The sequence below is a fragment of the Silurus meridionalis genome, chromosome 23 (genome assembly GCF_014805685.1).
Source record: "Silurus meridionalis isolate SWU-2019-XX chromosome 23, ASM1480568v1, whole genome shotgun sequence".
NCBI classification, from domain to species: Eukaryota; Metazoa; Chordata; class Actinopteri; order Siluriformes; family Siluridae; genus Silurus; species Silurus meridionalis.
This window is the reverse complement of record NC_060906.1, coordinates 17,370,797-17,442,885: the sequence shown is the minus strand read 5'-3', so window position 1 is coordinate 17,442,885 and position 72,089 is coordinate 17,370,797. Positions and strand designations below refer to the sequence as shown.

At 35.7% G+C, this 72,089-nt stretch overlaps 4 protein-coding genes across 11 annotated transcripts in view; 3 read left to right on the top strand and 1 right to left on the bottom strand.

The window, feature by feature from the left end:
- LOC124377206 (disks large-associated protein 2) overlaps positions 1-22,347 on the top strand; it is a 122,694-nt gene extending 100,347 nt beyond the window's left edge. For both annotated transcript variants that reach the window (XM_046836583.1, XM_046836582.1), the window contains exons 6-12: positions 12,668-12,727; positions 16,426-16,772; positions 17,150-17,235; positions 17,324-17,721; positions 17,891-17,982; positions 19,744-19,896; positions 21,668-22,347. In XM_046836583.1, coding sequence (XP_046692539.1) covers positions 12,668-12,727; positions 16,426-16,772; positions 17,150-17,235; positions 17,324-17,721; positions 17,891-17,982; positions 19,744-19,896; positions 21,668-21,886 — 1,355 coding nt within the window. In that variant the 3' untranslated portion in view covers positions 21,887-22,347. The remainder of the gene's footprint in view (positions 1-12,667; positions 12,728-16,425; positions 16,773-17,149; positions 17,236-17,323; positions 17,722-17,890; positions 17,983-19,743; positions 19,897-21,667) is intronic.
- A 23,476-nt stretch (positions 22,348-45,823) lies between these two features.
- saysd1 (SAYSVFN motif domain containing 1) lies at positions 45,824-47,204 on the top strand. The gene is made up of 2 exons (XM_046835635.1): positions 45,824-46,182; positions 46,511-47,204. Exons 1-2 carry the CDS (start codon positions 46,021-46,023, stop codon positions 46,841-46,843), a joined length of 495 nt encoding a protein of 164 aa, XP_046691591.1. The 5' UTR covers positions 45,824-46,020; the 3' UTR covers positions 46,844-47,204.
- Positions 47,205-50,320: 3,116 nt separating this feature from the next.
- LOC124376569 (dynein axonemal heavy chain 8-like) lies at positions 50,321-61,650 on the bottom strand. Of its 4 annotated transcripts, none has more exons than XM_046835728.1 (19): positions 61,548-61,650; positions 60,924-60,962; positions 60,667-60,801; positions 56,380-56,464; positions 55,792-55,943; positions 55,510-55,699; positions 55,077-55,237; positions 54,553-54,726; positions 54,361-54,474; positions 54,135-54,242; positions 53,934-54,035; positions 53,300-53,446; positions 53,027-53,224; positions 52,858-52,928; positions 52,570-52,669; positions 52,343-52,462; positions 50,791-50,926; positions 50,549-50,690; positions 50,321-50,459 (listed from the first exon to the last, which is right to left on the bottom strand). In XM_046835728.1, exons 2-18 carry the CDS (start codon positions 60,924-60,926, stop codon positions 50,587-50,589), a joined length of 2,100 nt encoding a protein of 699 aa, XP_046691684.1. In that variant the 5' UTR covers positions 60,927-60,962; positions 61,548-61,650; the 3' UTR covers positions 50,321-50,459; positions 50,549-50,586. The 4 variants fall into 4 exon arrangements, with proteins under 4 accessions (XP_046691684.1, XP_046691683.1, XP_046691685.1 ...); XM_046835727.1 differs by having other exon boundaries at positions 50,321-50,439; XM_046835729.1 differs by having other exon boundaries at positions 50,321-50,439; positions 50,576-50,690.
- An 894-nt stretch (positions 61,651-62,544) lies between these two features.
- bpnt1 (bisphosphate nucleotidase 1) lies at positions 62,545-71,055 on the top strand. 4 transcript variants are annotated; one of them, XM_046836895.1, is made up of 10 exons: positions 62,545-62,684; positions 63,852-63,973; positions 64,760-64,864; positions 65,035-65,142; positions 66,122-66,170; positions 67,491-67,556; positions 68,465-68,556; positions 68,731-68,928; positions 70,361-70,466; positions 70,582-71,055. In XM_046836895.1, exons 1-10 carry the CDS (start codon positions 62,570-62,572, stop codon positions 70,731-70,733), a joined length of 1,113 nt encoding a protein of 370 aa, XP_046692851.1. In that variant the 5' UTR covers positions 62,545-62,569; the 3' UTR covers positions 70,734-71,055. The 4 variants fall into 4 exon arrangements, with proteins under 4 accessions (XP_046692851.1, XP_046692852.1, XP_046692853.1 ...); XM_046836897.1 differs by having other exon boundaries at positions 62,547-62,684; positions 63,848-63,973; XM_046836900.1 differs by having other exon boundaries at positions 62,590-62,720; positions 63,848-63,973.
- The last annotated feature ends 1,034 nt before the right edge of the window (positions 71,056-72,089 follow it).

Here is a 72,089-nt window from a genome sequence, read left to right as displayed (position 1 = left end):
TTTGGTTGATTGACAATGTTGTTGTCTTCGACTATTGTAGCATTTGCCTCTAGGTTTTACATACATTTCTGATTATCATGGTTTTAAAGAGTGATTTTTTTGAGTTAGCATTCCAGTCTGAATATTCTCCTTTGACCTCTTAGCAACAGCTTTACCTATGCAACTGCTGTCTGTCTGTCTGTCTGCCTTCCTGTCTGTCTGTTTTCTATCCATTTTAAACCATTATATGTAAACTCTAGAGAATGTTGTCTGTAAAAATCCCAGGAGATCATCGGTTTCATAAATCTGAATACAAAGTCACAAAGAGCATATTTTCCCACAATTCTGAAACTCCTGACATAATAAGATGCTGGATATAATTATGCTCCTGCTGCATGGCAGGCTAAGGAAGGGTTTTGCTGTTTCTGGATTTTTCAGAGAAACCTTAATAATGCGTGATAATTTAGGTCCTGTAGATAATCAGAAACGGATCTTTATATTATATTAATTCTTATGATCCAGATCCAGAATATAACCACATTGACAAGTAACTGTCATATTTTAGGAAATTGTATTCTTTTTAATGTTTTTTTTTTCTTTAGATTTTTTATGTTCTTTACTGCAATTTGAATATTTTGCCATATTTTGTGTTTTGTACAAAAAAAAAGTTTGTGTATAATATAATTATATATTATTATATAATAGCAGGATTTCTGTTTATCGTATGCATTGTGTGTATTGTTTCTTTTATGATGATCTCATTGTCTTTCCAAATTTTGAAATAATCTGTGAAAATGAAGTGATACATTTTGCACTAATTCGGGCTAGTTTAAATGTTGTAGCCTTTTGACCTCCAAAGTAAAAAAAATCCACACAAGATTGAATGCAATATACAGCTGGGTGACGAATTATAATAATAATAATAATTAAAAAAAAAAAGGGAGTCAGGTGTTTGGTCACTATGAGCTATTAGAACATCTTCCACATGCCCTTCTATGAAATTTACTGTGAAATGTAATAGAAGGGAAGAACACCATTCTTACATTCCCTTCAGTAGTGTTTAGATTATGCTATTGGATAGTTCTGTTAATCGAAATCATGCTTTTTAAACAATTGTGTAAAATGTTGTGTAACCGAATCTGTGGGTGTGGGCTGAAATAAGATCTACCTTTCTTAAAATGGGATTTTCTTTACTGATCATATTCTTTAATTTGACATGTATCTACATGTATAGATAATTTTCTTTCACATTTTATCAAGGTATTTAAACTCAGGTGTTTTTTTCCCCCCAAAAATTTCAAAATCAGTGGTTTTACTATTATTTACTAGACTCTTTTGTTTAAGGTTTTGTTTATTTAAGTAACATTTATCTATTAAATTTGATCAGGTTTTTATTTTTTTATTTTGTTTGCTTAAAAAAAAAAAACATAGTGTGCGTTTGTATTTTATTTAATCTATTGTAAATGTCTGTTGCAATCATTTGACATTTTTCAGTGGGTTCATAGCTACACTGTTATAACAAAATCACAGCTTGCCTTAAAAACAAATCCTTTATGAATCAATGTTGGTTTTTCCATGTAATGATATAAATATTTATTGGGTAGAGATTTTGATTATGCTTCTGAAAAGTCGAACGATAACCCTAGTGCTCCCAGGGTAGGCTTAATTACTCATGTTTTATTATTATTATTATTATTATTATTATTATTATTATTATTATTATTATTGATGTTATTATTTAATTAGTATTATTGTTGTTTTTGTTACTATTGCTGTAAATATTATATATATATATATATATATATATATATATATATATATATATATATATATATATATATATATATATAATTTAATTTTGTTTTATCATTTATTTGTTATAAAGCTAGGGTAATTTAACATATTTAAATAATTAAATGATTTTTACTTGTTAATACTAGTACTTACACAACATACCAGCTTGTTTCTAATGTTTAAATTTTTTAAATAATTTTTATATATTTGTTTAATTCTAGTTAAAATGTATTGTAATATTCTAAACACACTTCAACTTGTGAAAAATGCAGGTTTGCTATAGAATATGCACTATATATGAACTATAGTTTATATAAACTATATTCTATAATTGCAGTTTGTCCAGTGAATGAGACAATTTGATCTTTGCTAGTAACAGAACATTTTACATATTCTTGCATTTTTATTCGACTTTATAGTATGATCTACATGATGATCCAATTTAATGAAATATCAAAGATATAATTCTGTAGAATATAAAAAGACTGTAGATCTGTGAAATAAAATACAACTAATTATAGTTAAAGGACTCTTTGCACATAGTCTGTAGTTTCTAGTAACAGTCTATTATTGTTATCAGCTTCTTCATTGGTCATTATTTTTGAAAACATCATTATTAGAATTTTCTATTTAATATTAATTGTTTGATTATGCTCAACAACCTAATATGATACATTTCATAGACTTTTCAAAGACATTTTTTTCACAATAATGGCATAAATACTGAAATTTATATTTCAACATGCAATTATTTCAAATGCAAGATCACACACATAAATCAAACTCTCAAACTCTTAACACTGTTGTTTTTAAATTACATGATAATATATTGTTTAGTAACCATTCAGTTTACCATTGTGCTACAGGAAATGTGTTTAGGTTTAATTTTTTTTTAGGTTATTTAAAGTTTCGTTTTTTCTTTTGTGTTGGATTCAGTAAAATGTATTAAGTTTACTTATTTCTTCTTTCTGTTCATGAATACCAAAAACATCGCTAAAACTTTACCTGAAATGTAATCCATATGCTGACTTGTCAGAAATGTTCGTTTTCTATCCAGGAAAAGTGAATTCACTCTAATCATGGGGGCATCACCACTGTATGTATATATGTATGTTCTCCAAAAAAAACACCTATGTTTATCATTATCACCTGTGTATAAAAGATTTATATTCCATCCATTTATGATCCAAATTGGCACTACATCGGACTTTATTCCTTGATAACCATTAATACACTCGTATATATTCATGTCCTTTCACCTAACGTATACATCATTACATATTTCAGCTATTTTTAAATTATGCTACTGTGATGACATGGCTAACTATTCTAAACTCCTAAAGTCAAGATACAGTTTTCAAAGAAAACAAACTATTGTTTCTATCATAAATTATTTTAAACTTAAACCTTTTTTTTTATGAAACATCCTTAATATCCGCAGGCATAAAATTTGCACTAAGACAAATTTTTTAACAGAGATTTTGTTCCATCCCTATTACAATATAGCATTCAGTAGAATTTAAATACCTTTAGAAAAATGTATCAATCAGGAGCAGAGTACAAAAAAGAAATTCTAGATTTGCCATGAAACATAGAAAAGGCCATAACCAGAAACAATTTGGCACTACACTGATATTCACATAAAAAAAAACATCCAGGCCTGCCTACAAAGCATGTGCTAAAACATTATTGTCTAAGTCCAAGTAGGAACTTTTTAACTCTCTAGTCTCTAGTCAAAATATATAGAAAACTTGCAGACATCTAATAGACAGCTGAAGATGGAGAAAAAAGTATTATTTTCTAGCGTAATCCAGTCAAAGTACAAGTCAACAAAGGAATGACTTTAGAAAAAGAGCATTCCAAAAGGCGCTAAAAAACAGTGTCATTAGGTCCCAGATCTAAAACCCATCAAAAAATCTCTGAAATGCAGAGAATTTCTGCAATGAAATGTAGAATGAAATTTACAAATAAAGATGTGCTAGGTTGGTAGAAAAAGATTATTTGCTGTATTACAAGCAAAACAAAGTAGTTTTGAAGAGGTGTGTAAACTTATGCAACCAGGTTATTATGGGTTTTCCCCTCCAAAAAAAAAAAACATTTCTGTTTCTATTAGTTACTTGAATTGTGTTCAGATTTCAAGTTCTGGAACAGAAATTTTATGTAAACTAGGTTCTCCATATAATTTCAGACATTATAATTAAAAAGTAATGCAGATCATATTTTGTAACTTTCCAAACTTATGTTAAGCACATAACAAGCCATTGCATATATAATGTATATAACAGCTATTCTAGGGTTAGGGTTACATCATTTTGGAGTTAAAATGTACAGTAATTCATTTTTAAAATGATTATTATATTTGCTTAGTTGGTATTTTTTTGAAGAACAGTCCAGTACAATTTCAAATCTATAAATTGTAAACATTGAACTAATTAGTGTTAGTGCTTAAAGCCTAAAGCTCATGTACAGCAAAATAAAAGCAGCAGCCTTAGAGGGAAAAACTACATTTTGTGTAACTGTACTGTACATGCAAATAAAAGAAAAATAGTTAAACAAGTATAATTATAAATGTCAATCTTGTTATAATACTGAATATACTATATATATATATATATATATATATATATATATATATATATATATATATATATATATACACGAGATCGAACCGGGGTCTCTCTCTCTTGCTCATATATATATATATATATATATATATATATATATATATATATATATATATATATATATATGAATGAGCAAGAGAGAGACCCCGGTTCGATCCCGGTCAGGAACCAACCCCAGCCATTAGGGTTGCACAGGCCTTTGTGCCGGTCCCAAGCCTGGATAAATAGGGAGGGTTGCGTTAGGAAGGGCATCCAGCGTAAAAACATGCCAAATCAAACATGCGGATGGTCCGCTGTGGCGACCCCTAATGGGAGAAGTCAAAAGAAAGTATATATAGAGAGAGAGAGAGAGAGAGAGAGAAAGGATTAGCAACAGAATGATGGAGGATTATAGCACAATTAACACTGGCTGTATAACAAAACTATAATTAATATAAATAAAATTATGTCCATACCCGGATGTATCATTATCTACACTTTTCACATTAGCTTGAAAGGGTGCACAAAATCCCACTTGAACATAATCAGTAAAATACACCTGCTTAAAAAATGCTTTCTGCCTGTAAAGCAGAGGCATGTTAGCTAAGACCTTAAAATTATCCAGCATAAAAAATAATCAGCTTGGTAACAAACATATATTGCCTTAATATTACATTTAATTCTTAATAAAAACAAATTTCATATATTGTTAGATATAGTGCTTCATTACAGTCAAAAGTTGGAAACACATAGTCGTTTATTGTTTTTGAGATTTGTGCATGTTCCTTTTGTTTATATGCAACAAACTAGGCAAATTAACAATTTACTTTGACCAAACAATTATATAAATGTACAGATGCTGAACTTTATTTTCATTGAAAAATCTTTTTTCAAACCTAGTTTATTGCATATAAAAAAAAGAGAATATGCATGTGCCTCAAAAACAATAAAAGATTATTAACAGACACTGTAATTGATTAAGTTAAATTAGGTCCTCCAGTTTGTCATCGTCTGCTGTCAGACTTGAATTGGCTGACGGACTAAATTTTGAGGTATATTGAAATTTTTTTTTACATTTTTGGCTGAATTATCATCTCTATAACCATACTTATTCTGCTGTATTTGCAACTACCCAGATAACACAAACCATTCACAATTTGTCATAGAGCCATCACACAGTGCATATCTCTCTAACATTGTGTGAGCTCTTCAACAAGGATTGATTTAAAAAAAAAAATGTATGCTGACTTAGCATCAGACACATGTAATTCTGTGTTGCATTGCATTTAACTTTCATCGCAGCATCGCTGTTTTCCAATCACAGCTGTTCCTGAGGGAGATGATTATAATCAAAGAAGGGAAAGCTCTCACATTTGATGAAAAGCTTGTTAATTAAGGCTTCACTGCGGAAGGACTGAAGAAACAATGAGCCTATCGAAGGTGTTCCTTTGCATAGATTGCAGTGGCCCCGTGAAAATGAAAATTTCAATCCCTTTTCCCCCCTTTCCCCAATTGTAATCAGTTAGCCAACTAAGACTGAATGGTATAATTGGACAACGCTTGAATTTCAGCATGGCCTGACAACAATACACTGATAAAAGTCAAATGCAGTGCAATAGGGAATTAACTACTTGCATGAAGTCAGAAATACAGTTATTTCAAAAGCAGTACTTGCAGACTGTTTTCACCAAAAAAAAAGAAAATAAAAGAGTTTGAATTATGTAAGAGCTTAATGTGGTGTGGTACGCCGTATCATCCCCCCACTGCTTTTATATCTGGCATGGAACCCTCATAATATACTTGAGTATAATGTGTAATTCAAACTTGCCACTGTTGTACAACATCCGCTCTCTTAGTACTGACTAATTTAATCTCTGCACTTTCACCATGTTTCTTACACCTGAACTTGATATTATGTTTATATGACCTAGTGCTAAAGGGGCATCATTAATGTAGTACCACTAGTTATAGCGAGAAACTGACTAAATGTATAAACGTCCAAATCTTTAAAAAGCATTAATAAACAATATAGATTGTGCAACATAGGTTGTACTATTGTCTTCACAATGAGCATGTTCCATGTTGTGTAAACTAGTGTAAAATACTGTGGTAAAATTCATTCAACTCAGTACACAAAAATTATTTTTCATATTTAGCAGTAGACTATTCAATTCAATTCAATTCATTTTTATTTGTATAGCGCTTTTAACAATGAACATTGTCTCAAAGCAGCTTAACACAGATAATGTGGTGATTAAACGTAAATATGTTCTTTGTCTAATTTGACTAATCAATTGGATTTAAACAGTTAATTCACTGATCATTAAAAGCTGCCTCATATTAAATATTCTTTACCCAGTAGGTAAAGACTGGTTGTGACTGAATTGTAAACATGGCTGGAGCGTTTTTTTTAAGCTTATTTACATATATTCATTTGGCAGACACTTTTATCCAAAGAGAGACAGAATCCAATTCAAGCATAGATTGGAGCAATTGGGTGTTAAAGGCCTTGCTCAAGGGCTCAACTGTGGTGCTCTAGCTAGTCCAGGATTTGAGCTGACAACCCAGATTGAATTCTACATTTCTTGGATAAAAGTGTCTGCCAAATGAAGAACTGGAAATAGGAACCTGTAGTGGTTTTCAGTCAGAATTTTTCAATTCCAATTCAGCAAATGTAGATACCTTACTGTCAAAATACACAATGAATACAGCTGAATATTATACTAGGCTCTCAATAAATAGACAATAAATAACTATTATATCCAAAAAAAGAAAAGAATAAACTCTATGCATTAATTATCATTAAATCTAATGTGTTTGATCACTGATTTTCAAGTGAGAAAATGTTTTTTATTGTGAAATTCAACTCACTTTCTAGCACCTGTACAAAAATGACTTCCTCAGAAGGAAAACACAGGACTTACCTCAGAGTCAGCAAATAGGTGAAATGATCAGATTTTGAATTTTTGAAGTTAAACTTCATTGTTACTGTCAGTGTACAAATGCATCACACTGTAAATTGAAATTGACACTGAAAATATTTTGAAATGAAATATATATATATTTATATATATATATATATATATATATATATATATATATATATATATATATATATAGATTGAAAAATAGATTGAGAAATAAATATAAATAATTGTAGCTCTGACAGATAATTGCTAAATGATAAATGCTATGTTATCATGAGTTGTGGAGTGGCTTTAGAGGTAACCCTCAATAATTGTTTTTTGTTTTGGTTTTTTTAAAAAGGAGATTGCAGACTCAAGCTCTAGACTTTAAATGCAGAATGAAAGATTATGAACAACACTCATTTTTATGAAATTAAACCATCATGTGTGTCATTGCATTGTAAGTCATCACATCCCTCACCTTTCATCTTGTGAGATTTGTGCTCACGCATGCACATCCACACATACCCACACCCTCACCCATACCCACACCTCACATACACATGCACACACAGGCAAGGACTACCCAGCCTCAATGCCCGGGCTCAGAGAGACACCAACACGACTACTGGGACTCCATGCTGCCGTTTCTCTCACTGAGGGGGACAAACCCTCAGCACAATGGTGGGATCAAAACTGTGGCTCTTATCAGGTTTTGGATTAATATCAGACGGACGCTGGGTTTTCTTTTTTTATGCTTTGAATTAATATGACTTCCTATCCATTTGAACATTTTCTTAAAGAACATAAAACTGATGTTAATGTGACTGCAGGTTTGAGTTACTGCACTTTATCATGAGCTGGTGGCTCAGGACATCAAAACAAAGAGATTAAGGCAAAAGGAGCCATAATAAAATTCTATGAGCATAATCTGTTAATTGCAACTAAAAGAATCCACAATCATGACCAGTTTCTGATAAGATGACCAGATTGTTTTACTGTTTCATGATACAATGATGATTTATTGGAGACAAAATTTTGAGATGGCTGTAATCAGCATTTAAACATTATTCTAAAAACACACTGTCTTGAATTATGTTAATTAACAGCACAGTGGAGAACGTTAGTTCGGCATTGTGGTATGCAGCAGTGACTGTCATTTGGTTTTGTTCTGTAGCCACTGGCAATGAAAACCTGCAGAACTAGAGTGCTTCTCTCCGTCTCTTTCTCTATGCCTCTCTGTCTCTTAGTCTCCCCACCACTTCTCTCTCACTGCCTCCCTGTCTTTATCCAGATCGATCTGGCTCTCTTCTGGCCACCTCTGAATGGCTGTTTCTAAACCTTTGGGGACCCTAAACAACAACCTGCAATGTTATGGGGCCCTCTGGTGGCTGAGGGCCCCTACTTGTCTACATATACTCTTTTTAACTCAACAAATGGCCCTGCCTCTTTATCTCTTTCTCTCTACCTCTGTTCTTGTCTATGCATCTCTCTATCTATACATCTATCTCATGCTGGCTGCCTCAATCTGTCTGTCTGTGAATCAATCGTTTTAAGTCATGCTGAACTATTTCTTTTCTCAGATCTTGGCTTCCATTGATGCAGAGCTTATTGAAATTATTAACAGGGTGTTGGCTTTAATAATCACACTTTTCTGCGTTTTGGTTTCATCTCTTATTTTTTTTGGTTGCTTAATTTAAAATCTCGTTTTATGAGCCAATTTAACGATTAAGTGATCTTGTTTAGAGCTTCAGTGCTGATTTGCCACTAAAAAGCGAATAAACACTAAAGCTCTCAGTATGATCACTTACAGATCAGCGTTTCGTTATAAGTTCCATCTCTTTTCATCTTCTTTTTTCTTTTCCATAGATAACCTGTAGACTTGTGCTAATTGTAAAGTTTAATTGACATTTGAACTTAAATAAATTTAAAAACAATCCATTCGAAATCTTAGTAAATGAACAAATACAGCACCAAGACAGATAAATGATAAAAATTCAAAGGAGCTATATTTCCAGCATACAGTCATTTATTTAGTCTTGTTTACTTGTAGGTGGATAGTATACATATAGTCCTCTGACAACCCTCATTAAAATGGACAGAAATGAATAAGGACCCTATAAAGATTAATACCTTATACAAACAGCTCACAAAGTCATTCTATTCATTGTTTTTGAACTGCTGTTCATACTGGGTCACAGGGCAGCTGAACACACAAAAGAAAAGTGCTAACTTTCCATATACTCTTACAGTATATGAACTCACAGATTGGCTACTGTTTGTGTAATTGATACAGCAAGAAGCAAAGCCTTCTTTCCCAAGGCTAATTCTGTTTTTTGGACTGGCAAACACTTGCTGAACTCATGAACCTTGTGAATGATCAGCAAAACACTTCCTACAGTTACACTCAGGATTCCTGGATTTCCAGGATGCTGGGTGGGATTTCCAGAGTAACATCTGCCCATTTTCTTTAGGGTTGTAAAAATGTCTGGAGCTGATGGTAGATATACAATTACATTTACATTTGCGGCATTTAGCAGACGCCCTTGTCCAGAGCGACGTACAAAAGTGCTTTGAGTCTCTAGCAAAGAATAAATCTACACTGGTATGCAAGATTACAAACTTAATATAAATAGAACTCTTGAGTAAGAAATAGAACTCTTGAGTAAGAAAGCAGTAGATATACCTGCTTTCAAATATAATTTAAGTACTAAAAATTCTGAGCATTCTTAAATTAACTAAAATAATATAAATGTATGTGAGAGAAGCATTTTTATATCAAATGTTCATTCTATGCTGAAATGGTGGTCTGCTATTTGTTTCTTTAGTTTTTGCACAAGTCTTAAAAAGCTTTGCAGCAGTGTCATATACGCCACCAGCTAAGACACTTTCTGAATATCTTTATTTCTTGGTATCATTATGATTCCTAGACTATGTCTTTTACAATTTGAAGGAAGAATTCACAACGCTAAAATCAAGGCTAAAAGTTATTCTCTTTATAAATAATTTTCACTATAAATTTACTAAAAATTGTGTATGATAAAGATACACATGTTCATTATTTATGCATTTTACAGTAGAATAGATAAAGGTGAGAAATTCTGTGAGAGTCTCACAGCTCCTGTGCAAAATGAAACAGGAGCTGTGGTTTTACATATCATTACATAGTTAAAATTTTCTGGTCCTTAGCAGGTCTTAAAATGAGGTAAATGTAACCTTAGATAAAAAAAAACAACTGTTACACCATGTCATTATTTATTTTTTACTCTAAATGGAAAAGCCATGTGAGAAAAGTACGTCTTATAATTCATTAGCGTGTAGAACCACCTTTAGCAGCAATACAATGAAGCAATTGTGTTCTGTATGGCTTTCTCACATCATTGTGGAGGAAATTTGACTCGCTCCTCCTTACAACTGCTGCAGTTAATTTTAGTTTGGAGGTTATTGTTTATGCACAGCTCTCTTAAGGTCCTGCCACAGCATTTCAATCAGGTTGAGGTCTGGACTTTGACCTGGCTATTGACCTTGATTGTTTTGTTTTTTTTAGCCATTCTGATGTAAATTTGTTGGTGTGCTTGGGATCATTGTCATTTGCATGACCCAGTTCCAGCCTAGCTTTAACGATCAGACAGATGGCCTCACATTTAACTGTATAATACTTTGGTATTCAGAGGAGTTCATGGTCGATTTAGTGACTGCAAGTTCCTTATGTCCAGCCCAAATAATCACCCCTCTGCCAGGTATGCAGTGTTTCTATTGAGATGTTGTGTTTAGTCTTTGTTGAATGTGGCGCTGTGTTCACAGCTTCAGTTTGGTCTCATCTGTCGAAAGGACATTGTTCCAGATTTTCTGTGATTTTGTTCAGATGCAAGTTTTCAAAGCTATGCCATGCTGCCATGTTCTTATTAGATAGAAGTCGCTTTCTCTGGCAACCCTTCCAAACAATCCAAACTTGTTTAGTTCTTTCTAATTTTACTGTCATGAACTTTCATAGGTTCCCTGGTGGTCTAGTGGTTAGGATGCGGCGCTCTCACCGCTGCGGCCCGGGTTTGATCCCTGGTCAGGGAACCAACCCCAGCCATTAGGGTTGCACAAGCCAGTGCACTCTTAGTTCCGGTCCCAAGCCCGGATAAATGGGAGGGTTGCATTAGGAAGGGCATCTAGCGTAAAAACATGTGCCAATTCGAACATGCAGATCATAAATACGGATGATCTGCTGTGGCAACCCCTAATGGGAGAAGCCGAAAGAAAGTTTACTGTCATGAACTTTCATATTTTACATGGTAACTAAGGCCTGTAGAGTCTTAAATGTAACTCTTGGGTTTTCTGCAATTTCTCTGAGCATTGGACATTCTGACCTAGGGGTTAATTTGAATGTCCACTCCTGGGAAGATTAGCAACTGTCTTGAATGTTTGCCACTTGTGAATAGTCTGCCTCTCTATAGAATGATGAACTTTAAATAGTTGGAAAATAGCGTTCTAACCCTTCCCAGATTGATAGGTAGCAACAGTTGCTTCTTTAAGATCATTGCTGAAGTCTTTCGGCCTTGGCATTGCCTTAACAAAAACCTGAATGCTCCAGACCAGCAAACTGCTCAAACGTGGAATTTTATGGAAGTGGTCACACTTGCTGAACACTTTTTGATAAGCAGCACCTAGCTGCTAGATCTTAGATACTACTAAAGCAGTAAAACTGTGCTAAGTGTTTTCACACATGGCCTTTCCATTTCTCTACTTTATGTACAATTAATAATGACTTGGTGTAATTTGTTGCATATTTTTGTTCGTCTGAGGTTGTATTTATCTCATTTAAAGACCGCTAACAACGGGATGATTTTTATTCTGTCCTGATATGTAAAACCATTGAATTAAAAAAGAGTGTGTATTTTCATTTCACATGACTGTACAGTGTCTGTGCAGTGTCTTTATATCAATTTATTTTTTAGTTTAGTCATAATTTTCTCAAATTTTCACATTTGAGTTTGTTGTCTACTTTTATTTAAGAATAAACCTTTTTTGTTGTTTTCCCATATTATTTTACTAAACAATGAACATTTTAAATACTATTAAATAAATCAAAAATCTGCAGACTAAATGCTTCTGCATATAATATGATTAGGGTTTATCCTATCTTTCTTTGCATATCTGACACCAGTGATTCCAGCAAATTACTAAAGGAAATGTTTGCATTTAAGCATGGCAGTTCAGTACATCTGTAAAATGCGTTTGCTGCAATCATCCGGTGTCAGATTGTGAAAGTGTGGTGAAAATGTCTAAATGAATTTCATTAATTAATAGAATAAAGAAGGTAAGATGTTAAAGTGTTTTTGTCAGAACTAAGAACCATATGCACTGCCTATCTAATAACTGCACTGTTGCTTTCAGGGATCCAGTTTCGCCTGCCTACTGCCTGTAATGTTGAACGAACACAGGAACCAACGCCAGGTAAAAACTCTCTGTCTGTCTTCTTAATAGGTTTATTTCGCAATGAGTAAAGCACATACAGTACACTCTCTGACAGTTCAGCAGAGATGGACTTCCTTTTAAGTCTTCTTTTTTATGTTCCTCAACTTACTCATCAGGAATCTGCTATTTAGAGACGACATCCATAATTAGGATGGCTCTGTTCTCCAGCGAGAAGGATTTCTCAGTATGCACGCTGAGTCCTTTATACCTAGCATTGATATTTGCATCAACCAACTTCTCATGTTTGTTAACAATTCCAGAGAGACATTGTACTTTATTGCTGTGTCTCTTATTGCTGGTTTAGTGTCGTGTGTATGGTTTCTGTACCTGTGGTGTTGATGTAAGTCATCATTATTTGTCACCTTTAGTGCTTCTACGTCTGACTTTCCATGCCAATATCAGTGCTTGTTATTTGTACATACCAACTGCCAGCAGCTCTACTCTGCATTCCAATACAGTAAAGGAATTAATGCTTTTTCCATAACAATCTGCATACATATGGTTATGGCCATGAGGTGATGACTTAGTTATTTGTATTAGGAATATACTAGTAAACAGAAATGCCACACTAATTCATGGAAAGAACTAAAGGCCCATAACAAAGGCATGGGTAATGCACCACACTTCAAATTTAAAGGTTCATACAAGTCACCAAGAAGATTTTTCAGCTACATTGGCCTTGCTGCTGAATGTCTGGATTATGCCATAAGACCACACTTCCCATCAGCCACTGCACCAAGCCGTGTGTTTCTGCAACAGAATCGCTATTGTGTGTTAATTACCTTTTTTGCATTGACTCCCCAATCACTATTCATCTCTCTGTGTCTATTGTCTGTTCTTGCTCATTAGTTTACAGGTGTTCTACGTTTCAGGATTTTGTTCTTTGTTTCTGTCATTCATCCACTTCCTATATACCTATATAATATTTCTTTTACTCTCTATGCACATCTCCTTTTGCCACAATTGACACATCAGTAGGTAATTCAGGGTGTGTTAAAAAATATGTTAACTCTTTCAACCGGGACCTGGTGAATTCCTTTTAACTTTTTTCAAATGCTTCTATAGCATAGGTTTTTTTTTTATTAATTAAAAAGTGTAACGTTACAGCAACTGTCTTTGCATATAATGTCATGCTTAGAAGAGTGACAAGAGAATGTGCTACTCTGCTGGATTATTAGCTAATTTCTGATGAAATTGCTTAAATAAATAAATATATAAAACACACTTTCACGAAGCACAGAAAACATAAACTACTACTATCATTACAACTATTAATAATACCAATAATAATAATAATACATTACAATCCGTTTCTCTTATTAGAATATACCAAAAGAACAACATGTTAGAGGAAATGCCAAACCATTGTGCTTCAGATATTTGTAATAGCCATGTTAAATAGGGAGGAGTTTTCAATGGACAAGCAGCATTTAGTTCTATTTTAATCTGTGCTGTGATTCATATTCTCTCTCTGTCTCTCTCGCCTTCTTTGTATGATTCATGTCAAGGGTTCTACTGGTGACTAGTCTGCATTTCTAGTTTGCAATTTCTTTTTCACTCACTGATTCATAGCTCCTTGCCCACCTAACACATTTATGTTAGTAACTTCCACCCTCTGTCTCTTGTCTGGATGATTCCTTTTCCCTCTTATTTCATGTTAAAGATGGATGTGTGCTTCTTCCCAGGTTTGCTGGCTTCTTATACATTCAGAAGAGTAGAGGGCATAGGGAATATTTTGGTGAATAGCCATGATGCTATGAGAGGATAGGTCTGAGGGATTAAAGGTGGCAATAATTTACTGTCACAAAGTTCAGAATAATGTTCATAATTTTAAGAAAAATGATAATACTGCTAGTAATGAATAAGTGGAGGAACAAATGTATCCCCAGACCCAGGCCTCCTTTCTATACTTCCTAGTAGCACAAGTTTCAGAGACCACTTACAATAATGATAAGCAGGGGTCTATTGCACAGTCTTGTATTCTTTGTGGTAATGATATGAAGGTTGCTGCTTTTTAGCCTATCAAGTCTTTAATAGTAAGGGGATGTGAAAGAGATTTGATGTGGATCATAATAGTTTCACTGTGCAAATTTCCTGGAGGCATGATTACTGGAATGGTGCTGTGAGTTGCCATTCCATTCCCTTTCCGCTGGGGTTCCAATTCAGAGCATGAATATTCATTGAACTGTTTAGAGGAACTACAAGAATATGTAATTACTTGGCTACTTTCTCATCCATAAAGTTTCCAGCTGTCCCAGTGTCAATGAATGTGGGAAAATAATCAGAACTTGACACCAGCATAATCTTAGAGGATATTTTGTGATAATTTTTTATGCTTAAATAGCTTTATGATGTGTACACTCACCTAATCCAGTGATTGCATATTGCAGTGTTCATATAATCTTACATGAAAATGATTTTACACTAAATGATTTTAGTGAAAATAATTTTTCACCAAAAAATTGGCCTGATCCATCTCCATGCATATTAATGACTTTATTGTGATATTACTGTATTATCAAAGGGCTGTGCTTGGATTGAGGGCTTTTGGGTGTAATTACAAATATCCACCTGAAAAAAAAAAAAAAAACTGGTTACTATATCCCTAATTTAAAATGGAGCTCTTCAAACCATTAAGCTTGAAAGGATGATCAGTTCATTTAGATGGATATCTATTATTGTCTTAAGTGCAGGTTCATTCCATACACTTTCTGACATGAGACAATGAAAGGTGTGTGTTTAGTTTGATGCAAACAAGATGATCATTTACTCTCTGGGATCCCTTCCCAAACTATCAGTAGGTTTGTTGGAGCTCATCATAGTTACTGTAAGTGACAATAGAAGAGATGACGAGGGCGATTTGATCAGTGGCACACAAGTAATGTCTGGAAGAGCAGGCAAATAGTAGGGAGCACTGCATCAGTAAGCACCTTACATTATCTTGGCAAATGGTCATATTTCTAAGGAAGACCCATGCAGAGTGCACTTTTATGGTTTGTGTTGGAGAGCTGTAAGATTGCTTTCAGCATGACTGTTCTAGGAAAGATTGAAAAGAGTTTTTTTTTTTTGATAAAGAAGCTGGATATGTCCTGAGAAGCCACATCCAAGTCATACTTAATCTGAGTCATCCAAAACAGAATCACATTTTAGATGAAGTTAGTAATCATAGAGAAGTCAGAATCCAGGAAACCATATTGAATATAGCACAGGGGACAAGCCAAAGAAAAAACCAAGACCCTGGTTCAAATAAGACAAACAGACAAGAAAACACATCTGTAAAATTTGGCAAAATGTCTTCAATGGATAAATGTTCTTTGCCTAATTCATGTGAAATTTTGTGGAATTCTGTAAATTGTAAATTTAAGCACATATGATTTATTAGGTTCATTAGTCTAATATTCCAGTGCAAAACTTGAGAATCAACACCAAACATATCTAAGCTGACCATGTTTAATTTGGGTGCAGAGATAGTTATGAGTGCATTTTATATCTATTAAGTATCAGGTTTGTTGCACAAGCTGCCAAATGCAGACTTGCTATAAAAAATATCCTGCATATACTGTACACCTGCCACTTTTGATTGTGATTTTGGATCCTTAAAATTCTTTTTTCATTATAACGCAGTGTGATTAATCATATGACCCATGTTTTGTCCCACTTTCTTTTATGATATCCAGAACCAGCAGTGACGTTCACTCCGAGCTATAAGAAAACACCTCCCCCAGTTCCTCCACGAAGTGTAACAAAGCCACTGATTTCAGTCACAGCTCAGAGTAGCACAGAGTCCATGCAGGATGCATATCAAGAAGGCCGTTTACCCCGCTTGCCCCGCAGCAGAGATGTCTGGGGGAAGTACGTCTCCACAGAGAGCTTGGACAGTGCCAAGGCGCTCACATTGGCCACAGAGGGCAGACGGCTGGTTTCCACAGGCAGCTATACATCAGTGCAGACCTGTGATAAGGCCGTGCTCGTGTCGAAAGCAGAGGAATACCTAAAAACGCCACGTTCATCTATAGGGATACAGGTATACAAATTACACCTGTATTCATATATGATCGTCATGTATCTATCGTCATCCTGTGTAACTAAATATACTGTACAAAATTATAGGACAGTGCTAACTGCCTTTTCTTGCCCACAATTATGACTCTTTATAAGCATGCATAAGAGTAATGCTACAGAATAATACAATTCTTTCCAACCAGAGAGCAAAGCCTATTATGCGCTATTATACTGTACTTCTGGCCATGACAGACTGTGACATTGGTGCAGTTCAAACTCGCAATGTCCTGGCATCAGAACAAATGCCATTCTGTTAAATCACTGAGGAGCCGTTGAATGTTACATCATTTAGTTGATTGTTTCTTTGTTCCTCTTTTACTCTCCTGATCTCCTATTTAGGTGGAAGGAGTCACAGACTCAGAAGCAGAGAGTAGAGGTCTACCACAGTATCAGTCAGTGGGCATCCAGGTGGAGGGCGAGAAACGGTGAGGCTAGAGTCCTTGACACACTATTAATAATAATAATAATCATAATAATAATAATAACAATGATTGTGTGTGTGTCCTTTTTCAGCCATGGGCGTTTTAAGCGTTCAAACAGCGTGACAGCAGCAGTGCAGGCTGATGTAGAGCACGAGATGTTCCGATCAGTGGAGGATAAGGTCGTGCAGTTTGGTGGTTTTCAGAGGCACTCAGAGCCAAGCTCTCCTGCGCAGTACAGTGCCACACGCACTGTGCGCACACAGGGCATCTTCACCTACCGAGATGATTACCGAGCTCCAAGTGGGCCACCGAGCCCACGTGCCCCAGCCTGGGTCGAGGAAACGGAAGAACCAGAAGCAGGTCAGGTGGCAACAGTGCGTGCTGATGGCAGCTGGTACATGCAACTTCTGCACAACGAGACCAAGCGCATGGAGGCCTGGTGTAAAGAGATGGAGCGTGAGGCTGAGGAGCATGAGCTAACTGAAGAGAGTAAGTCACACACACACACACACACACAGACACATTTACACAATCCAGATACATATAAACGTAACAGTATTATATAATGCTGAATAGACCTAAGATTTAATATTCTGTTATTTTTGTGTGTAAGATTTCATAAAAACCTATCCCACTATGTCTTGTAACTGTGCCTCAGTTTTAGGGAAGATCCGTAGTGCTGTTGGAAGTGCACAACTTCTCATGTCACAAAAATTTCAGCAGTTTTACTGGCTTTGTGAGCAAAACCTGGTAAGAACAAGCTTAGTTCATCTTATCTTGTCATGTACACTCTGAAAGAGATGCAACATTTGTTTAGTAAGTTTTGACTATGGAATTATAATTTGATTGTGGTAATGCTTCAATAAGCATATTGTATTGTGCCTACATTATAGTCCTTTCAGCCTTCCATATAGAAACAGAAAGAAATGAGGATTAAATTTTGCCATGTTGCTGACAGTATAATGATTATATTTTTATAGCAAGCATAAATAAGAATTAGAGAGTAACATCTAAAGCCTATAACACACTGTGGGTGTGAAAAAAGCTTACCTTCTCTAATGTATAATAAAGTGTCTTAACATAATAAATACATAATAAATGTATTATTTGGAATATAAAATGTGTCATGTTGCCACATATATTTTTATGAACATAGATGATATGAAAGGGATTTATAAAAACAGTTCATATTTGCCAATATTCATCTAAATTAATTGTGCTAATTACAGAGCTGCAGTTTGTCCCTAAATCCGTGTATAGTAGCAGTAATAACAATAGCTATAAAACCAATGCTAATATTACTATACTAAGTGATGATAATAATAGCAAGGATTGTAAGAATAATACCATATATAGTGGTAACAGAGTAAGGGTTTTAAGAAAGCAGGTTTTAATGCAGGGCTCCTAATATACTGCAACACCTCAGAGCACAATTTTGACCTGTTTTGAACTAAAAGCTGGCTAATCCACAGCCTTAGTTAAAATTTCTCAAAAAGGTGTTTACTATGCATGGTGTAAAATGTTATTTAAAATTTTAGTGTTAGAATTTGTTAAAAAAAAACACAAGTATTCTGAGATTTACATTTTTTTAATTGCTTTTTCTTTCTAATTAGCTTTTGCACAATATTTTTCTCTCCCAAGATGTCATCTCTCAGACCTGAAAATCCACTAATGGAATAATAAGCAAGGAGTTATTTAATAAGCAAGGAGTCAATTTAAAAGCCTAGGCTTAATCTTAATAAAATTAAAGTAATAGACGCTTATAGTGATAGTGATGCTCTGTAAGTATTTGATGATCTTATTTTATGTTTGGTTTTAGTCCTCATTTAAATGATCTCGCTTTATAATCTGTAGTCATTTTATTTCATTTTTCCATGATCTAAAATCATAGTTATTTATTTATTCAATATATTTTATTTATTTTATTTTATAAATGTATTCTCTGAAACTTGTGAATTTTACATAGATTGTTGATTAATCCTCCGCAAATGATTTCCATATTTTCAATATAATGTTTAAGTATCGAGCACTCAGCATATATGACCTGATTTCCCACAGTTTATCTACTAACCATTTTAAATCTTATAACCAGACGCTTTTCATACAAGACGTTTTGTACTGTAGGCAATCTTCATAAGAAATGAAACCTAACTTAATTAAAAATTTATTACAGATTTCTTTCTTTCTTTTTGAATTTCTGAGTTTATTTCTTTCTGAATTTCTTTCTTTCTAGATTTCTTTCTGAATTTCTGAATTTCTTTCTTTCTGAATTTCTATATTTCTGAATTTCTGAATTTCTTTCTTTTTTGAATTTCTTTCTTTCTTTCTTTCTTTCTTTCTTTCTTTCTTTCTTTCTTTCTTTCTTTCTTTCTTTCTTTCTTTCTTTCTTTCTTTCTGAATTTTAAAATTACATTTGGTGTCAGTTAAATTCAGTTCTTTTTATGACTTCAAAATGACCAGTATAACTGAAAACCTTTTTAGCTGCATATTCTGTCTTGTGCCGTCCTGTAGGACCCTAGTGCAATGCCCCGACCCACAGCTCAGGATCTGGCTGGATTCTGGGATCTGCTGCAGCTTTCTGTTGATGACGTCACAGCCAAGTTTAATGAATTGCAGAAGATCAAAAGAAATGAATGGAGGACTGTGGAGGAACCAGAAGAGAAGGCCAGTCCATTAGATCATTTATAAAATGACTTTCTTTACTTTATTATAATGCACAGCTCATTGGCATCTTCAGAAGGGTAGAAGCTAGCAATAGCCTGTTGCTTCATATATGTTGTGTGGTATGTATGTTTGCACCTCTCAGGAAATGAAAGGCCTCAAAAAAACTAAAACGTATTGGTCAGAAGGTGTTATTCTGTGTTTTATTGCAAACATGCTATAGAGTATAGTTGTAGTCATTGAGCTACAGTATTTTATTTTTTTTTTAGATTTCTTATTACAGCTACTGTAACTATAAAGTTCTGAAAAGTAACAAATACAGTAGTTAGAAGAGGACATAAAAATATTAGAAAGGAATAAAAACGATCTTTCCAAAACAACAAACAATAATAGATTTAGTAGAATGAATGTACACCTTATGTTTATCATAATGCAACACATTCGACAATATTTGAGCAGACTACCATCAGTCCTGTTATTCTGAGGACATATTCTCCAAGTCCCCTGATTCCAGTATTGTTTTATTTAATTACTATTTCAGTTTACTGTTTTAGCATTTCTTCATTTATTATTTATTACACAGAAAAGAGTAATGGCCTCACTGTCTATAATAAGCTTTTGTAATAGACCCGTTCACAGAGTAATAAAAGTCCATAGTTCTGCTACACTTAAGATGACAGGTTGCTGGATTTCCCAAGGGTTCCTTTTAAGGTTATTGAAAAATGAATGTCATCAATGACAAGGAAATGTGTATGCAAATGCAGGTAAAATGTCTTTAATTTGACTATTTTAGGCAAAATAATCCAGGAAAATAAAATCACAGTGGTTAAACAGAATGAGGTCACGTGAATAGAGAATAGGGATAAATGGGACTAGACAATAACATAAACGTAAATAGAAATAGTGCATGTGTTAAAGTGAGAACAACTATGCTAAATGAGAAGTTAGGTGACTGTGAAAGCTGTAGATTATGGGAGGCATAGTCCACTGCGGCCATGTTTTATGGTTGTGGTGTTTGCTGGAGTTCGACTGTGGTCTGACATTAACCGGTATAATTGATAATTTAGTAGTGATCCTATTCTTCTATTTTCCCTCATTTATTTAACAAGATCAATTGATCACCAGCTGTATTTATAATATGTGACAGATTTAGCCAGATGACTAATATCCATCAGCTGTATTCAGTCTGTAAAAATATATAAATTAGCAGTGTGATTATTACAAAAAGTGCCTACATATAGAGTCCAGAAATATAATTTTCTTTGCCTTTTGTTAGAAGGAGGCTTTTAACCACTGAGCCACCTGAACGCAGTAATATTTTATAAAACATGTACCTGGGAAAATAATTTTTTATGATAGATCTCAATTTATTATTTAAGAGAGGTTTACATGTTAAGTCATAAAAATAAACCATAAACCATCACTCGCCCACCAACAGGAACCAAAAATAGCATTAATTACTTTCTGAAACAATGTTGAGAACACAGTGAAATGTTAATATCAATCAAATTTAGATTACTGCTAATCTGTAGTTTATATGTTGGTGTTTTTATGTGGCTTAAATAGTATGTTTTATGGTTTCGGATGCATCAGCATATTTACAATTTACAACATAAAAGCTTCTTTCTCAAAATGCAAGCACAAAATGTAAACCTGTTTTATTTGATAAATATATTTTTGTTTTTTAAATTTTATTTTAAAATTAAAAATAAATATATTTTTGTTTTCAATTTTATTTGTAGAAAAAGTGATTTATCTTGTGTTTTTCTTCTAGGAAAGAAAGTGGCCTCCACCAGCAGTGAAAAGGCCACCTAAAGGACGCGGTGCCGGACTGACACGTGACCGGTCTCTGGATCTTCAGGACCGACAAAGGCAGGAGGCTCGACGCAGGCTAATGGCCGCCAAACGAGCTGCTTCGTTTCGCCAAAGCTCAGTCTCCGATAGGGCGGATAGTATAGAGATATATATACCGGAAGCCCAGACGCGACTATGAAATGCACGATTACTCATCCTGTCACCTGCACGTGCTGCTATAACATGCCCTGTTTACACAGGCCCACTCTCAAGCGCCCAAAATCACTCTTAAACACATTCCTGAGTACACGTGTAATCTTGAACATGTTTCTCCACTAATCCGAGAGGCTTCATTAATTTCTAAGTGCTCTGTCTGTTTTTTTTCTGAAACTCTGTTCTCTGCCTAGTACACTACTGTTGGAGTGTGCTATTTTGTAGTTATGTCTGAATCTTTAAAAAATTCTGTGCATTCCCACAATGCACTCCAATAGTTAAAATTTTAAGTCTGTGCTGCCTTTTCATCATTGTCTGTTGGTGTTATTTCCCACTTGCAAAGTCATAAAAAGGCTTTGTGTTCAAGTGTGCTGCTGACAATAGCTAGCTGGTCAGCTATCCTGAAAAAATGTAACATTTCTAACTATTATTTTATAGTGGTAAAAACCAACAAAGAAAGACCAAAAGTGTCATTCTCTCTACCTTGATGAAGTGTTAAAGATAATAGTAATAAGTAATAACAGTAATAAGTGGGAAAAGTTAGGGATATGGCTACTGGGCAAAACAAATATATTATTAAATACAACTATTGAATACTAATACTATTACTCATTCCATATATAAACATGTACGGTTGGCTACAACATTATTTTTGTATGATAATAGGTCACTTCCTGCACATTAAACCTGCAATCACCTGCATAGCACTAGGATTCACTGAAAAGTCGCCTGAGGTCACATACTACAAATAATCAAAAAGCAGGAATCAGTCCAAAGGGATTCAAAACACTGCATACATATATGTAAGTGTCCTTATTGTGTGTTGGTGAAGTTGCTAGCAAATGAACATTGATTCCCAAGGTGATGTGTGTGTGTGTGTGTGTGTGTGTGTGTGTGTGTGTGTGTGTGTGTGTGTGTGTGAGTGTGTGTGTTTGTGTGTATATATATATATATATATATATATATATATATATATATATATATTATATCCAGCAAGTTCCTCAGGTGTGTGGAGAAATGTCTTCAAGATTATAATACAGCTAGAGTTGCTTCAAATCATTACATTTAAATTTGTCCTGAATAACTCTGGATAACTAAAAACCTTCAAATTCATTGCAAAATAAAACATACCTCAGAATGGCAGCCCCTTGTAGATTCAAGATTAATACGAAGTTGGTCATGGATTGATGAGTATAGAAGTTTTTGTGCTTTCGACGACATACAGGGTGAGAAATCTTACTGATCTCATCTGCAATGTGTGTGTCTACAGCGAAAAGCAACAGTTAAGCATATGGACGTGGTAAAGAAAGTTACCTCGGGGGCTGGGGGCACTTGTTTTGTTCCACAGCTGAGAATCGAGTGAGTGAGGTAACCTTTTACATGAATCATCTCAATTTGAAACAATGCTCTATTTATCCTTTTACAAACTCTACTACATACTAAATAAAGAGAATATATTCAGATTTTATATTATAGTATAGTATAGTATAGTATATAACACAATGCATTTTTTGCACCTCAAATGAATCCTGTTTGTATTTCCAAGGGAAATGTTGTTGACACTCACACGATTAATGTTGCAGTTGAATTGCAAATGGAAGGATGTGGCTTTATGGATTCATGCTCACGGACAGTAAAAAAAAAAAACCCTGCAGACACACATATATATATATATATATATATATATATATATATATATATATATATATATATACACAATGATGGCAATGATGTGAAACGAGATTTTGTTTTAATTTGCATTTTGTGCAATGCTCCTCTTCCTCAAGGTCTTACCATTTCTGATGTAGTCTAATGGACATACAGGTACAAAGAGACACTTGAATAATATTCAACTAATGTCTATGGTGCTGCTTTATACTCTGAAATAAATTTCCTCACCTGGCCCTTATGATCTGCACAACACCATCATCAAGCTACAGAGTTTTTAATAGAGATATTAACATGCTTCTGATTAAGCATGTTTGGTGCAAACACGCGTGCTGAGCCCTCTTTCGCCTTTAACAGAAAGGAAAAACATAAAGAAAGACACCTTGGAAATGGGAAAAAAAAGACTTCTAAATATATGATCTTTAATTTCTAAGGGCATTCATGACCAGGTATGTGCCGATAACTGTGTACAAGGTACAACTTTGTATTCCCTAAAAAAAGAGTTGGTTTACTTCCAGGCTGTGGCCTTGCTTCTATAGTAGTACAACACACTCTCTTCAGTTGTCCTATACTAAATCTGGTAATGATTTCAACTACATTACAGTCATATCCATGTTAAAGACATTAATCTATAAATCTGAGCATTATGTTTCTATAAAGTTTCTCTCTTCATCGTTGATTAGTGCTTTGAGGAAATATTTAACAATCTGGCAATGTTAGCTGGCTAGCTAGTTGGGGTAACTTAGTGGTACTGTGGTGGCTACATACTATCAGCATACATTGAAATTCAGCATTAAAAGGCATTTCAGCTTAAAAATTATTTTTAAGTCATGTTTTGCAGTACTGCATCTCTAAGAGTTAGCATATAGGCAGCATTTCCACTGTTGCTTTGTTGCTGTGTTTACGTCCATTTTTAATTGAAGACTTTGTAATACTTCATGAAATACCTTAATGCTTATAGAATCTTAAAACTTGAACTATCTGGCAACTTTTTATACACAAAGAGTGTTAAATGGTACAGTCTTGAACAGGTTGATAGTTGATTGAAGGTTTGAGAACTGGCTTATACATATGCAGATATGTTTCACACATATAACCAGTCGGTTGTATGATTTATTGCAATATTTAACAAGCACAATATTATGACCGTGTATGCTTTGAAATATTGCCGCTATCCCTGTGGTCCATCTGGGAGCAGGCCAAAATATATAAAATACACAACTGTATTTCCTTCTAGTGAGCGCAGTACTGTAAAATACAAAAATACAATGCTATGGTTAAACAATAAACCATGAAATATTTCACAGGACCTATTAAACAAAAAAACTGAAACATATCTGCCCATGCCTAGTCATGATGTCCCTTTATTTTTGATTGCTGGTTAAAAAAGGCAGAGTTCACACAGACATTTTTGCAAACATCAGAAGATGAATTTGTCTTGCTGCTTTGCTAAAGAAATTGTTATGGGAGGAGATCCTTGTTTTAAACCCCTATGTAACTGGAAACTCTTTCAAACATGGAACACTCTGATCCACATTGTATGTCTAAAGCATGGGTAAAGGAAGAGACACTTTGTGTCTGTAGATACAAAAATGTCCCTGTGAGCACAGCCTAATTAATGCACTCTAAATATATGATGTTAAAATGTGTTTTTTTATTTTAATTAAATTTCATTCTCTCATTTCAGTATATACGTTTTCAGTATTTGATATGGAAATGTTCTAATGCTGCTGACTAATTCATGCACTCAAAATGAATGATGGTACAAAAAGTTTATATAGTTTTGCTGATTGAATGTGTTTTTTCAATATATATATTTTTAAGTTAAATTATTTGTTTTTTGCATATTAGTATATTAGTCACCAAGTTGTTACTCATCACATGCTTTTTATATTTATATATAACACTCAATTTATATATACTTTATATTTACTGTCCAAAATACAAAAAGTCTTTCAAAAATTAAAGTCTTAATAATTTATTTTATTCACTTAACAATATGGAAAGTAAATGAACAGAAGGGAAATCCAAATCAATTCATACACTTACACATTTTGATCATACACTTGCCTCAAAGAAACAGGTCTATGATGAACCAGTGATACCAAGCAGGTGCTATTAATAATCAATTTCATATGTAGGTCGAAACTCAGTCATTAACTGAAACAGAAACAGCTGTGTATGAGGCTTATAACTGGGTAAGGAACAGCCAAACTCTGCTAATGCACTAGGGTGAGGTTGTGGAAGACGCAGGTCATAGACTATGGCAAGACTGAGCACAGCAACAAGATTGGGTCAGCAAGACTGCATCAGCAAAGTCTCTCCCAGGCAAAAATTTCAAAGGGTGGTCTCACCAAATATTGATTTGAATTAGATTTTTCTTCTGTTCATTTACTTGACATTTTGTTAATTGTGACTAAGACATTTATTTTTGAAAGCAATCTTACATTACAGTATTTTTTCACACCTGCCTAAAACCTTTGCGCACGCACACACACACACACACACACACACACACATATATATATATATATATATATATATATATATATATATATATATATAGTAATCCCCCGCTTTACCGCAGTTCGACTCTCGCGCCCCTGAATTGCATTTGCCACATAACTAATTTGTTTCGCTGATTTTCCCGGTCTCTAGGGTAGCACGATAAAAACTTTAAAAACTTTTTTTTTGTTGAAATAATGAAATTTATTATTAAAAATATAATTATTAATTATTAAATGAAGTACAATGTTAATACAGTACAGTACTGTATACATAAAATAGCATTTTTGGGGCGGTGGTTGTTTATTGTGGTTTTTCGTTTATCGATAAATGGGGGATTACTGTACATATATATAGGGGTGTAAAAGCACACAATACAAACCTCCGTTTTAAATTTTGTGTTTTTAAACATTTGTGATCATCAACATTCGAACAGTTTACATTTTTAAAACAATTTAAATAAAATGCCTGCTTGGTTAAATAATCTTTTATAAAATGTTACAAAAATAAAATAGAACAAATCAATTTAATGCAATAATGTTTTTATTAGATTGATTAAACTGAGTAATCAATTAAATTGGAGAAAATTACTTTAATTCAATAAAATTTAATAAATGAAAAAATTAAGTGTGTTAACATTTAATATTTAATCTTTTAAAGATACGTTCTAATTAACTGTTCTACTTATTTAAACAAACTTTAACAGATGTCTTAATTACTTCCATTCTTCATTTATTCACTTTCTTGAGACGTAGAATTGTCAGGATTTTCTCCTTTTAAGAGAAATTCTTAAAACTAGACATAAAAAAACTAAAGGATGCATAGTGCTAGCATTAGCCGCTTGCCACTTCCTGGTTATCCTGCCGCTATGGATTAATTAGCATTTTTATGTATATTATAGGTACGGAGTGTGTAGCCACAGTGACACTGTGCTAAGTCTAGTGTATTTTTTTATACACCTGGTATTGTTGTGTATGTTTAAAAGTTTAATAATAATAAAACAATGCGCTCAAAGTGTGAGGTGGAGACTAAACAAACTTTCGGCCCGCCACTTAATACGTTCCTGAGGAAAATCTAATTCAACTATGTTCTGTGCGTAAAAAGGATTCCATTCGGTACACGTGCACCCTGTACCGAACATTTTCGGTACAAATACGTGTATTTTTACACCCCTAAAAAAAAAAAAAATATATATATATATATATATATATATATATATATATATATATATATATATATATACACAGTGCCCTCCACAATTATTGGCACCCCTGTTTAAGATGTGGTCGTGGACTTCTAAAAATTCTCCTTTTTTTTAAAACAACATAGAACCCAAATGCAAAAAAAGAGAAAAATCCAACCTTTCATTTAAGTACATAACTTTGGTGGTAAAAAAAATCATACATTTAGAAAAAAAAAAAACTTGAAATCATGTGTCCCACAATTATTGGCACCCCTAACAATTCCTCTGATAAATTAAATTATTATTTTTTTTTTTTTATATATTTTCTGTAGTTGCTAAGGTTGGTCAGGGTATCTAGGGACTTTTAATTAGTAATTCATGATTTCCTGTTTCCCTGGGGTATAAATATGACGTGACACAGAGGCCTAATTCTCTTACCCATTTGTCAACATGGCAAAGACAAGAGAACACACCATTCAAGTAAGGCAGATGTGTGTCGACCTTCATAAGTCAGGCAATGGCTACAAGAAAATAGCCACTCGCCTTAACTTGCCGGTATCTACAGTCAGAGGAATCATTAAGAAGTTTAAAACAACTGGAACAGTGACAAACAAGGCTGGAAGAGGTCCCAAGTTTATCTTGCCACAACGCACAGTGAGGAGGATGGTAAGAGAAGTAAAAAAATTTCCCAAGCTCACCGTCACAGAATTGCATCAAAGAGTGGCATCTTGGGGTCACAGAGTCTCCAAAACAACCATCAGACGCTCTCTACATGCCAACAAGCTGTTTGGGAGGCATGCAAGGAAAAAGCCTTTTCTCACTAACACTCACAAACGAAACGCCTGGAGTTTGCTAAGCGGTACTGGGACTTCAACTGGGATCGTGTGCTTTGGTCAGATGAGACTAAGATTGAGCTTTTTGGCAACAAACACTCTAAGTGGGTCTGGCGTAAAACAAAAGATGAGTATGCCGAAAAGCACCTCATGCCCACCGTGAAGTATGGTGGAGGATCTGTGATGCTGTGGGCCTGTTTCTCTTCCAAAGGCCCTGGGAACCTTGTTAGGGTGCATGGCATTATGAACGCTTTGAAGTACCAGGATATTTTAAATAAAAACCTGATGGCCTCTGCCAGAAAGCTGAAGATGGGTCGTCATTGGGTCTTTCAGCAGGATAATGATCCAAAACATGTGGCAAAATCTACACAAAAGTGGTTCAGCAGTCACAAACTCAAGGTCCTCCCATGGCCATCTCAGTCCCCAGACCTCAACCCAATCGAAAACCTGTGGGGCGAGCTAAAGAGAAGAGTGCATAAGAGAGGACCCAGGACACTGGATGATCTAGAAAGATTGTGCAAAGAAGAATGGTCAAAATCCTCTCTGTGTTCTCCAATCTTGTGAAATGTTATAGGAGGAGATTAAGTGCTGTCTTGTTGGCAAAAGGAGGTTGTACAAAGTATTAACATCAGGGTGCCAATAATTGTGGCACACATGATTTCAAGTTTTTTTTTTTTCTAAATGTGTGATTTTTTACCACCAAAGTAATGTACTTAAATAAAAGGTTGGATTTTTCTCTTTTTTTGCATTTGGGTTCTATGTTGTTTTAAAAAAGGAGAATTTTTGAAGTCCACGACCACATCTTAAACAGGGTGCCAATAATTGTGGAGGGCACTGTATATATATATATATATATATATATATATATATATATATATATATATATATATATATATATATATATATACACACACACACACACACACACACACACACACACACACACACACGCACGCACACACTATTAAATCTATGTTAAGGCCCCCATTTTTGCAAATTAATCTATTTGAGGCTTCATCTCTTATTGATCAGTTTGTGAATATGATGGATGAATGACAAAGTACCCTACTAATATAGACAGTTTTAGGCAGACATACATTAGAAATTCACTGGTAAATTATGTTTAATAAGTTTTAACACAAGTATCCATTTATTCACTCCTTCTATTTTTTTTTCCAGTATATAACTACTCTGTTAACGCTTAATATAATATTAATTTCTAATTATTATTATATTATTGTTGTAATTCAAACTTTTGCACTCATACTGCATTTCATGTCACAACCTTTGAGTCTACTTACATTGGAATGTCAACCAAAAGTTCATAGTGTCCAGATCCCCACAAAGAAATTACATACCACAGCTATAATTGTGCTATTAATTAACGTTGATTTAAATGATTGTATTTTTAGTACTGGCTAAATTAATGAAATAATTTGAATAGATTCAGCTGCATGTCAAATTGAATAATAATTGTTCAATTTGTTCCAGGTTCCTACATTTGTCCTGGTAATGTATTGAATTATTGATCCAATCTATGTACACATTTCTGTTGCTGATAACATAAATTAGGTTTATATTTTAAATTGTATTAATTTTGAACTTTGTACCTTAAATGGTCTTTGAGCATGTGTGGTTCACGATGCCATGTCCCATTTTACATTCTGAAGTAGAAAAGTTTTCTCACGAGACTTTTGTTGAACGCTGCATCAGTGCACGCTAAATGACAACTTCTTACCAAAACTCCTTGAGATACTGACCATCACAGCAGATTAGGGGACTGTGAGCAGAGCTTCATCATTGAAAACTTGTTTAGACTTGTTGTTAAATCAGTTCAGCATTATGCAAATTGAACAGCTATAGCTTCATACACTTGTCTCAACCTCTGTCAAGAAGTTTAATATCTCAGACAGACTTTCTTTTCTCTTGAACAAAAGGACACAGTGGAGCTAAATCCCATAATAGCTGCCATTTAGAAATGGTAAATTATATATGTAACCATGATTCTGTGAAGACACAGAGGACCACCAACCCAGTTCACTTCCAAAATAGTGCGAACTATCTGGGTACCAATAGCCCACTTTATTCCTGCTGCAGGATGCTAAATCTGTAAACATTCTGTCACTGTTTGCAAAATGTGCTTCCCGCTTTGCACTTGACATTAGAGCAATTCTTGAATGCAGTTTTTACCATAAAGTTTTTTAACATTCTAGGGTTACAAAAAGTGCTTTTTAACACCTTAAAACCACGTCTTCTGCTCCTCAGCAGGGTGAGAGAGGAAAAGTCAATGAGCCATTTTTTTATGTTAGGAATTAGATAGAAAAAAGCACACACAGAAAAAACCCAGTAGTTCCAAAAGAAAACTGGACTGGTGGTCTGAACCATAATAAAGTACAAGTGGAATCACTTTCTTTAATAGTTTGGTGTCATTCGAGATGGAAATGTGGCCAGCACACCAATTTTGAAGGGGAAGAAAAAAAAGAAGAAACCTTAAACTCTAAATATTTCTTAAAACCGGTTTGATTTTGTGTTTCGAAGTTGGGAGGTTTATAGTAGGTGCTAATTATGGTGCAAAATAATGAGGTTCACCGGATAAACACTGAGAAGCTCTAACTGGTGCTTATTCTGACAAACTGATATATTTGGTTATTGAAATATTTGTTTTTGACATTATTTCAACTCTTTTTAACTTACTCTGTTAAATGAACCCTAATTAAAGCCTATATATATATCAATTATTGACATTTGAAACTAGTGCCAGTCTCCCCACCTAAATCATGGGAAAATGCAATCATCTCTATATGCCATATACCTGCCATATGCCATATGATATCCGGGCAGTAACATGCACTGTAATTGTTTGACATCGACAAAATACAAAATGCTTGATATTAAAAATATTAAAATACAAGGCTACCATTGAGCTACAATTTGCAATTTATTGTCTACAAGTTTCTATAAATAAAAAGCTATTTGATAATAAAAATTTAATCAGTCATGACAGCGTTCTTAGGTGTGTAACCATGTACCACTGTTTCTTTTTTATAACCTTCCTTCTTTCCTTCCTTCTTTATTCCACTTTAACCTTTAATACAAATAGAGGCAATTAATCTAGTTTACTGGTATTACATTGGTCTTAAATAAATATTTACCCCCTTTAAACTTTCAACAGTTTGTAGTGTTGCAATCTGGGACTGAATTTAACTTGATCATGTCATGAGTCTACACAAAACAAGCCAATAATAATGATAACGTGTTAAGAACATTCTATGTTTTGCAGCCAACAGTTTATTTTTAATTTTTGTTCTTTATATACACTGCTTATCCAAAAAAACAGTCAAATCCAACTGGATTTAACTAAGCCAAGATGTAAGAGCCTCCCATTGGATAATTACTGCATGAATGAATATGTTTCAGATGGCACCAAGTTTGTTTAATCCTAACTGATGGAGTAAGTAGCTTCTCATTAAACAACCGTGTTGGAAGACACATCCTGTGGTTGTGGAAACAATGTTCATCTGTTTTAGAAGGGTCAATTATTGGCATGCAGCAAGCAAAGAAAACATCTAAGGAGATTGCTGAAACTACTAAAATTAGGTTAAGAACTGTTCAACTAATTATTAAAAACTGGAAGGATAGTAAGGAACCATCTTCTAGAAAGAAATGTGGTCGAAAAGAAATCCTGAATGATCATGATCGGCGATCACTTAAACGTTTGGTGAAATCAAATGTTAAAAAAACAACAGTGGAACTCATGGCTATGTTTAATAGTGAAAGTAAGAGCATTTACACACAGTGCGAAGGGAACTCAGAGGATTGGGACTAAACAGCTGTGTAGCCTCAAGAAAACCACTTATCAGTGAGGCTTATTGGAAAAAAGACTTCAATTTGCTAGGTAGCATAAAGATTGGACTCTGGAAGAAGGTCGTGTGGTCTGATGAGATCAGATTTATTCTTTTCCAGAGTGATAAGCACATCAGAGTAAGAAGAGAGGCAGATGAACTGATGCACCCATCATGCGTAGTGCCTACTGTACAAGCCTGTGGGGGCAGTGCTATGATCTGGGGTTGCTGCAGTTGGTCAGGTCTTGGTTCAGCAACATTATGTGCCCAAAGAATAATGTCAGCTGACTACCTGAATATATTGAATGACCAGGTTATTCCATCAATGGACTTTTTTCTTCCTGATGGCACAGGCATATTCTAAGATGACAATGCCAGAATTCATCGGGTTTAAATTGTGAAAGAGTGGTTCAGGGAGCATGAGATAATTTTCACACATGGATTGCCCACCACAGAGTCCAGACCTTTACCCTATTGAGAATCTTTGGAAAAGCTGGAGAAGACTGAGTGCAGTCGTTCGACTCTCCCATCATCAATACAAGATCTTGGTGAAAAATTACTGCATCTCTGAAATATATGTTGGGACATTGCAGAAGCTTATCGAATGTGTGCTGTAATCAAAGCTAAAGGTGGCCCAACAAAACATTATTGTGAGACTTTTTTTTAGACGGGCAGTGTATTTTATATATAGAATTAATCCTGCTGATGAACATAATTGATTTTTAAACATGGTGGGTGATGTTACATTTTAAAATACTACCACATTTATTGTACCTAGCATATATGTTAAAAAATGTGTCTGTCCACATTTCAAGAACTGCCCAGATTAAATGTGCTTGGGATAAAAAGATTGGAATTAGGGGAAAAAAATGAAAAAACTATATACAGTACATTCTTTTAAAACATTACAATTTTACTACTTCTTACATACTACTTCTTTTCTAATGCAAACTACAATTCAATGAAACATGAAACAATTCAGTTCATAAACACTATAAAATGTAGGAAAGTTCAAGGGGGTGAATGCTTATCAAAGCACTGCAGTGTTTTTATGGTGCATAATAAGGTTTTAAGCCGTAAACCAATGAAAACTTTATAACTGGTGCTTGAACTTTATTGAAGTTATATATTGGAATCCACACATACTGTCATGTCTTCGCTGACCCTAGAACACCAAATCTTCTGCCCTTAACCACACTTACTCCACTTACCTATTCCATTTGATTCATCCTCCACGTGGATTATTCTAGCCTCAGTCACACTTGTATCAATCATAACATTAAAATCACCTGCCTGATGTTAAGGTCTCTCTTGTGCTACCAAAACAGCTCTGACCCGTCAAGACATGGACTCGCACAAAAAAAGGTGTGCTGTGGTATACGGCACTAAGGTTTTAACAACAGATTTATTTTTATTTCCTGTAAATTGCAAGGTGGATGGGACTTGTTAGTCCCAAAGATGTTCAATCAAATTGAGATCTGGGACATTTAGAGGCCAAGTCTGTTTGCAGTGTGGCAGGATGCATTACCCTGATAAAAGAGCTCACTGCCTATAGAGAATTCCTTTGCTATTATGAAATTTATTTGGTCTACAAAAATGTTTAGGTAGGTGGTGTGTGTCAATCCAAGTGAATGCCTGAATTGAAGACTTATCAGGAGAACGTTTCTGGTATCAGCATGGGTTCTTTCCATGCATTCTGCCCCCATCTCTTCCCCAAGTAAGATACATTCACACACCTGGCCGTCTGCATGTTGTAAAAGAAAACGTGATTTATCATACCAGTCCCTGATGGCCCTGTGGCTGTTTTACTAGTTGTCCTTCCTTGGAACACTTTTGGTAGGTACTAACTATTGCATATTCTGAGCTGTTTTGGAGCATCAGTGACCCAGTAGTCTAGCTATTACAATTTGGCCCTTTGTTCAGATCTTTACACATTCCAATCTTTCCTGCTTCCAACACATTAAATCCAATAATTGACTGTTCACTTGCTGCTTTATATATCCCACCCAGGTGCCACTGAATTGAAATATTCAGTGTTATTCTCTTTACCTGTCAGTAGATTTAATGTCATGGCTGATCAGTGTATATACCACTCACTCAGTTTTATTTATTTTTGTTTGCTTGTTCTTACATTGCTAAGCCTGAGATTTTCAGATTCTGTCAATGCACCCTTCTCTTGTTTTGTAATTTTGATAATACAGTGGTATCTTGACCTAAATTAGGTTTAATTTGTTCCGTGGACGAGCTTGTAGCTCAATTTGCTCGCACATCAAATCAATTTTCCCCATTGAAAATACTAAAAATGCCCTTAATCCGTTCCAACCCTCAAAATGCCACCCCATTTTTAATGTTTTATGTTATTAAATAAGAAAATACATTTCTAAATAACAAATATTGTATAAAAACATAATAGAAAGAGTATGTAAAGATGTAATAAGGTTTTGTACAGTGTACTTACATTAGAGATGAGACGACTTGAGCTAACGAAGACGCTGGAGGTGGAGGGTAGAGGAGATAAGCGGAGGAGGAGGGAAAACTCGTTTTTTGCTATCACTACTATACACTACGTATCCCTAAACTTAAATTTTTTTACCTTCTCTTCTTTGCTTATCTTAATTTTCATCACAGTCTTCGCTTTCTGGCTTCGCTTCGCCATCTAGCAGCGTCTCGAGCTCGTACATAAATTTTTTGCTCGCGTAACAAAGCAAAAATTCAACTAAGTGACGACTCGTACCTCGGAAAACTCATTAATTCACTCGTAGGTCAAGGTACCACTCTATTTTTCTGTTTAGTCCTTTAGGCCATGAACTGAGTTTTTCCCCCTCACAAATTAACCCTGTTATTTTCACTGACAATGTATGTGCTACCCTATTTTATCACCTCGTGATGTGACTGAAAGCATGCCCAGTATAAATAATACCATAAGCATTTATAATGGCAAGTGTGACAAAGAGGTTTCATCTGCATAATTTACACCCCATATAAACTATAACTGATTTAACTTTAACCATTCTCTCAGTTCATCATTATTACTGGGATGTGCTATCATTTTCATGGTTTAGCAAATCCACCAATTTTTTCACACATGAACTTAAGAGAACATCCGCATACATACAGCCCCGTATGTATGCGGATGTTCTCTTAAGTTCATGTGTGAAAAAACATGGAAATACTAAACTAGTCAGAAGGGATTCATTGGTTATCCATATATGCAATAGTATTTTAACAGAGTTTAGCTAGTTTATATGAGCTAACCTGGCAAGGTTTTGAGTGTGATCATCAAAACCAAGTCTGAGGACCAAGTGTATAAAAATATTTGAATGGTGTCTTTGAATTCTTATATGGGTGTTAGCACTTGTCTACCAGTTTGACATTCTTCATGAATGTGTGGACAGAATGTTTTAACTTCTCTTTAAGCTATTTCTCAAACCACAAACTTTGTGTATTTTTAGTGTAAAACGTTCAGACTGGGAAACTCAGTAAGATATAGTTCACTATTGCCACCCAATGATGTGAGAGGACCACAAAGAAATTACAGCACTCGTCTTATTCCACATATTGGAAGAGCCTTTATCGATATGTGCATACAAATCTTAATCCATATACTGGTTTGTGTAAGGTTGAGTGTTGAGCCTAATGAACTGCTGTGGGACAAAATGTTACAAATGGCTAACACTCTGCTACATCCCTCAGCGTTTAGGATATCGGACATCTATGGGTGAGTAATAGTGATATAATGTGATGTACCAGACAGAGATCTTTATATATATATATATATATATATATATATATATATATATATATATATATATATATATATATATATATATATATATAAATATGTTTTGAAGCATTCATTTAAACACAGAGTACACAGAGCAAAAATATAATACATCGTGTGTGATTTGAGAAATAGACCAGCAGTATACAGGCTTGTTCTTTAGCAATAACTGCATCACACAGAGAGAGAGAGAGAGAGAGAGAGAGAGAGAGAGATATATTTCATTATTGGCAGATTCGTCTTTCCAAATCTTTTTTGTGCAAATGCAAAGAAACTTTTTTAAGAAAAGAATGGTCCAAAAAATGAAAAATAAATGTGTTGTGGTTAAAATATACTGGAGGATAAAATAGTGAATAGTACAACAACATAAAAAGCTAATGCCAAAATGTTTTTAGTTTGTGTGGTTGTTTGGATTTGATTTTAATTTCTGATTATTTTTAAACCAAAAGATATAAACCAGAATGTACAGCTCGCTGGTTAAAAACTATTTTGTTATTATTCACTCATTCCTCTGATAGTGACTTGCTCATTTGTTCACAAGTTTTACGGGATGCATTGGACTTACTATGAGTTGTTCCTCCCGATTGCCGAATTTGTTTACATTGAATGACTGATTATGGCTTCTGTTGTAAATGGAACTGTAATTAAAAGGGTTTAAAGAAAAAAAATTAATAAAGAGAAAAAAAAATAAATCTAATTCATGTGCTTTTTTTCCCAGTTAGTTATCAGACGTGTGCCAACATATACATTGTCTATCAAAATGTTTGGAACTACCTAGTCTTTTATTGTTTTTGAGAGACACATGCATGTTCCATTTGTTTATATATTACTACTAATAATAAGCATGGTGGTGTGGAATAATGTACTTGCAATGTTTGCTATCTCTGTAATGTCTTCTTTGTTGCAATAACACTTTAAAATCCTGCATTTAGGTTAGAGTTCTGTTGATTGGAAACTTTTTTGCATTTAATTATGTTAAAATGATTAAGCATTTATTTATCTGGCTCTAGTTCTACTAGTTTACTTAAATGCTGAAAATCGGTTATTTATTTTATAGATCTACCAGTTTCCTTTTCAAACACCTACAGTTTAAAGTTCAGAGTTTGTACTTTTAATGTAATGGAAAAGACTCAGAAGATGTGTGAGAATCCATGTGCAGGAGGATTATAACAAAATCCAGAGCAGAATCCAAGAAGAGTGTCAAAAAATTCAAATAAAGTGATTCCATGAATAAACCAGACATAGGGTTGTTGCTGAACAAGGCAAGGATTAAAACACAGGAATAGAGAATATAAAACATAAAATTCAGAACTATAAATTCATATAAAATATCTAAACAAATAATCCTAGTCCTGTAGGTCTCTGCATTCAGATTTACGGTTTTTGTTTGTACACTGAATTTTCAATAATAAAGGCATTCTTTTTCAAATTTAGATTTTTCTGATTTAATGAGTGGAATGCAGTCTTGGGTTTTAACTGCATTACTTCAAATTCCTTAAGACCAGCAGCTTATGGATACTCTGCTCTATTATCATATTTCCTATTTTGTTATTCCCATCGCACTTACCATCTCATTCTCTTTTCCTTTCTACACATGAATGAATCACGGTAAAAAATAATGTACTTAATATTCTATGTGTTCTCAGCTCATCTCCAGTGCAGTGATGAGTCAGTGAAAAGTCCTAAAGCTCTACACAAGGGCAGCAAAGTGGATGTAGAAAAGCTGTCACAACAGCTTAAAGACCTGACAGGAAAATAGCAAAACAGTGTGGCAGGCCAATCCAGGTCTAACTCCGAGTTTAATAACACTGATCGTGATACACATCCAGATTGCACAGTTCACCTGGAGTTGGGTTTAGTACTCGGTTGTTTGAAAAGTACCACTCACATGAAAAACTGCTGTGTATAAATATCTCATCGCATACACACACACACACACACACACACACACACACACACACACACACACACACGATGTTGTTATTTCTCTATTGAATATTTTTGAGTGTTTTTTTTCCAATATTCTGAAACCATGGTTTTGATCTTATGTTTATTTACATATTCTGCTTCTGTCCTGTCATTGCCCTGTTGACCGTTTGGCCATTTGCCTGCTAATTTGCAACTGTATCTTGCAGCCTTCTACTCCTCAGGAGACAAAGATTTGGTTTGGCATCAAAAATGGCAGAATTCAGAGCTACAGTGAATCTCGCTTTCAGCCTTTCATTTGTTATTTTATTACTCTTCAGTTAACCCTTATATTGTGTTAAGATCAAATATGACCTGTTTTCATGTTACAGTGAGAAAAATAAATATTTGAACACCCTGCTATTTTGCAAGTTCTCCCACTTAGAAATCATGGAGGGGTCTGAAATTGTCATCCAAAGATTCTCTATTGGGTTTAGGTCTGGAGACTGGCTAGGCCATGCCAGAATCCTGATATGCTTCTTACAGAGCCACTCCTTGGTTATCCTGGCTGTGTGCTTTGGGTCATTGTCATGTTGGAAGACCCAGCCTCGACCCATCTTCAATGCTCTAACTGAAGGAAGGAGGTTGTTCCCCAAAATCTCGCAATACATGGCCCCGGTCATCCTCTCCTTAATACAGTGCAGTCGCCCTGTCCCATGTGCAGAAAAACACCCCTAAAGCATGATGCTACCACCCCCATGCGTGTAGTTTTGGGCTGATTTCTCACCTTCCTTAGGATCATTGAGACCCCATGAGGTGAGATCTTGCATGGAGCCCCAGTCCGAGGGAGATTGACCGTCATGTTTAGCTTCTTCCATTTTCGAATGATTGCTCCAACAGTGGACCTTTTTTCACCAAGCTGCTTGGCAATTTCCCCGTAGCCCTTTCCAGCCTTGTGGAGGTGTACAATTTAGTCTCTAGTGTCTTTGGACAGCTCTTTGGTCTTGGCCATGTTAGTAGTTGGATTCTTACTGATTGTATGGGGTGGACAGGTGTCTTTATGCAGCTAATGACCTCAAACAGGTGCATCTAATTTAGGATAATAAATGTAGTGGAGGTGGACATTTTAAAGGCAGACTAACAGGTCTTTGAGGGTCAGAATTCTAGCTGATAGACAGGTGTTCAAATACTTATTTGCAGCAGTACCATACAAATAAATAGGTTAAAAATCATACATTGTGATTTCTGGATTTTATTTTTTATATTATCTCTCTCACAGTGGACATGCACCTACGATGACAATTTCAGACCCCTCCATGATTTCTAAGTGGGAGAACTTGCAAAATAGCAGGGTGTTCAAATACTTATTTTCCTCACTGTATATGTAAAAAACACTCTACTTTTTTCTGTTGAAACAAGGCTTTGCGATATCCTCAAGCATAGCTTTTTTAAGACACAAAAAAAGGCACTATTTTAGTTCATTATGAATGTCTTAAAAAATAAAAGTGACATCTGTGGTGCTACGGGTCAAATCTGACCCCGCAGGAGTGTTGACTGAATATGAAAGTTATATTGACATATACAAGTCATGGGTTGCTCTGTAAATAAAATTTGGCTCAACTACCCACATCACAGACACATCTTACCCCCTCCCACGTACCCTCTTTTTTATTATTGGGGACACATAACCCCATGGGAACACAACTTTTCTTGTAGAACATTGATATTCATCAATTTTGGGGGGGTGTAGTGTAAACAATATGAACAGAATTGTCTGAACATTGTTATTTATAAATAAGGCTCATGTGTGTTATCAGTTTCATTCTGCATCATCAGTCTATTTCAACATGAGCAATTCCGTGAGATTCAGTGTCTTTGGGCTGTTTTTCTTCATCAGATGTGTCTTCTTGATCAGGATCATACTCCACATCATCCTTATCCTCAGAGACATCCTCATAGATTTAGTGTATGTGAGGTTATTGACCATATCTTTGGTCATGAAAGTAATATTGAGGACAGAGAGCAGTGACAGTGAGGAGGATGTGTCTTAGGATGAGGATGATGTGAAGTATGATCCTGATCAAGAAGACACAGCTGATGAACAGGACAACCTAAAGGGCACAGATGCTCAGGGAACTCTTAAAAAACAAAGTGACATTTCATGGTCATCAATACTTTAAGACAACCAACTGAGAACAGCATCAGAATGACCTCAGGGCCTACTAGATATGCAGTGTCACATTTTTAAGTTATAAAAAGCGCATTTAGGTTGTTTATACCACCATCTGGTTAGAAGATCCTGCTTGAGATGAACACTGAGGGGAAAATGGTGTATGGCAACCGCTGGATGGAGATTGACAAAACACACCTGGATGCTTACATAGGGCTGTTGATTCTTCCTGAGATGTACAGATCCTGTAAGGAGGCTACAGCCAGCTTATGGGATTTAAGTCACCCTAGAGTATTTTTCGAGCTACCATGTCACTTCAGATCTTTCACGTGTTGACTTATCCTTTTTGACAATCGAGAGACAAGAGCTGCTCAGCCATTTGAATGATACGCTTTCTCCCATTGTTTGTGGATGTTTAGGACAAATGGGTGGAGCACATGCCACACATGTGGGAAACATGTATGTAAGGAGCACACTAAAACAATCACGTAATGTGATTTATGCATATGAACACACACACACCTTGTCAAAGTTCAGTATTCAAAACATTAAATTTAACACACATGCACAAACAGACACAAATGATGTTGTCAATGTTCAATTAGAGAGCGTAAAAGCATACTGTTGGTAGATGTTCTATATGAATTTGCAATTTTTAGCAAAAAAAAGTTTGTTTATGTGAAAAAGTATGACCTTTTGCCTCTTTCCGAACTTAGTACTGTGCGGTTTTGCCCGTAACTCAACAGATGTCACTATGGCTAATAATATTACCGTAATTTCCGGACTACAAAGCGCACCCTTATATAAGCTGCACCCACTGAATTTTACAAAGATTATTATTTTTAACAAAAATAAGCCGCACCACACCGTCTTAGCTGAAACTAATGAACTTTACACAGGCTTTAACAAAAGACACTAAATGCAATATGTTGTGCTTCTATTAGGAGCATAGCGGTATTTTGGGAATAGCATGTCACTGCATTCTTCCGCTATTACTGTGTGTGTTTGCATGTGAGACTAAAGGTTATGTCCTTATTATTTCCTGATGCTCATTTCTAAGTTTCTTTGACTAACCCGTAACGCTGTTGCCAAGAAAAATAAAAAAGCACGAGTTTTGGAAACCTGTCTGTGCTTATATGATTTCTGTTGCAACTGGAGTTAGCGAGCTCTTCCTTCACCCTGACCAAGAAAGTCAATGTTCACTGTCTTCCTCCTTCCTTTCACAAATACAGTGGTAACTTGACCAACGATTGCATTAATGTATGAGTTTTCTGAGGTACGGGTTTTATGTTATTTAGAAATGTATTTTCCAATTTAATAACATGAAACATAAAAACGGGGTGTAATTTTGAGGGTTGGTACGGATTAATGCCATTTTAAGTATTTTCAATATGGAAAACTGATTTGATGTGTGAGCAAATTGAGATACGAGCTCGTCCACGGAACGAATTAAACTCGTAGGTCAAGGTACCACCGTATTTCTCTTGGGAGTTTATCTTTTGTCATCGTCGTGTGCCATCGGTGGAAGTTTTTTCTCCCGAAGCCGTGCAGCTCAGAACATAGGTGAGGTGCGTTTTTTCATTTCCGTTCCGAAATGTCATTGGTCTAATGTTATGGGGATCAGTTTTTTGGCTTGAAGTTTGTGAAACCGGGAAAAACCCAGGAAAAATCCATATATGTCCCGTTTAAGCCGCGGGGTTCAAAACGTGGGAAAAAGTAGCGGTTTATAGTCCGAAAAATACGGTAAGTGAAAAAAACAATCCCACAAGCGATTTATTTTGGAGGTATGTTCTAATAGTAATCTATTTGGGTTCCCTGGTGGTCTAGTGGTTAGGATGTGACGCTCTCACCACTGTGGCCCGGGTTCAATCCCTGGTCAGGGAGACAAGCACAAGCCAGTGCACTCTTAGTGCTGGTCCCAAGCCTGGAGAAATGAGAAAGGTTGTGTTAGGAAGGGCATCCAGCGTAAAACGTGCCAAATCAAACATGCGGATCATGAATACGGATGATCCGCTGTGGCGACCCCTAACGGGAGAAGCCGAAAGAAAGTCTAATATTAATCTATTACATTCAGATAGCAAATACCCATTGGCTTTACTATAACAAATATAATGAGTAAATTTTTACATTTTGAAATGAAAACGAGTGGTATATTCTTATATAAATAGTCCATTTTACCAAAACAATGTTTACAAATGTTATCATTGCATAATAAGTTAGCTATGAGGTAAAAACACTATTGGATGATAACCATTGTTCTTTGAGCATTTTGGACTAAATAAAGACATGGGTCAAATCTGACCTGCGAACACAAAATATGTTGGCAGCAGTCTCAAAATCTTTGTGTTCTAATTAGGTTACTTCTCTCTCTGTTTCACCATTTCCTTTTTCTTATTAATGCAACTGATCATCTCTCCTGTATGCTTATACTGTATTACATTTTTGTGATGGTACCCCAGGTGCTGAATTTAATCATCTCTACACAGACTAGCTGACCAACTGCTGACCAACTGCACCAAAGGCAAGTTGATGGGTTGCTGTTATACTGTCATACTGTCACATTCACCAATTGTACATGCATCTGGCTGTTCACTTTTGGAAAAAAGCAATGTTGTATATAACCGATTATTATTGTAAATATTACTGGCCTCGGGATTCTTTATTTATAATGTACCATAGAGAATACATTCATTTACCTTTATTAACCACTTCATCCTGGTCAGGACTGTGATGGATCTAAAAACTATCCTAGGGATGCATTGAACCTAGGATGATATTATAATAAGATATGGTGTGGATAATGCAGGTCATAGGACTTTCAATAGATCACAAAACTTTAAATATGACTTTCCATAACTTATACAACATCCTATATGGCATATCATTAACATTTGCATTTATGTCATTTGGCAGGCACTCTTATCTAGAGTGACTCACAACTGAGCAGTTGATGGTGTTGCTCAAGTACCCTGTAGTGGCAACTTTATGGCGTTGGGAACTAATAACTGTCTGATCATAAGTCTAATGTCTTAACCACGAACCACCACTTCCCTCATAAAAGCTTAACAGATCTTAGGATTTTCTATAGATCATGAGCAATCCTACAGATCATACAACTTTCCATAGTCCACACAATAGATTACTTTAGATCATACAGCTTTCTATAATTCATATATAATGGAGCTTTCTAGAGGCTATTAAATACTTTGCATTGATCAGATTGTACAAATCACTTGATTTTTTTTTAACAATAACATATAGTTGTAGTACAGTTGAAGTATTTTAACAACACATTATAGTTGTAAGCTTACTCTCAAAATAGATTTTTAATGAAAGGGCCTAAATTCAAACTTGTTTTCGGGCCAAAATGTAACATCATACCAAACTGTATTTCAGTGAAATTAAAGTTACCATGATTCCCTTTTTTTTAATGATTTTGTAAAACATTACTTTGCAATCTGTTAAATTAATTTATATATCATTGAAGTTTAAAGTACAAAGAAAAAAACCCTTTGAGTTAAATGCTTTTAATACAGCTTCATACTGTAGAGTACAGCCATATGCTTGTACTGAAATAGCAGTCACTCCAATGAGAGACATAAGTTTTACCTTTTTTTTTTTTTTTTAAATTGTCTCCATTGGGCTGTCACATTCGCTTACATTATCTACATTTAATTTCAATTAACATTTTTTTGTAGTTTAAAAATAAAACTAAAAATGTTTTGTTAAATAAAAAAAAAGTTCTATGTTAATGCTATTCCTTTTTTCCTCTTCTCAGGTTTGGCATGACCAAATTAAAAGTCATCATAGGCCAACTTTAACCCGCGGGCGCAACTTTGAGCATCTCTAGTCTAACACTATCCTAATTAAGAGTCGCAGTGGATATTAAGCCTATTATGTTTATGCGCCCTCTGGTGGTAAGAATCATTAACGTCAGATAAGTACCAAATGAATGTGCAAGCTGAGCACTTTTTACTCAGTAAGGCACAGTGCAAAATGATAGAAAATGTCCTTCAATCTACAGTCAGTTGGAGCAGGTTCAGGTTGTGGAGTTCTAAACAATAAAGTTAGTGTCCAAATCAAGCACCGCATATGGCTTGGGGGGAAATGTGTTGGACATGGAATACTTCAGGACATGGACTCAATGTGTGGTCTAAACAAACAAGGTTTTCACAAACACAGATCTGATGACCTTAATTTGCAGATGTGAGAATTTGACCATATTGTTTCATTCCTAGATGAAAGCCAATGAATAAAAGTAAGCATTTGGGGATACACATTTGGGCACAGATCTCCATCCTCAGCATGCATGTGAAGGCTGGTGGATGCTCATTACTGATACACAGTGCTATGTTGAATTAGCTCTTTGACAGAAATTGAAGCAGAACGCTAAAGTGTGTCTGCATTAGTGATGGTGTATTTATAGCTTCTGGCATATGGTATTTCACACCTAGGCCCTCAGTTGTGTCCTTTCTCAATCAGTCTACCTCGTAATACCATCTTTATGATGCCACAGCTATAGAAACCATTATTATACAAAAAAACATATACAGAGCACTGTAACACACACAGGTATTAAGTGCAGTGAGAATGAATGTCATAACTAAAGCAAGAAACCCATGACATGCATCAAGAGTGAGTCATAGACAGATTTGGTGGAGGGAATTTACATTTACATTTAAATTTGCGGCATTTAGCAGACGCCCTTATCCAGAGCGACATACAAAAGTGTTTTAAATCTCTAGTAATGAATAAATCTACACTGGTACGCCAGATTACAAACTTAATATAAATATATATAAATCAGATAATGAATAAAATGGAAATAATGTAAGTTATGTATTCTTTCTGAGTTGCCCGGTACCAATTGACCCACGGTCTTTGGTTATTTTAATTGTGATGATTTTGGCTTACATTTAACAAAAACCCACCAATTCATCTAAAAAGATTTGAATATGGTGATCAGCCAATCAACTCAAAACACCTGCAAAGGTTTCCTGAGCCTTCAAAATGGTCTCTCAGTTTGGTTCACAAGGATACACAATCATGGGGAAGACTGCTGATCTGACAGCTGTCCAGAAGACAATCATTGACACCCTTCACAAGAAGGGGAAGCAACAAACATCTATTGCCAAAGATACTGCTGTTCACAAAGTGCTGTATCCAAGCATGTTAAGAGAAAGTTGAGTGGAGGGAAAAAGTGTGGAAGAAAAAGATGCACAACCATGATGTTCAGGAACATTAGGAATAATATTTTAAACTGTTTTCACTAACAAATTTCATAAAAAATTCAACATGCATTATTGTATTAAAGTGACAATGTCTAGATGAATTCACTAAGGTCCTCTGGGGGACCACTGTACTCTGTAATCTGCTTAATTACCGCAGTCGAACTCAGTGAGACATATAGTACCTATAAGCAGTACAGTCATAGTCAAATCAGTGACTAATAAGAGACACAAAGCTGCTCCTGATTTTTTTTTTATTCTTTGCAAATTGGGTTGTGCCACATTCAATTACGTTCTCTACATTCATTTTAAATATGCTTTTAGTTTTTTTTTGCTTATATATAAATTAAACAAACAACAAAGTTATGTTAAATTTGAAATAAAGATAAGTGTTTTTCCCCTTTTTCCCTCTTCTCATGTATGGCATGACATCTCTGATCTAGATAAAATCACACTGATTTATTGGTTCCTGTTTTATTGGCCTTCGTTTGTCATGTGATTAAAAGATCAGTGTTAGTCATGGTAGCAGACAGGCCTAATATTATTTATTTGTATTACTGTACTACTACTTCTACTAAAAATAATAACTTCACATAATACCATAATCCTTTACTTGTTTTCTTGTTTTTAACTAAGCTCTTTAGCTTTTTTGTATTAAAGGATATTAATATTTTTACAGTACTTTCAAAATTAGCCAATCCGAGAACAGAACTCGGGACCGCCTTAGCCAATCCGAGAACAGAACGCGGTGTGTTTTAGCCAACGTCAGCACAGGAACGGCATAATATGGGTGGGAAACTGAGATGTTCTCAACACGCTACAAAGTTGAGGCACTTCCGGGTGTTGCACTGGTCGGTGCGACCGCCAGATATGTTCGTGTGCAACACATAAACAAACAGAACTATTTACTTTAGCACTCTGTTGACGTGTTTTTTTCTCGAAGAAAGTCACAAACAGTACTTATATCGTTAAATTGTTCATTTGCTTTTTTTGTAATGTTTGGTGATGGAACAGAAGTTAGCAGAGTTCAGAGCCCGGAGGAAAATGGAGAAACGGGAAGTAAAAACTGAACATCAGCCTGAAAGTTCGTGCTCGGAAACACACGAAGCTCCCAATGACGCTGCAAAGTCCAGCAGGTCCACAGAGTCAAACCCAGCGGGACAGGAGGCAAGCGTTTACTCCTTCCTCCTTAACACAGAAAGGCATATAAATATACATGTAGTACGGTTGTAGGTTTACTAAGGTAAATATTATTAAGGTAATATCACCCAGATGAGGATGGGTTCTCCTAATGAGTCTGGTTCCTTTCAAGGTTTCTTCCTCATAACATCTAAAGGGAGTTTTTGCTGACACGGTCTCCCCAGGCTGCTCATCAGGGATAAACACACATGGTTCACTTTCATTCTTAAATTCTGTAAAGCTGCTTTGAGACAATGTCCATTGTGAAAAGTGCTATAGAAATAAACTTGAACTTGAATGTGAATTGTTTCCACAGGAAAGCAGAGACTGGCTGCTGGACAGTGCTGTTGGTCGCTGGTCCGGTGTACAGCGTCTGGCTGTTACTAATCTGACCGTGCTGAAGGTGCTCCTGTGGCTTGTGTTACTTGGTCTGTTCTCAGAGCTGGAATTTGGACTGCCCTTCTTTCTCCTGTCTCTGTTTTACTGGCTTTATGAAGGTCTGCGGAATCCAGCGGTGAGAAAGCCCGGTGAGCTGAGCGCCTATTCAGTGTTTAACCCTAATTGTGAACCCATCCTGGGCACACTCACTGCAGAACAGCTGGAGGGAGAGATGGGCTACAGACCATTGAACAACAGAGTGAATAGATAACAAAACTTCTGACTGGCTTCAGAATTAACATGGTTGACTTTTGGATCATCCTACAGAAAGATGTAAACACCATACAAACGTATAAACAGATACACAAAAGGCCATGAGTAACAGAGGAAATACACAGAGCTTACAAAGAAGGACAAACATGAAGAGCTGATGTCCTTAACTAAGCTTTCTTGTGTCAAATTCCGTTTAGAAAGCTAGCTGTGTGTATACACACTTTCTACAACTTTCTTGATGCTAGCCAGTTTATTAGGAGAAAAACTTCTCAAATGTTTTAACCCTTTAATGCCACATTTGTGAATCACATTTTTTTATATTTCATTAAAGCTAAAATAAAGTAAAAATATTCAACAAAGTGAATTTGAATGTTTAACCGATGACCTGAAACCAATCTGAAGAATGTGTTTAAAAGCCTCTGCTTCATACCAAATGTGACAAAGCTGCAATACTTCAGTGTATAAAATATATGAACTAAAGTTTGTTATAATAACCCCTATGTTTTTTTTGGGAAGCTAAATATTGTTACACTAGATTTTAGAGTGTGCTTATGGAGATTTGTGCTCATTCAGCAATAAGGGTGTTAGTAAAGTCAGGTACTGATGTAGGATTAAAAAAAGAACCTGGGTGCAGTCAGTGTTCCTATTTAACCCAGAGGTGTTTAATAGGGTTGAGGTCAGAGCTCTATATCAGGCAACTGAAACTCTTTCATTCCAATCTATGTAAACCATATCTACCTGGAGCTCGCTTTGTGCACAGGGGCAAGGTCGTTCTTGCACAGGTTTGGATCTCCTTCTTCAAGTGAACGGGAAATGAAATGCTTCTGCGTCCAAACACATCCTTTACTGGTTGGAAAAGTCAGGTGTCCCAATACTTTTGTCCATGCTGTGTGAACATATGTACGTGCACGCTTTTTTTAATATTTAAAAGAATTAGAAACATTAAAAACACAAACCCAATAGAAATAAATATATCAAACCTCAGTGTGTGTATTAGTTATGTCGGTTTCTTATAAGTGATGAGTCATGGATTTTGCATAAGGGCTACTGCAAATAGGATCTTATTCAGTTTAGTAATGGACCTTGAGCAGGTTTTGAGAAGCCTGGTAATAAAAAAAAAATCATGGTATTCATCATATATTTTTCATTGCATCATTTTCAGAACAAATATTCAGGCTTGTACTTTCATAGTAGTTTTTAGCAGAGATACAATGGAAAAAAAAGTACAAAATTAGGAAAATAAAAACCCTGTATATGGCTCAATAGGAAGGTACACATTTGAAGGCACATGTACTGGTCATACTACTCTGCAAACAAATTCCTACTGCAGCCATTTTTTTTTTAGATCATGTACAATTAATAGTGAACAATTCTGCTGTGTAAGAGTGTCCACACAATTGCTGACAAATCAAAAAAGAAAGACAGAAATAGATTCTGCAAAAAACATTCCATTAAAATGACCATCAAGCTTTGGGATGAATAGTACACACTACACCCCAGGCCTTTATCAGTACCTGACTTTATGAACACCCTTTGGATGAATGAGCACAAATCTCTAAGCACACTCCAAAATCTAGTGAAACATCTTCCCAGAAGAGTGAAGGTTTTATAACAGCATGAGACTGAATGTGGAAATGTTCAGAAAGCACAAAGCATTTGGCCATATAGTGTAGTTAGATTATTACAATTGTAGGAGATTTGAGCTAGGAACTTAATGTCTTATAGCCTAAAACATTTTGAGACACCAGGTATGTAGCCAATTAACTGTTTTATTTTCAATTAGATCATCAATTGGATGCGAGTAAACATACAATGTAAAATAAAATTAGTGTACTGTAAGTCTCTTACTGTTTTTTCTTCTCTTTTGCTTGTTTTTCTTTTGTCTTTTTCAAAATAAATGATCAAAAATCTTAATTTTAAATTTTATTTTGTCATATACAGAGTACAACATGCAGTGAAATGCTTTTTAGGACTGTCTGGGATTTAAGCATAAAAATGAATCAAATCAAGGATAAAAAAAAAGGTAGATAAATAAAATTTATAAACTATATGAAATATATGTATATACATGAATGTGTATGGCAGATATTGACAGTACAAATTAAAGTGATTGTCCTTAAAATGTGCATGTGCAGTTTGGTGTGGTATGAAGTGGCACTGTGCTCTGCAAGTCCAGAGTTAAAGTGTCATAGTGCAAAAAAAAAAAAGAAAAAATACATACCATAATTTCTGGACTATTAAGCGCACCCAAATATAAGCACCCACTGAATTTGACAAAGATTTTTATTTTGAACATAAATAAGCCTGAAACTAATGAACTTTACACAGGCTTTAACGAAAGACAATGTCTGTAACACGGCTTGTATCTAAACAGTAGCCAACCAAGAAAGTCATTGTTCACTGTCTTCCTCCTTCCTTTCACAACTATTTCTCTCTGAAGTTTTTCTTTTGGCATCACTGTGCGTTTAAAAATCACCATCGGTGAATCTTTTCTCCCGATGCCGTGCAGCTCAGAACACAGGTGAAGTGTGTTTTTTTTATGCCCGGTTGTTTTCAGCGTGACGAATGATTCGCATTTCCTGTTGACAGTCCGAGTGAGCGGCAGGTCAAACGTCAGAGGAACATCATCCATATTTATGATGTGGTGCGGACCGATTCAGTGGGAGCGCATCTGATTTAATATAAAGAGTTTCATTGGTTAACCTTAACGCGTTCGGTAATTTCATTGGTCTAATGTTATGGGGCTCATTTTTTTGGCGGCTTAAAATTAAAAAAATCCATCAATTAGCCGCTTCATTATTTAAGCCGCCGGGTTTAAAGCGTGGGAAAAAAGTTGCAGCTTATAGTCCGGAAAATACGGTAAATGCTTTTGGACGACTTCCTTCTGTCATCGTGATAGTTACCTGTACCCAAGGCATGCATACCTTAGGGTCTGCTCATTTAGGGGCTTGCATCGTTTATATCAAAATAGCTGATTCTTATTTTTTTGGGGGGAAATTTACTCTGGATGATTTTTGTTTTTAATCATTAATTTTTAATTCATCTCAACAGTGAACAAGAGAAGCCTGTTTTCAAATCAGACATGCAAACAAAGTACAGATTTCTATGCAGTTCATTTTGTTTATGATTCAGTTATTGGTTTATATTTCCTGCCTGATTAGATATCAATATGGCAACTGATTCCTACCATACTTCTGAAAAGTGATTCCTTAAAAATTCATTACGGCATAAAAAAAAAGTCCATGTTCATATATTTGTGGTCAGGTATCCACAGGTTTCGGTAATATGTATGCAATTTTTCCCATTGCATTTTTGAAACTATAAGCCAAATTCTAAGAGATAAAATAGAGCTGAGGGGATATATTGTTGGTTTTTACTCAAAAATTCTCAAAGCTTGGGAATTTTGAGCGATTCGTAATCTACCTTTCAAACAATGAAGGCTTGTGAAGGAAAAAAAAATGATAAAGATTAATCATAAGTTTACAAAACGTTTATGCATCAATATGGACAACTGTTTGATTAACCATAAACATTGTGCTGTAAAACATCTGACATCCAAGTCCATCTGAATGAGAGCCATGCTGTTCTGGAAACCTAATAAACAAACAGAACACCTAAGAATCAGATTTGAGAAGTCAACATTTTTCTAATATAATTGAATTCAATTAAAACTACCATTTAATTTAAATATAAATATATTTACTTTTTTGTATTTATCACCATGTCATACTGGGTAAATGTCTATAAATAGATCAGAGTCTTCTCAGGAACCTCCAGTCCCATTTTCTGTATTAGTCTAGCTTCTCTGATGATCATGTGAAATCTAGGATGGTCCACCTGCAGGTCTTTACAAAGAGGTATAGTTATAAACATGAATGTACTTTATATGCTTAATACTTAAAAATGTATACTTAAGAGAGACGTATGCTTAGCAAATACACTTACAATTCAACAGTTCTGAGACCTCCTTCATCCAAACCCTGTGCTTCAGAATTTCAAACGAGAGAAACGCAGCAGCAGTTCTGTTGTACATCTGCACGAGTGGCTTTTCTTCAGGGGTGGACAACATGTCAGTGTTTTCCTGTTCAACACATTGATTCATCACATGTAGGGGGGCAATTTGACAGTTAATTGGAAACAACATTTAGACCCAGGAAAGTGTTTTACATTGGTGCAGGAATTTAAAGCAGCATACTACATGTGATTTTTACATCTGACGTAAATGGTAGTTAAATAAATAATTAAGAGGAAATGTGTTGACTATGGTGATTTATACAACCCCGATTTTTTTTAAAAAGTTGCGACGCTCTGTAAATTGTAAATACACAAAATTCAATGATTTGCAAATCTTGTACCCGTATTTCATTCACAATTAAACACAGAAAACATAGCAAATGTTTAAACTGAGAAAATGTACAATTTGTGCAGGGGGGAAAAGCATTTTGTTTTTAATGTCTTTAACATGACTCTCAAAAGTTGGGAGAGAGCCATGTTTACCATTTTGCAGAATACCCTGGGCCTTCCTAGTCATATTTTTTGTTTCTTTATGTGCCAAAGGTTTCTCATATGTTGGAGGTCAACGGAGCCAGAGGTGCTGGCTTTTTAACCAATCTCTAATGAAGGATGGTCCCGCTCCTCTTTATTACAGGAGCGGGACCATTTTTATTAATCTGACCACTGAATATTTATCTACGTTGTCTCAGTCCATTTTAAATGATTGTTGATGGCAGAGAAGGTGGCACTGTTTCAGGTTCATGTTCACATATTGCAGGTTCTTTGCATAATATAGATTTATTTGTGGGTAATTTATTTTCTTGATTTGTGCCCATCTTTACTTCTGAGAGACTCTGCCTCTCTGATTGTATTTTTATACCCAATCATGCTACCGATCTGTTGCTAATTAACCTTAGTTGCATGACCCTCCAGCTGTTTATTCTTAACGCCTTTTGTTGACCCATTACAAATGTAGAAAGACGTGTTTTAGCCATAATATTTAAAAGTACTTTTTTGTTGCTAAAGATAATAAAAAATGTACCATGTTTTTCTATATTTTACTTTAAATAAAATATAGATTTGCAAATCATTGCTTTGTCTTTATTTACATAGCATCCCAACATTTTCGGAATTGGAAAATACATTCTTAAATAAGAAATGTATTATTTTTTGCAATCTAAATTATAAAATGAAAATGTTGAATGAAAATTCACATTATATAAGTATATTCTTTTGAAGTTAATGATTCAAGCTAGTCATGATAAAGTAACTGAAAAGTGCAAACGCTGTCTTGATCACTCGCGTCTTTCTTGTGACACAAAATTAAAGGTGTGTTAACTAAAAATAAATCGCGTCTGTTGGTAAATTACTGTGGAATACAAGTAATATCTCTGTTCTACATCTATCTCTGATGTACAAAGTCAAACTAGATTTCACAGCTCCTCATCCTAAACATTGGTCATGTCAAAGTCATTTGGTTTGTAAACTTGGTCTGAATGTTCACCTGAATGTTCCTGATGGGCTCCTCAATTTTGCTTAACAGATTTCTGACCCAGAGAATCCTGCCAGCCACTGGAGGCATGTTTCGGACAAGGGGAGGGTCGTCTTTGTTGGCGTGGAAGTGCTAAAGACATTAAGAACAAAAGCATTATTTAAGCCACTCTTTTTCTTCAAAACTGGGAGTTTAAGCAGCATACATTTCGAAAAAAGGGGGGAAAATAGACTAGATACCTCTTTTACATGTTCAAGCTCTGAAGCTTGGCGCTTTAGAATGAGGTTATAGTTCTTGGAGATTTCTGCTTCCAGGCAGGGCATGTTAAGATTTTGAAACCTGTGAACATAAGCACCAGTCATTAAATTGTAAATTAACTGAAACTTCTTTGACACATTCTATATGAGTAAGTTAAGATACAAATAATGGATATCATGACCTAGAGGTGATCAGCTGGGGACATAACAGTTCATTCGTGGCTGAACTGTTTAACGTGTTTAGCATCATTCTTGTAATTTACAAATTACCTTTGCAGAAGGTTCACTGCATTTGGACCTGATTCGGAAATACGTTTTCTTATAAAATCCTCCAGTTCAACCTGAAAAAAATGACCGATTAATACAATGTTCTAAAATACCACAGTATTTATTAGTGATTAATTCAGTCTGACTCAATGGTGCTTAAAGAACATATTACCGTCAAGTTGTTAATCTGCAACATAAATTCTGCAAATTCAACTTCAAACTCTTTTTTCCCATGGTCCAGGGCATTGTCTTGGTTTTTCTTCATGTTGGTGCAAATATCCTGAAACTTTTGAGCTAGAATGTCGATTCTCTCTATTTTCGATTGGTTGAGAGAGGAGAACGTTTTCACGACTGTAAACATCTCAGATATCTGGAAAACAAATGTGTCATTATAGTCCATGACCAAAGTATATTTAGATCACATTACTTGATATGAATAATGTACCTGTTGTAGCCTTTTGCAGAATCTCTCAAATTTGCCAAATATGGGTTTCTCAAACACTTCAATTTTTCCTTCTGGCATCTGTTCAAGAATTTCTTCCTTTATCTTGTGAAAGCAGGACTGGTACTCCCAAAACAGGCCCACACAATCCTTTTGACAAAAGCACACATACAACTTCCATTTTACACCCCAAATTCTATTATTCCATAGTTTACACCAGGAAGCCTTTAATCTGACTGAAAACCATGAGACATTATGCAGCCATCAAATTCAAATTGACCTGTTTTCTTAAAATGGTGAATGTTCTATTGTGAACAAAACTATATGTTTATGAGATTTGTAAATCATTGCATTCTGTTTCTAATTTACATTCTACACAGTGTATCAACTTTTTTGGAATTGGGGTTGTAACCTCTAGCTATTCAATTTCATCCTTTCACAAATTAAATAAAATCACAGTTGATATTCGAATAAAATTATGGCCCAAGATTTTACAATACAGGCATAATATAATAAACACAGTGTCTATAAAATACTTTAGGATCATCAAGTTAAAATTGATCACTCGTTAGTGAACTTAACGGTACCTTCACGTCTTACCATGAACTTAACATCTTACACCACTGTTCAGTCTTACCTCTATCTTTTTTATGATGATTTCTGGGTCTTGATCCCAAATTTGAGCACTACCATTATTAGTGATGTATGCTTTACAGCCTGTTAGCAACAAATTGGTAACCTATCCATAATAAAAATAAAAATAAATTAACTTGTAAAACAATCTACAACAAAAAAAGTATATAAAATTACTATGGAACTATGGAGAGTAAAAACCAACCTTGATGAAGAGTAAAGTGCTATGTTGAGAGCTGCTGTAATATCTTGAGACATACTGTATCATGAAGATGGACTTTGTGATTAACTGGATACTTTTGGCCATTGTGACCTATATAGAAAGATTTGCACAAATAAAATAAAAATAGTATAAGAATAATTATTAATATTAGAAAAGAGAGAGTTATTTTATTATGGGAAACATAAGAATGGAGTGGATCAACACTTACTGGATCAAAGTTGTAAAGAGGCTGACAGTTTTTCTCGAGCACGGACAGAAGTTTTATATTGTCCTTTGCATTTTTTAAGTGTTCCATTAATCTGGTTTCCATAGACTGCCAGATCTAGACAACAAGAAAACTGATGATCAAATAAGAAATAAGAAACCCTTAACAATAATAAATGAAATACCTGCTGTTTACCTTCATTTTCTTCGATTCGATTACCAAGAGGAAGTTCAACACAGTTTGGATCTTGGTCCCTTTCATTTGTTCATTGATTGAACTGAACTTAGATGCCATGTTCTTCCATTGTTCAATTTCAGTTACAATTCCTGCTGTTTCATCCTCTTTTTGTATTTCACTTTTTGTGAGCACCTTAAATACAATTGACGACAGACTTTTAATTTTAATACAATAACAAGTTTCATCAGTAATCTTAAATGGACTATTCAGGGACCTTAATATGGCTAGAAGATGCCTGTAAATCTAGCAGTCATTCAGCTTGTCTACATGCCATATATATATATATATATATATATATATATATATTGGTCAATCAGTTGTTTTGCCTGTAGATAGTTAGGTATGCGTATAGACATAAGCCACTTTTACATTCTGTAACATTTACAATGTTAGCTAGTGTTAATGCTATGCTACAGCTATTCTATCTCAATACTAACTGCTAACGTTATGACATTGTTTAGTCTTCATTTGAAAGTATGCACCTCATCAATCTCGCTGCACCACACCATCAGAACCTCCTCACATTTGCGCACCATGTCTGCATCTGCACCTGCTGCTTTCATATCGTCGAGAGTTACAAGCGTGGAAAAGTCAATATCGGAGGGTTCTGAAAGCTGACTACATTCCAGCATTGTCCGAGTTTCTGCAGAATAAATTAGCACACGCAGCTGTTAAAATTAGATTAAGATGTAACCCAACAAATTTACCCAGTCTTAAATATTAACTAAGGGAGAAATCTAATCCAACACCCCAACTTTAAGAGTTTTGAATGGATGTGTTAAATGTGCTAAATGAACATGATTCCAGACCATAATTGATTTTATGTGTGTCAACAAAAAGGTATTTCCTTCTGTGAACTTTTTTTATCTTTGCTGTTCATACAGTTATGCAAAATGCTTGAGGAGAATCTCATACCATCTATGAATTTGATGTAGTTAGAGACAACATCTGTAAAATCCTGCTTGATTTTCCCTTCCTCTTCAGTGTTGGTTAGGATGCCCCAGTCCTCCGTTGCACCTATTGCAGGTAAATACACCTTTGATAACAAATCTTGTTGTCCTTTTAGAACACCCTCTGAGGCATTGAGCGTGAAGAAGCTGATCTCCTAAAAGAGCAATGTACACGATTTCTTTGAAATATGATCAGTATACAACAGAAAAGGGAACGAAAGAATGAAGTTCAAAATATCAATGTCACCTGATGGATATTATCTGGGTTGATGGCAACGTTCACATTGTTCTTCATGAAAAAAAGACAAAGCCCTTTAAGATCTGTCTCTTGTAGGTTTGCCAGAAACAGCCGCATTATTTTGGCTCCCTCTTCAACACCAGGAAAAGTGCGACCACATTCTAAAAAAATTAAAGGATTTTTGAGAATGAGGATTTATAATTCCTAGCTTTTATCAACTCCTCATTGATCATTAAAATATATATAAATACTATTTTAGGCTTAAACTACCAATGTTACTGATAATCATTTGGTCACACTATTTGGTCTGAAATACTGTTACTTTATATTAATGATCCGTTTTTCTTGACTAGCTGAAATATGAAAAAAAGAAATGCATTTGGAAAGACCCATACAACATTTCTTATTATCCTTTTATATTCTGAATCATTCCACATAAAAGATTTTTTGTTAAATTCAATAAAAGGTCACATGTAAACAGCATAGAACAGACTCAAATAGTGGTTTCTTGTACGAGATCAAATTCTCGTCTATACTGTTTGAACAGAACCACACAATATTCACTATCCTAAATAACCTCTTAAAGAAACATCTTACCTATTCCTGGTACTTCTGATTCTTGATACACAAATATAATTGATTTTGTTCCTCCTTTGGCAAAGAAATCATCAATTGGGTCCAACTATTAAAAGAAAATATTGTCCTGGTTAGGTAATGCGTTTAAAGGGCTAGAGCTAGCCTACTTATCTGTGTTTGTAGGCCTACATTTGAACATTTTGTACATTGGGAATATACAAACAGTGATGGGTGACCAAAAATATTGCTAGACTAGCTTCTCGCACTAGATGTCGCCAGTGAGCTTTTATTTATTATATATATTTTTATTATTACTACTATAATCAGAGGCAATAAGTGCCAGGATTTGTTTAGTCAGTGCTCAGTCAGGGGGTGCTCATGGTGCTCCAGAATGGTTTGGCAGTCCTTAACAGTAGTGCCAATCTAACAAAAGTTGTGGGCCAATGGAATGCAGACATTATCCTGGATACAGTAGCTCTCGAAACACAACACAAACAATTGCTATCCTGTCCTGGGAGATATATATATATATATATATATATATATATATATATATATATATATATATATATATATACACACACACACAGTGGAACCCGGTTATGTCGATGTCCTAGGGGGTCACCAAAAAGCATCGAGATAACTGATGATCGAGATAAACAAAATCAATATGGCGGCAATATATTAACGTGCTTGAAATTTCTTTATATACATGATGTGCGTTAATAAATATGAATGTGCATGCACGTGTTTTTGGAGGGTTTTTACACAAAAATTTGCCGCGATTTGTTTGATGAAGTCATGCTATAAAAATACATACAGTACATGTTTGTTAACTGTCAGGAATCCACCTGCCACGCCCCCTTCGTCCCCCTTCAGCGTGTCAGGTGCTTTCTCGGCCGCTTTCTCTGAAGCTCCCGGCTTCAATCACGCACATATGGGGCTCGTTTATCATCATCACCAGCTCCTATTTAAACTTCCACACTCTCACCGTACGTTATTGTTGGTATATGTTGGTTCACGGCGGTTGTTGTTATCGCGCATGCGTATCCCGGTACGTGCCTTCCCACTGGCACTCTCTCAACGGCTGCACTTTTCTTCCCAAAGCTCTTCGCGGATTCCCCCCCGATCCTGCCGTTGTTCATTCTATGCTTTTGCTGCTCATCCCACGTTCTCCCGTGTGCTGTTCATCGCCGCGCTTCTACTTTCGCCTCCCGTTCATCGCATAACATTTAACAACAAAAGGCATATGTGCACTAACTAACAGCAGAGATTCACCAGTATACAATACAACACCTGTAACAGCTGTAAGACTTGATTTTTCCGACACCTCCGTGAGTTCTTCTGCGGCTGCACAGTGCGATCGAGATAACCGACGTTAAATGGTAAATTTTTCCCCCCTTGTGCTCGAGATATTAGGGTTCGGCGACATAAAAAAGTCGACATAACGGATTAAAAAATGCTTAGACAAAGCGAGAATTTGGCGGTTCCACCTCAAAAACGTCGACTTAATAGTGTTGTCGAGTTAACCGAGGTCGAGATAAATGGGTTCCACTGAGTAATTTTGCTAACAACAATCAGACGAGTATTTTAAACAATTCAAAAATGTTTGTAAATTTCTTCTTGTACTAGCTCCCTTGACAATGCCAATAGAATACTGATTAATAGAAAGATAGATTGAAGAACAGGCTATTTATTATTTAAAACTGCAGCATTCAAGCGGAAGGCAGAGAAGCGCCATGTGTCTAACATCCAGCAGCTCTGTAATGTCATTATATAGGAGTGGAAGAGGATCCCAGCAACAACCTGTGCAGCTCTGGTAAAATCTATGCCCAGGATGATTAAAGCAGTGCTGGATAACAATGGTGCTCACACAATATAGACACTGGACATGCTCACTTCTGATGCCAATTATTTAGACAATAATAGTTGTATGTTGAGTTATTTTCAGAGGACAGTAAATCTGTACTGCTATACAAGCTGCACATTGACTAAAATATATTCCAGTTTTATTGTCTCTTTTCAATACTATATACTGTATAATATAAAATGCTTGCTGAAGTGTGAGGGGTGAACTCTCTTTTGTGATACTGTATATCCACTGATTAGGCACAACTTTATGGCCACCTGTCTGATATTGTATTGGTCCCCCTTTTGCTGCTAAAACAGTCCCGACCCATCAAGCATTAACTTCTTCAGCAGTTTGAGCTACAGGAGCTCCTCTGTTGGATCGGACCACAAGGGCCAGCCTTTGTTACCCACATGCATCAATGAGCCTTGCACCCCCCATGACCCTGTCGCTGGTTCACCACTGTTCTTTCCTTGGAGCACTTTTGATAGATACTGACCACTGCAGACCAGGAACATCTCACAGGAGCTGCAGTTTTGGAAATGCTCTGACCCAGTCGTCTAGACATCACAATTTGGCCCTTGTCAAACTCACTCAAATCCTTACGCTTGAAAATTTTCATGCTTCTTACCAGTCATAGTGTTTTGTTTGTCAATGCTATGCCTGGTCAGTGTAAATAGAAATCAAGACAGACGTAGTAAACATCGGATGTGACTGACCAGATAATTGTTGGAAATAAAAGCCATAAATCATCTTATTCTTTCGGCTGCTCCCATTAGGGGTCGTCACAGCGGATCATTAGTCTCCATACCCACTGTCCTCTACATCTGCCTCTTTCAACCCAACTACCTGCATGTCTTCCCTCACCACATCCATAAACCTCCTCCTTGGCCTTCCTCTTTTCCATCTTCCTGGTGGCTCCATCCTCAGCATTCTCCTACTGATATACCCCATGTCCCTCCTCTGCACATGTCCAAACCATCTCAATCTCACCACCCTCACCTTGTCTCCAAAACGTCCTACATGCGCTGTCCCTCTAATAAACTCATTTCTAATCCTGTCCATCCTCATCACTCCCAACGAAAACCTTAACATTTTCAAATAAAAAATTTGCTTAATTTACCTTTAATTGTATGTTATTATTAATAATTAATGATATTTATCTATGTCAAACTCAATTGCATACTTTAGGTCGCAGGCCGAACAGGATAAACATTTATTGAACACACTAAAACAATGTTTTTTTAACATAAATATGAATAAGAACAGACAGGAATATTATTCCAAAATAAATCAACCTCAACTTTAAATAAATAGCTCTCCATAAAAATATCTTCTGTCCAAATTATACAAGTTAGAAATATGAACATGCTGCGAAAAAACCCTGAACAAATAAATACAAATTGTGCTTTTAAGTAAACGTTAAAATAACAACAAATCAAAACAATCAGATTTCTTTGCTCTTATGCCATTTCATAAAAAAATAATCTTAAACTTTAAATAACTTAAAATATTTTGCTCTCCATAAAAATATCTCCTGTCAAACACCAGACGTCTCACAGCTTCATCATGCAGCTCTTCAGAAACTCTCCCTCAGTAAATAACCGGCTGATGTGACTGATTTCTCCTCTGTTTTCATACCAGCTTTACTTTGTGATTTTGCTGTGGTGAAAAACATCTGCTGAAATGTCAGATTCTTCTTTAACTCTTCTACTTTCTGTATCTTCTGCTCTGCATTCAGGTTTTTTAGATTGTCCTGATGTTTTGTCTCGTAGTTCCGTTTTGGATTCAATTCCTTAATTACAGTCACATTCGCTCCATAAATTAGACAGACGTGTTTACCAGCAGTGTCAGTAAACATAAACTCAGAATCCCATCGGTTTTGAAAGGCTGTTTTTCTAAATCAACTTTTCTCTTCGCCACTGTGAGGCGCTGTTTCACAATAACTTTACAATAGTGTTAAATACATCAACAGAAGTTTGACTTGATTGACGCTGGAACGTTCCCAGGTAGTCTAGTGTTCGGTAAGGCAGCTAAAGCGCTGCATTATGGGATATGTAGTTTGTGTTATCAGCGCTTCATTATAACAATAATAATAGATCTATATAAAATCATCTCGCGGGCCGGATATAATTGTACATCGGGCCGGATTTGACACTGAGTTTGACACCCCTGATCTATTTGAAGACACTGATCATGTTAATGATTTCTCACAATAATTATCAACAATGATTTAACAAGGTAGGAAACAGCTATTTTTAGAAAAGGCTCGCAGGCGACTCGTGGTCCTTGCGGGCGACCTGGTGCCCGTGGGTGACCCCACGTTGGTGACCCCTGCTCTAAACCATACAACATCGCAGGTCTCACCACAGTCCTATAAACTTTCCCTTTCACTCTTGCAGATACTCTTCTATCACAAAATGAAAGCCATAAATATAAAGTATAAATCTGCTACTTACAGATGGTGAATCAAGAATGAACTCCTCAGCCACAGACTCCTCCAAACTCAGGACTGAAGCCAGAACGTTAATCAAATACTGGTGAGAAGCCGTCAAAAGACTCTGCCGGTTCTCTCTTGCCTGTTTAAAGTTTTCCTAGAGAGGAACACATTTGTTTTTATTTCAACCTGCAAGTTTATTAGCAAAACTGTAATCATAATGTAATTAGTGTGTCACGTGTCACAAGTGTCTTCCAGTGTCATGAAGTTTGATCGCACCATTTTCTCTGTCCAGGATGCTACACTGGGCTGTACTCACTGGAACAAAAATGCAAAATATATATTTATATTTTTAAATCACTGACAACTGAGATCTCAATGTAAAGACACAAATATTATTCGTGTATTATTTTGGTATTTGGTAAACAAGACCCAATAGTAGCTTTGCCTCACCAGTATTAGTATAATACTAATGACACGAATCCTAAACATGACTATGTAAACTGGGCAGCACAGAAAAAACTGAATATTTTGTAATAAAGATTTTTATTGCCATTTTATTGACTTTCTACAGCGTCTCTTAGTAAACAAACAAACAAACACACTCCCGTTTCCCACTTCCCTCGCATTTTTTCTATGCACCAACAAGTTACTATAGTAAGTTATTTTCATTAAATATGCACATAAATGGATAATTAAATCGTATAATATATCCGAAAAACGACTTCTCTACCTACATGCAAGCTAACCGATCAGAAATGACAGCAGGTGGCGCTCGTCTCTAGCGCTATACTGCAGAATAGTATAGGAGCGGGATAGCGGTAACGGTGTACAGTGTGGAGAAGAATATACTAGAGAGAGTGTTTTAACTAACAAAACTCTCGTACTAACAAAAACACTCACCAACTACCACCTCGCGTCACTTGACGCCTACTGCTTTTCGGCGGCTGCGACACCTTTTTATCCGAGAGGCTCAGGCCTTTTTCTGTGACGTCAGCGACAACCCTAATTAGCGCATTCAATTCACCATATGAATGGAAGCGGCACCTGTAATTCGGGATGCTCCCATTAGGGGTCGCCAAAGCGGATCATCCGTCTCCACACCCCCCTGTCCTCTACATCTGCCTCTTTCAACCCAACTACCTGCATGTCTTCCCTCACCACATTCATAAACCTCCTCACCTGTTATATTCCAGTAAAAAAATGAAATGTAAAATTATAATTCATTTAAGCAAAGATTCAGACTCCTATAGTCTGCATTGTCAAAATCTCTGTTCTAATTCCCAGCAATGAGGTGTAGCATAAGAGGCAGTCATTACCCCTGCCACAGGGGGGCGTGTGAGAGCACAAGTTCTGATGGTAAAACATTAAATAACAGTGCCTAATATAACCAAGCTATTGAGAATGTAATAAAAACTTATATGTGTAAATCTGGCTCTGTCTGTCCATTTCCTCACCCACCTTAAACCTCATTCCATATCAGCTATCAAATATCAAATTAACCAGTCAACCCAACACACACACACACACACACACACACACACACACACACACACACACAAACAAAAAGGGGTGCTACCATTAATAGCATCTAGCTTTTTACCATTCAGGTTTTTAATTTGGGCAATATAACGTTTTAATATTAATAATGAAACAAATGAAAGATTTATCTAACAACTGATGTAAGTAGCAGCTGACCAATCAAATATATAAGAAGAAAATTCCGCATTAACACAACAGGCACTATGACCATGTGGTTTTTTGGGGCTCACCGATTTTTCAGATTGGTTAAGATCAGGAACTTTATTGCGTTTTGATTGGCTATCTTACAGACGCGTTATCTTACAGAAGCACTTCTATTGGGTGGGTATTATAAAATCCCGCCTTAAGAATGCGGAAGTAGTACGAATACAGGTAGATAACATATGCGGGAGCGCCGCTTTTCAGATAACTCCGATTATATTGGTCAGTGTCTGCCGTTTTCCATAAACTTGGACTTTGGAATTATTTTTCTTCGAGAAGAGATTCAGCACGGAGTTTGTGAGTCGATATTTTTATGCAATAACTAAAAAATATGTAAGTCGCTGCGTGTAATGTGTTATGATGGTTTTGAATGGCCCATGTTAAATTGAATAAATGTATATCTGGCATCTAAGCATTCATCTGTATATGTTTATATAAACACACACACACACACACACACACACACATATACATATATATATATATATATATATATATATATATATATATATACACATACAGTTTACCAAATGCAACGAGGAGAAATCCAAATCAAACATTGATTGATTTACATCAATTTCATATGTAGGTTAAAACTCAGTAATGAACTAAAACCGCTTTGTACGAGTGAGGAACAGCCAAACTCTACTACTAAGGTGAGGGTGTGGAAGAACCTGTGGAAGTTTCATGTCACTGTGACAGCACAGCCACAGGACACAAGGAAGTTATTCTGCATCAGCAAGCATCTCCCAGACCAAGGTTTCAAAGCAGACCATGGTTTCAGGATGTGCTGTTCAAGCTATTTTGAAGAAGCACAAAGAATCGGGCAATATTGAGGAGCGTAGACACATTGCTCGGCCTATAGGCAGATACTTATCCATCATGTCATACCATCAGGGGAGACGTCTGATTGGACACAAATTGATTTTGCAGCAGGGCAGTGACCCCAAAAATACAGCCAATGTCACTAAGAAATGTCTTTATTGACGAGACGAGGATCTGAGGCAGCTTATATCTTCAGAAGATTTGTGGTTCTCCAAGATGATTGGAACTGCCAAGTTAATGCAAAAAACATTTATGCTGTTTTGCAGGGAAAGACTGTTACACCAAATACTCATTTTATTTCATAAACTTTCCACGTTGTTAATGTATAAATATAAATATTAACACTTTTAAAACTGTTATCGCCTTACAGCATTTTCCCCACACTTGTGTAAGTTATGCACAGTAGTGTGTGTGTGTGTGTGTGTGTGTGTGTGAGTGAGTGTGAGAGTGAGCGTGAGAGTGAGAAGGTGTGTATGAGTGTGATGACATTAATGTTGCAAATGCAAATGAGTGGCCAGAGTAAAGTTGCTCCAATACTGCTTATTGGCTGAACAGCTCACAATGAGCTCTCAGTCATAAATACTAAGTAATAATCATTTTTGAAGTACTAAAATCTGTTAATATCTGTGTTTAAGACAGGGATGGCAGGCAATGCAGTGGTGGTAATGCGGCTGCTGGCTTCAGCTTACTCAGTGGCTGAAAAAGCTGGAGCCATTGTAAGGAAAGTGCTGCACAGTGGGGAATTGGGAATTGTAGAGAAGGTAAGTTTTGATCTCGCGCTGGTGTCAGTGGGTCTGTTATTCATTTTATTTGTACTCTTCTCCAACACTAACTACAAGTAAGGTGAGTAGAATATACAGATTTAATAGGTGCAGTTGTAGAAGCAGCTCGGCACTGCCTGAAGGAAAAAATGAGAGAGTAGGAGAGAACTATCTTACATTTAGCTTCAGCTACACATAATACACACAGTACATAAAGGCCTTTTGTACAATAAGGTTTTTTCATAGCAAAATGTTGTGTAAACTACATTCACCACTATGTAATGAATAGTCACACTATCTTTTCTGCAGACTCCCAGACTTGTTTCTATGCACTAAACTGGCTGTTTTTTTACATATTGTTTTTTTATATTAAATGTATCTCTTTATTTTTTTTCTATTTTATCCTTCCAAACAAAAAAACAACCCAGAAGTAAAACATATGTGAAAATTCATAAATTCCATACAAAAAATATCAGGCTTTAGCTGCAAAACAGACAATTTCCATTCGTTCTGTTCTACTTGAGTGTTTGTTGCTTTTGCCATTTCATATTGTTTAATGGTTTAATATATAGTCTCCGTTAGCCACCAGACCGAGTTATTAGGTAATGTATGTTTGGCTGGACATCAAGTACCCTTTGAACATGCTTCCACATTAAGATTTTTGGATTTCGTGTGTCGATTTGTGAATTCGTGGCTGTGTAGCTACTAGGATGTTAAAGTGTTTGCATTCACACAGTATATTTCTGACCGAATCCTAATTTTGGACGTTGTGTATTCCTGCCTCAGACGGGGGTTAATGACCTGCAGACACTAGCGGATCGACTCGCTCAGAAAAGTATATGTGCCTCTCTTTTGAAGAGCTTCCCAAAAATCACCATCATTGGTGAGGAGGTATGTGTGTTCTTGATGAGTGGTGAAACTCATAATTCTGAAGCAGGTTTAAATTGCTACAGATGGATTAGGTAGCATTTTGCAGCCTCCATTTAGAGCTTGTAATTGCTGCAATATTTTAGGAAAGTATAACAGTTTATAATTCTTCTCCTCTCCTACATTTTCTTTAGGATCTGCCAGCTGAGTCAGCGGAAGAGGACCTGATTGAGACCAGCCTGTATGATGGAATATTGCAAAAGCAATGTCCTGATGAGTACAGCAAGTTAAAGGAGGAGGAGGTAAACACCTGAAAAGAAGTTATGTGAATCTCTAGGCATTAAAATGTCCAAGACGTGAGAAATGCACAGCAAAATAAAACATGTCATGGGTATGTGGGGAATTTGAGAATTGCTTAAACACCAGCTAATTGACTCACTCATCAGTATGAAAACTCTTAGTCCTTCTGGTCACTAGGTTTTACTTGCGCACACTTGATGTGAATGTTTGATTAAATCTTGGTGGAATGATGTCAGTCTTGTTGTTTTGTTTTGTTTTTTATCGGAGAAAACTGTAATGAAGTATACTTGGTCAAATTAAAGTTTTATTTATACTGCACACTGCACAATCCTGCGAAAAGTCATTTTAAAATAAAGTGAGACAATATAAATGTATTAATCTTATTATAGTTTGATTAAAAAATTCTTCTCTTTCAGTATGTTATTTTATGTACCTTGAAGGCCTTGAAGGTTGTGATAGAAGAGTATCTGCGAGAGTGAAAGGGAAAGTTTATAGGACTGTGGTGAGACCTGCGATGTTGTATGGATTGGAGACAGTGGCATTGAGTAAAAGACAGGATGGATCTGGAGGTAGCAGAGCTGAAGATGTTGAGGTTTTCGTTGGTAGTGATGAGGATGGACAGGATTAGAAATGAGTTTGAGAGGGACAGCACATGTAGGACGTTTTGGAGACAAGGTGAGGGAGGTGAGATTGAGATGGTTTGGACATGTGCAGAGGAGGGACATGGGGTATATCAGTAGGAGAATGCTGAGGATGGAGCCACCAGGAAGGAGGAAAAGAGGAAGACCAAGGAGGTGGTTTATGATGTGGTGAGGTGACGGATGTAGAGGACAGAGTAGTACGAGACGGATGATCCGCTGTAGCGACTGCTAATAAGAGCAGCCAAAAAAAAAATAAAATAATGAAGAAGGCCTTTAAAGTGCTGGCGGTTAACTGTGAACTGTTTTTGTGACCTTACAATTCATTGTTTTTGTCTCTCAGCTGGTTGTGTGGGTTGATCCTCTAGATGGCACCAAAGAATACACGGAAGGTAAGATCATCTCCAATGGAAATCTAACTTCTGGCTCTCCTATACACCTTGCATGCACACACACACACACACACACACACACACACACACACACACACACACTGTGCAGCCTATATACTGTGTGTTGGGGGCCTGGCCTACTTGGTGGGTTTCCTATGGGTTGTCCACTTTCGCTCTTCCTGAAAAAAACAGCAGATGAAATGGCTAAGATCAAATTGTCTGTAAATGTAAATGTGTGTATTTGGTGCACTGTGATGCATATGATTCATCAACGATATGTTTCCGCTTTGCACCGAGTGATTCCAGGAGTGGCTTCAGATTAACAGGAAACCTGAGAAGAATAAAACTGAGTGAGTTGGGGGTAAAACAGTTCTACGCTGTTAAATCATGTGAGTAGGGAGTGTTGGTGTATTTAATTGTGTGCAGTAACAATATAGTGCATACTGAATATCTAAGGAATGAAACGGTGAGGAGTGTTACTATAGTAAAATATTTAACAACAAGGTGGAACACCGCAAGCGTTTTATACCCATTCCTACATTTACAAGCCCATTTAATAATCAGGAGTCAGCATCCTCTTATTATGTACCTTGTAGCAGCTATAAACAGTCAATCCCTTAATAGCCTCCTGCCTCTTTTTCCAGGTTAAGAAGACAAAAATGCGCTTGACATGTCACTAACAAACAAGAAACTGTAAAGTTCTGTGACCTTAAATTTCCCATGATGGAAAACCTGTTATTTTGTTAGTATTAAGCACCAGCACTCAAGATTTGCTAAATGTTACAAATATCCTTTTACAGAAAATGATAGGAAATTTTGTATGTTGTCTGTTAAATAGCAGCACATGCTTTAATCTGTTTATTGTAAATTGTAGATTATGTGAAATGCTCACCATAAAAGTTTCTGTGAACGAGCTTTCACAACAGCAGTAACAAACCACGCATGAAAATAAAAGTGTGATTTAGCTTGCAGTCGGCACCGCTGTCAGAGCTGCTGCTGTAGTACAGACTGTAGAATTCAGCAGCACCCTGGTATAGGTCAGTAAATTGTATAATTGATTATTTTCATTTTTTTAGTAAAGGTTATAAACGGTGCATTATATTATAGACAGAAATGTTAATTCACCTGCTTTCACTTGCACTTTTCTTTCTGTTCATTTCTCCATTCCCTGGGGCCTTGACTTCCATTTCATATAGTCACATTGTCTTACACAGATTCACTAGCACTCTTTAATCAATCTTTTTTCCTCTCTCTCTCTCTCTCTCTCTCTCTCTCTCTCTCTCTCTCTCTCCCTTCTGTCTGTCTGTATCTGCGCTTCAGCTGCATACATATTGAACAGCCCTGTTGTCTCTGTGAATTGGCTCGAGGCCCACAGATCTCCAACAAGTATGCTAATCCTTAATCTGTTCTACTTTCCAATCCTGACTTTACCACGCCCTTGTCAACTTCTCCACCTATGTCACACGAGTGTATTGTTCAGCAGGAGCGCACTTGAACTGGTGTGTAAATCTTCAAACAATTCGCAGTTTGATTTCTTCACACTCTGTAGACTTTTTTATTTTATTTTATTATTATTATTATTATTATTATTATTATTATTATAAGGTGAGCTATTCTATGCTGAATCTCTTTTCTTTTATATATAACATTTTCATTGTATTGTAAGGCCAGGAAGTTCACATTTCATGTACGTATTTGTTTGCCCTTTACCCTTTACTCCTAAACCGTATAAGACTCTATAGTATAGGGATGATAATATTATATTCGGGGTCTGTAGCTCCAATACTAACAGACAGAATCAGGCTCCCACATAAATAACATTAAATTGTTTCTTTTTCGTAAGCAAAAATAATGACAAAAAGCAGTATCATCAGTTATATCGAACAGACCTGAAATATTTATTTCAGGTCATTTCCATCATTAATTTATCTTGCTTATAGCTTGCCAGGAATTGCCTGTTTGGCTGAATAGAAACATTTTCAGAGCTTTACAATGTCACAGTTGACTTCAAGCTTGAAAGTGTTCTGTGACAATGCTGTAATAAACCAAACCTTTTCAAGGAGCGCATTATCCTTTAATTGAATTGTAAATAATAAACATCCAATGAAAAAAAGCCCAAAATTGTGCTTATTACCTAAAATTTGATTTCTACACTAATCAACTACTGCCACTTCTGACTCTTAATATAAAGATACTGTATATATTTTAAAAGTGAGATTTTTAGTCAAAAGAGAAAAAAAAGGATTTTAAAACTAAATTTACCAATGTGGAATGTATTTTCTGTGTGTTTTCAGGGCTCCTGGATCACGTGACCGTGCTGATAGGCATCGCTCATAAAGGAAAAGCAATCGCTGGAGTGATTAATCAGCCCTTCTACAACTACCAGGTCAGGCTGTTCCACAGACTGCAATACAAATGGTCAATATCGGCCAAAGAATTTGTAAATAGATACAAAATAAAAAAACCTCTGTCTCTATAGGTGTCTTATGCAGGCCCTATTGTTGTCTTATTTGTTGATGTGTGTAATGCTGCTTCGTGTAAACATAATGTAAAATTTCAGGCAGGTGCAGGTGCCACTTTGGGCCGAACTCTCTGGGGAATGTTGGGTTTGGGGGCCTTCGGTTTCCAGCTGCAGGAAGTCCCAGAAGGCAAACGCATCATTACCACCACTCGCTCTCATAGCAATAAACTCGTTACGGACACTGTGCAGGCCATGGAGCCTCATGAAGTCATCAGAGTGGGAGGAGCTGGAAATAAGGTGTGTGACAAACCTTATTATTAGTATTCATACCAGTAGTAGTATTGGCTGCATTATTATCTACATTATAACTGTGATCATAGGTGATGTTGACATTTGTACCAAGAAACAAAATATCCTAAAGCATACTGTCTTTCTAATCCCCCTTCTGAATTAGAAAGGCCAATAGAAAACCTCGCTATTGCTCATAGGTAAAGTTTAAATAGTAGAACGTTTTTTTTTTTTAATGAAATAAGTATTTTCTAAGTAATACTAAGGTGGTAGAGCTGTCTATTCAATAGACTGTACATTATTATAATTTTGAAAATGTTTTTATTTTTAGTATGTCTACATGAGGTCAGCTGTCATCTAGGGGTTTTTATTCAGGAGATGGTCACGTGACCTTTGTTCTTCTCCGGCCTTATTGATAGTATTGTTCTGTATCATACTAATATACATACTATTAAAATTCCCAATAGAATATAAAATTAATGGCATTTATGATCTGGAGGGGGGACCACTGAAAACCAGTGCACACAGCAACTGCTTTATATTCATTTGTCTGTGTAAAGTGAACTAAATGGTATTGGCTTGGACCTCAGTCAAATAATATCTGTGCCAAACCAATCATAAAGATGGTATTAAAAGTTGGTATTAAAACATTATATTTTTTATGGCATATCATACACTCTGTATACAATATATCTGTATTTTACCAATACAAGAGGTTCACCTTTTATCATTCATCATCTCAATATAAATACAGCATACAATAGGTGATAACCATAGTAACAAAAAAGTCTTAAGTAGATTATTCAATGATTGACAGAACAGTGTATTTAAACATTAACTTGAAGTGCTGAGATACGAGAGCTGCTTTATACTAAACTGCATACAGTTTGTGAGTGAAAAAGAAAACGCTTCATAAATGCTTACAATGAGAACTGAATTGGTTTATAATTGATCAAGGTTTATTTTTTCCTGGAGAAAGACATCTTATAATGGACGAATTCTTTTTTTTTTTTTTTTTTTTTTTTTTTTATAAATATAAACAGTCCAAAATGAAATGGTTGGTTTATTTCAGATAAAAGTTCTCTAACATTTGTGATTCTTTTAACTGCATAAACACGGTACTCGGTACTGCCAGAGGCAGTGATTTCAGACAGCAAATTGTAAACATGATGATTGCAGCTTTACTTCTAAGAGTAGTAAACTGTGGAACCCAAATCATAATTTTCGAACAGATTTGTTCTATGTGGTTGTGTTTTTGGATTTCGAGCATCCACGTATGCACAAACAGTAGGAAGTATGTTTTTCCTACTGATAATTCTTTTCATCAAGTAAAAACCAAACCCTTCATACCTCAGAAACTATTTTTTTTTTTTACACAGACTTTCTCCTTATATTAATTAGTGTCATATTAATTATATTAATGAGTTTCTTTACTTCACAGATTATTCAGCTGGTGGAGGGAACAGCATCTGCGTATGTGTTTGCTAGTCCGGGCTGTAAGAAGTGGGACACCTGTGCAACTGAAGCCATTCTGCATGCAGTCGGAGGTAACACATCATGTCTCTTGTTGCATTATTTCCAAGTTTTATTTTTATTACCTCAAAACTAAGCAATATATGAAACAGTGGTGTGAAATAAAGCTCACTTGTTGCAACCCCAAAGGAAAGCTGACTGACATGCATGGGAATGCTTACCGGTACGATGCCAACGTGAAGCACATGAACTCTGCTGGTGTGTTAGCCACACTAAAGAATCATCAGTTTTACGCCAGCAGAGTTCCGCAGTCCGTCCTCATGGCCCTGCAGTCTGACTGAGGTGGTGTGAACAGCTTTATGGACATCCTCCTGCCTCTTAGTTTGATCACCTTCACCTGAAATCATTAGAGAAGGGGTTAATGAGTCCATAGAGTTTTAGTCATCAGTGACAGAAAATAGATCCGGGATTGTTACTGACACAAGTTCTAAATGTTTTTAATCTCAACGTTCACATTTTTTCTAATCTGTCAATATTTCCAATCTACAAGTTCCCAGTTAATTGCACCAACCAGTCATGTACATTACCTTGTCTGTGTATATGCTGACTGTAACATATGTGTCTTAGAAATTGTAGAAAAAATAGCTGACATTTGAATCCCAATTGATTGGTGTTTCGAATTCTCCGTTAGTAACACTCCGGAAGCCAAACCCGCTGTCTCGTTCTTTTTCTCTTGATTTAAAATTTTTGAAAGACGATTATTGTTCAGCCCTCGCATTCTGTGACACTAAACAAAGAATGTATGGAGTTCATTCTTTGACCTGGGTCAAAATATGTATGAGCAAATATTCAACCGAAGTGTAAAATGTACCGTAATTTTCGGACTATAAAACGCACCCTTGTATAAGCCGCCCACTGAATAAGCCACCCACTGAATTTTACAAATATTTTTATTTTTAACATAAATAAGCCTACACTGAAACTAATTAACTTTACACAGGCTTTACCGAAAGAGAGTGTCTGTTACACTAGTTGACATTAGTGTTAATTCTGAAAGATTAAAGACTCCAGTACTGAGATCACTACGTTGTGGATTTTTCATAAAGCACTTAACCTGGTGCCTTTTTATTTATTTATTTATTTAGGGATTTTAATTGTGAAGATACAGTCACAACAGCCTCCCCTTCGGCCATCCATGCTCAAAGTCCCTATTATTTTTGTGCATTTATTGTGCTGATGCTACTGCCTTAGTTGAACACTAACATCACATCTAGCCTGCAGGCCTCCAGAAAGCATATAGAAGTCAGAACATGACTGTGAGCTAGACAATGGTTAAAACACACGTGCAAACAGGAAAGATATTGTAGCACATTGCTCAGTAAGTGTAGGAAGTGGTAGTCTGTACCATTAGAAACAAAAATTCCAATTTCTTTCTGCATTCACCAACACAATTCCATTACCGTATTTTTCGGACTATAAGCCGCTACTTTTTTCCCACGTTTTGAACCCTGCGGCTTATTTATGAATTTTTCCCGGGTTTTTCCCGGTTTTACAAACTTCAAGCCAAAAAACTGAACCCCATAACATTTAGACCAATGAAATTTCCTAACGGAAATGAAAAACACACCTCACCTGTGTTCTGAGCTGCACGGCATCGGGAGAAAAAACGTTTTTCCTAAACGCACGACAAACCGTTG

Excerpts from the sequence above, each read along its gene's own strand:
- saysd1 (XM_046835635.1), top strand. The coding sequence starts at position 46,021 with ATGGAACAGAAGTTAGCAGAGTTCAGAGCCCGGAGGAAAATGGAGAAA. Across the intron at positions 46,183-46,510 it reads CAAACCCAGCGGGACAGGAG|GAAAGCAGAGACTGGCTGCT; the intron begins GCAAGCGTTTAC and ends TTGTTTCCACAG.
- LOC124376569 (XM_046835728.1), bottom strand. Across the intron at positions 55,700-55,791 it reads ACCCAGATAATATCCATCAG|GAGATCAGCTTCTTCACGCT; the intron begins GTGACATTGATA and ends TTGCTCTTTTAG. Across the intron at positions 53,447-53,933 it reads TCATCATAAAAAAGATAGAG|GATTGTGTGGGCCTGTTTTG; the intron begins GTAAGACTGAAC and ends TTTTGTCAAAAG.
- bpnt1 (XM_046836895.1), top strand. The coding sequence starts at position 62,570 with ATGCGGGAGCGCCGCTTTTCAGATAACTCCGATTATATTGGTCAGTGT. Across the intron at positions 65,143-66,121 it reads GCAAGTTAAAGGAGGAGGAG|CTGGTTGTGTGGGTTGATCC; the intron begins GTAAACACCTGA and ends TTTGTCTCTCAG. Across the intron at positions 70,467-70,581 it reads CATTCTGCATGCAGTCGGAG|GAAAGCTGACTGACATGCAT; the intron begins GTAACACATCAT and ends GCAACCCCAAAG.